The following is a 72089-nucleotide window of genomic DNA, read 5'->3' as shown; positions in this document are numbered from 1 at the left end:
TAGAAGAAAAGTAAAGAGCTGCTCATCTCCAAATCTCATCCAAGGGAAATTGCTGCAAACTGAGATGTCAGCTCAATCATCTCTCATTATTAGCTTCCATTTCATTTAACCATAAAACGTAAAAGGGCATCAGCCATGACTAACTTCATGTGGCCACTTCATCCATTTTCCACCACCCTGCCTGGCCTTCTTCCTATGACTGATCCCACAGTAATTTTTTACGACCATTTCCTCTTGAGGGACAACACCAGGTTCTCCCCTTACTCATCAGTTGGGTCTTAAGCAGTCAGTATATAGAATTTAGTTTAACTGAATTAAGATGAAAAAATAATATCTTGCAAGTTTATTATTCTGCCTCTCCTTCCACATTCAAAGCTCTGTACCCCTCTTTGAGGTCAACAGAAGTTAGGCATCTAAATAACTTTGACATGCTGGCCTTACACATGTCAAAAATCTAGAAGATGTAAAGCAGAAGTTCACAGATATACACACAGAATCAAAGAAATACTGGCTGGAAGGGATCCCTGGCAATCATCCAGGACAAACTGCTTGAAGTCAGTCTATTAAGAACACCAAATTAGAGGTTTTTGAGACTTGGCTACACAAAACCATGACAGACTCAAGAATGGAATTTCCATGGCCCTGTGCACAATTTGTTTCAAGAGCTGCACCACCTCCCCTTCTCCTAATGGCCAGCCTCCCAAACAGCAACATGTAGTCACTGTCCCCTGTTATTCTGCCTGCCCCTTTTCAGAAGAGTCCAGCAACACTTCCTCAAGTTGTTATTGGCTACCATAAGATGGTCCCTTAGCCTCCTGCTTACTGAATTAAAACCAAGTCCACCTCCCTCAAACTGTCCTCATAGGTTACATTCTTTAGGCCACTCAAGAAACGACTTCAAACTTTGCGCCAAAGTTTCACATCCAAATTAGAATCTGTATAAAAGTATAAAAGTTAATTTGCACCAGATCTGGATGCTCAAAACTAACTAGGTTTATCAGTGTCAGCAAGGAGGAAGGGTGGAGGGAATTCCAAAGGCTGTCTTTGGGCCCAAGACACCTTTCAGGAGTCCTGCTCTTTGAACTCTGTAGAAACACTTCAGAACCACCATGCCCATGAGACATTGTTATTTCAGAGCAGAACAGTTACTTTCCTGAGGATCCCCCAAACAACGTAAACAGAGTGAACATTAAGAATGCAATAGGAAGTTTTGGGCCACAGCCTCTGAAACATATTAATGTAAGTCTGTTACGCAAACAGAATTGCAGTGTAAAGTCTTTTCTCCCTTCCTGGCACTTTGTTTTTCATTAAAACAAACATTAATGTTTCTTCCTTTTTACTTAACTGTGTACAGAACCTTCCATTCTAAAATGTTTTGTAAATTAATTTCATACAGGAAGCAAAAATCATTAAGGTTGCAGAGCTCAGCACTCAAAACTTAGAGTGAAATAAGCCTGTAAGAAATGCTTTAAACTAGAAATGACAGGGAGGGAGCTACCAGCAGTCCTGGGAGACAGTGATGGACAGGGTTTACAAGCAAAGAGCCTAGGATGATATAAGTGATGCACAATCAAAACAGAGCTTAAGTGGAGTCACTGCAAACACTTGCATGTAAACAAAAAAATGTGTCCACAAGGGACTACTACAGGGAAATCCCCAGTCCCTTTTCGGGAGACCAGCATGTTTCAGTGTCTCCCTGAAGCACCTGTACTTTCAGGTACAGTACTAATGCATGCAGCCTGGAGAACAAACATAAGGAATGAGAGATCTGTGTGATATTGTAGGCAGGGTGGGATGACTTGCATGAGCAGAGTGCTGTGATAGTGAGATATAGTCTCTAGGATGGACAGGCTAGGAAGTTGAGATGGGGATAGAGCAGCAGGAGTGCATGGAGCTCTGGGTGGGGATAGGTAACGTGACTGAGAGCTTCTGGGTAGGGATTAAAGAGCAGACAAGTAGGTGTGATATGGTGCTGGGTGTCTGCTACAGGCTACTGGAGCTGGAAGAACAGGTGGATGAGGCCTTCTCCAGACAGCTAGAAGTAGCCTCACATTCACAGGCCCTGGTCCTCATGGGAGACTTCAACCACACCAATATCTGCTGGAGCATCAACATAGGAAGGCAGAAGCAGTCCAGGAGGCTCCTGGAGATAATTTACAACAACTTTCCTGAGCCAACTGGTAGAGAAGTCAATGAGGAGAGGGAATTTGCTGGACCTCCTACAAGGAAAGGCGCATTAGGGTGTGTGAAGACTGAAGTGACTGTGAGAGGGTGGAAGGGAGGGAGCAGGTCAAAAAAGCAGGACTACAGCCCTCAACTTCAGGAGAGCAGACTTTAGTCACTTCAAATATCTGCTCGAAAGGGTCACATGGGATAAATCCCTAGAGGGAAGAGGGGCCCAAGAAAGGGGGGCAATATTCAGGGATCTCTTTCTTCGATTTCAACAATGGTCCATCCCCATGATCAGCAAGTTAAGAAAAACAAAACAAAACACAACAACAACAAAAACAAACAGGGGAAAAAGGAAGTCCTCCAAAACTCAAACACAAAAATTAAGTATACAGAAATTGGAAGTAGTGACAGATAACCTGGAAGAAATACAAACACATGATCTACATTAAGCAAGCCGAAGCTGACCTGGAGTTAAATATAGTGAGTGATGTCAAGGAGAAGAAACTTTTCTGTAAGTGCTTAGGTAACAAAAGGAAAAGTGTGGTCCTGTTGCTGAATGGAGCAGTGTCCCTTGGTAACACAGGACATGGAAAAGCCTAAGGTACTGAATGCCTTCTTCACCTTAGTCTTTATTAATTAAACCAGTTTTCAGAAATCTAAAGCTCTGGAGACCAGAGAAAGTCTCAAGCAAGGAAGATTTCCCCTTGATGGAAGAGGATCAGATTAGGGAATACTTAAGCAAATTAGACATACAGAAGTCCATGGGCCTTGATAGGATGTAGCCATTAGTGTTAAGGCAGCTGACTGAAGTAATTGTGAGGACATTTTTATTATCTTTGAATGATCACTGCATTTGGGAGAGGTATCTCAACACTAGAGGGAAGCAAGTGTCACTCATATCTACGAAAAGGGCAGAAAGGCAGACCCAGTAAACTACAGGCCAGTCAGCCTCACTCAATCCCTGGGAAAGTGATGGAGCAGCTAATTCTGGGAACCACGTCCAGGAACATGGAAGACAAGAAAGTGATTTGGAGTAGTCAACATGGATTCAGGACCGCTAAGATGATGAAGGGACTGGAGCATCTCCCATGAGAGGAAAGGCTGAGAGAGCTGAGACTGTTTAGCCTTGAGAAGAGAAGGCTCGAGGGAAACTCATAAAGATATACAAATATCTGCAGGAGGGCTGTGAACAAGACAAAACCAAGCTCTTTCCAGTGGTGCCCAGTGACAGGACAAAATACAATACAGATGAATTGAAACAGAGGAGGTTCATGCTGGACATAAGGTAACACTTCATTGTGAGGGTGACAGAGGGATAGGCTGACTAGAGGGACAGTGGAATCTTCATCTTTGGAGGTCTTGGATATGGCCCTTGGCAACCTGCTCTAGGTGACGTGCTTGAGCCGGGAGATTTGGCTGAGACGAGTTCCCTTCCAACCTCCACCACTCTGTAATTACATCATATACTGAACCCACCTAGTGTAGCGGTCAGGAAATAAAACAGAGCTCTGTAACTTTCAGTGAAAATAAGTGGTCCTGAATTAATCAGTCTCCTCTCAGAAGTGGTACATGAATTCAGAAAGTAATGCTAAGATGAAAACTTGCCTTGAAGTTGGCAAAAACGTGAGTGCAAGATGGTTTTGCACTCAGGCTTGTAGTTCATGAGGAAAACACTTTACTGCACAGTCTTTGAAGCATTCCTCTTTTGCATTCCCTCCTAGGCTTCAGCCCACAGCTTTTGTTTGTACATGCTAACTCTTCTGCAAATCACCCCTAAAGATCATTATCTTTAACCTGTTTCCATCTTGGTTTTGTCCATCCTGTTTCAACAATTTCTCTCCAGTCTTTGTGTACCCCTCCACTCTGAAATAGTTATCTTCTCCTTTGCTCACTTTGTACCAACCATCATATACAAGAAACAGTAGAGGTGAAGTTTTGCTGTCTGGACATATATTTTCAAGGTATACAGAGCAGTTCTGTGAAACTTTGCATGCTCAGAGCATGTATGCAGTCAAAGCTATGATAGACTATGATTTAAGTTGATTTTAGCTACTCAGTTTCAAGAAGCCAAACTTCTGCACATGTAGATTCAGAGTTTCCAAAACATTACATCAAAATTTTTCATGGGACAAGAAGGAGCACTTTCCTGACAGAAAGGCCACAGCACTCTGACTAAATTTCAACTACTTGCTCCAAAGCATGGACAGTACACAGTTAGTCAAAGAAAAGGTTGCCAGAGTTGTTTTAACATTGCAACACAATGTATTTTCTCCAGTATTTTCTTGGAAATGGCAAAACGGTTTTGGCTGAAACTTCCTGGGTGGGGGGGGAGAAAGTGAGCCCAATATCATCTAATGGTAAATTTTAACCTAAAAGGTTAATATTTGGCCAAGTTTCTTGCAATCAAAGATGAAGGTATCGTAACAAGTAGGTTTGATAAATCTCTATAATAGTGAATGCTGCCAACATCGATATATGCAGTCCCATATGAAGGCTAGGGAACTAATGATCACCAACAACACTGAGGAACTCCAGCCAAGATGAGCAGTGGAAAGAGACACCAATCCTTAAATTTGAAACAGGGCAAAGTGCTGGTCAATTTGAAGCATCTTTCCTGTCCTCTCATTGCTCTACATAATGCTTTATCTGCACTACTATATGAACATGCGTTTAGTTCTGAGCTGACTCTTCTTTCCAACATATGCAGGTATTTCAATCCTGATACATCAATTGTTAAACTGAGCTCAATTAAGAAAAAAATCCAGATTCAGCAATCATGTGATGCAAGTTAACATAGCAGGAATGTTGCTGGGGTTTACATTTGTAATTATAGATGATTATGCAATACCAGTACATTAAAAACTTTGCCCAAAGTCATATAGCACTAGGCCAAAAAATAATGCCTAACTTACTTTATGAACTATTCAAAAAGGAGCAAAAACCCCACACCATGCAAGTAGAAGGTTTGGTGCATCAGGTCATTAACTCCACATATTTAAGAGTGAATTTACAATGAAGAAAAAGATACGTTTTATTTCAAAAAGAAAACCATGAAAGAGCTTTTTGAGAATACTAAACTGTGAAAACCTGGACTAAATAATTTAATGGGTTACTGTGGTATAGGCTTGTCAGGCAATCCTACCTCATCTAAATTCCTCAACTCATGATAAACGAGATTTTTAATAAAAACTTACTTAGAACCAACGTAATATCATAAATCATAAATTCATCATTACTTCTTATTAATTTGTTTTATGGAAATCATTGGTGAGTTAACATATAATTTAAGGTCTAGACCATCAACACCTGAGCAATAAGATCATCCTTCCCTTCCCCTGTCCCTGTTGTGGGCTGACCCTGGCTGAACCCCAAGTGCCCACCAAAGCTGCTCTATCACTCCCCTCCTCAGCTGAGCAGGGGAGAGAAAACATAACAAAAGGCTCATGAGTCAAGATAAGGATGAGAGATCACTCAGCAACTACCATCATGAACAAAACAGACTTGAAGAAATTAGTTTGATTTATTACCCATCAAATCAGAGTAGGGTAATGAAAAATTAAACTAAATCTTAAAAACACCTTCCCCCTACCCCTGCCTTATTCCTGGGCTTAACTTTACTCCCCGTTTTCTCCCCTCCCCTCACTCAGGGTGACAGGGAATGGGGGTTGCAGTCAGTCCATCACATATTGTCTCTGCCACTGCTTCCTCCTTATAGGGAGGACTCTTCACACTCTTCCCTTGCTCCAATGTGGGGTCCCTCCCATGGGAAACAGTCCTCCATTAACTTCTCCAATGTAAGTTCTTCCTGTGGGCTGCAGTTCTTCAGGAGCTGCTCTGGCATGAGCCCCTTCCACAGGGTATATTTCTTCAGGCATAAACTGCTCCAGGCTGAGTACCCTGTGGGGTCACAAGTACTGCCAGCAAACCAGCTCCAGTCTGGGCTTCTCTCTCCATGGGACCACAGGTCCTGCCAGGATCCTGCTCCAGCACAGGCTTCCCACAGGGTCACAACCTTCTTCAGGCATCCACCTCCTCTGGCATGGGGTCCTCCCCAGGCTGCAGGTGGAGATCTGCTCCACCATAGACCTCCATGGCTGCAGGGCCACAGCTGGTCTCACCATCATCTGCACCACGGGCTGCAGGGCGATCTGTTCCCATGCCTGGAGCACCTCCTGCCCTCCTTCTTCACTGACCTTGGTATCTGCAGAGTCATTTCTCTCATGTATTCTCTCTCGTCTCTCCAACTGCAGTTTCATGACTTTTTTTCTCTGTTCTTAAATATGTTATCACAGAGGTGCTACTGCTGTCACTGATGGGCTTGACCTTGGCCAGTGACAGGTCCATCTTATAACCGGCTGGCATTGGCTCTATTGGACACAGGGCAATATTCTAGCAGCTTCTCAGAGAAGCCACCCCTGTGGACGCCCTGCTACCAAAACCTTGCCTGGTAAGCCCAATACACCCCATAAAGTCGACACTTAAATTTCACATCTTAGGGTCTGAGAGAATGACTCGATCAAAGTATATGCTTGTGTTATGCAAAGGGGCCAGATTAGTAGACCAAGGGTTCTTTTCTAGCCACAGGATCTATTCCATTAGAGATTTAACAAGGAGAGAGCACAACTTACAAGGCTATGTGCCAGTTGTGGAGTTTAAAGAGTGAACCACAGATGGCACAGGATGTAAATGCCAGGAATACTGTGCCTGATGCACACAAGCAATGCAACTAATCCCTGTTCAGGCACTGCTCCAGATTTATGTGACTATAAGTCTTTTAGTCTGCAGCTGGCTCATATCAGCAAAGAAGTCCATCTTCAGAGATCACTGTGTCATGAGCAGTGCTTCTGCATATGCACAGTAGTCTTAGACAACCAACAATTTAGTACAAAGCATGACTCTACTCTGGGTACAACACCCACCACCCATGTGCAACAAGACAGAGTCTACGTCATACATGCAGCAAGAGTGGAGATTCTCCTGTAAGCAGTAAATCCAGTTTCTTCGACCTGTGCACAGCTGGGTGCTGTTGCCAGGACCTTGCAGTCTCTTAATCAGAAGCTGACCTGATGCTACTGGAAGTTATAAAAAATAGTCCACAACTGGTCTTCATTTATAAATGTTAAATAGTAAAAAAAACCTAGTCTGCGAAGGCTAGGTATATGAGAAGGCTAGGTATATGAATGAACTTTGGTGACCTAATATCTTTTTGAATGCCTATAACCAGCATTTATTTAGGAATGGCAGGCTCAAAACCCACAGACACAAATTTCCTTGGTAAAAATCCTGGAATTATTCAGGCTTGGGATCATTTAATCCAACATCTTTCTCAAACTAGAACCACCCTCAAAGTTAGATGAGGTTGCTCCAAGTCCTGTTGCATTTTAAAAATCTCCAAAGATGAACATCCCACAGCCTCTGTGGGAACCTGTCCAGGGCTCAGATGTCCTCAAGGGAAAAATTTTTCCTATATCCATATGGGAAACCCTTGCTTCAATTTGTGACTGTTACTTGTTGTCCTATAACTGTGCACCTCAGCAAGTTTTGGCTCCATCTTTTCTGTAAACTCCATCAAGTAGCTGAATAGAGCAGTTCAGTTCCCCTGACCAAGTTGTCTCTCTTCCAGGCTAAGCAAATCTTGTTTCCTGAGCTGCTCCTTGTACATCATGTGCCAAATCCTGGTGACTATCTGCTAGATTTTCTCCAGATTGTCAACAACTTTCTTGTACTGGAGGCCTGAAACTGGGCACAGTACTCCAAATGTGGCCTCAGGACTGCTGAATAAAGGGAAATAATCACCCTCCAACCTGCTGGCTATGCTCTCATTAACACACTCAAATATGCAATTGGCTTCACAGCTGAAATGACACATTGTGACATACAACATCCCCCCACTTTCTCCTGTCATCTGACGTACATACTATGAACAAGTCCTGACCAGATAGGTACCTAGCTTAGACCCAAATTTTGACAAAACTAGACAAAATAATAATTTGTCTGTTTATCTTGCTCTAGGAGAGTTATCTGGTGATCTTGTTTGAAGCAACACAACATAAAATAGCTGGATAAGGTAGAACTCCCCCATAGGGATACAATACCCTAGTGGTTCGGTGACACACACGCATGTTGTGGAGACTTGGGTTCATCTCTTTTATGTATAATGTGATCAATACAAGTGGGATTTGAGTGAAAGGCTCTGTTCAAAGAAAGAGCAAAAGTCTTTCACATATTCTGCTAATGTTTCTGTTCATCTCAGTGGAAAATTACCAAGAAAATTTTATGCAAACAAAGAACAACTAAGGGAAAGAATTGAAGTATGGATTAGAATACAGGAAGGGAAGGGCAACAAAGAATAGTAGAAGGAAACTTTTATCTCAAGTGTTTAACTTTGTGTAGATTACTCAGAAAATGTCCTGAAAGCTCAGCTCTGCACCAGTTCATCCTATGGAATCTAATCCAATCTAATGAGGACAACAGATATTTATCTTGGCAGCACATGCCCCTTGATATGAGGTCCAGCTCCAGTGATAATTATTTGATAATGACAGAGGAAAGCTCCCACACCTGCTAAGCACTTGCAACCTCAGCTGAAGTCAGCAAACACTTGCAGAGGTGTTCGTAATCTAACCCAGTCCTCTCAGCTACCTGTAGGCAGATGAGGGCACTCCCTCCAAACTATTTGCACCTCCATTCTTTACTTACCCTGCCAAATGTACAACAGACAACAGCAGCACTTATATTTGGATATCCCTTTCCAGTCAGGCTGTGCATATTAATGTAAAGTTTTCTAAAAACTAGAGCTATAAAGCTGGTCTCTGTATATTGAGTAGCTAGTAATGTTAATAGTAGTACTAACAATAGCTATGCAATTGATGTGGAAAAGATTATTACTTATGTATGTTAGTCCTAACTGGGAAAGTACTAAAGGCCTCCAGAAGTCACTAGCAAGACCTCCCAGGAATTTCTGGAACTCCCCATATCTCATTCTGGGATTTTCAGTTTAGTGAGGGAAAGATGCTCTGCTGGACTCAGATTGCATAAAAATTGGCTTAACGTTTCCCCCATCCTACCAACACTTCTGCTACTACTGCCATGTTTATAGAACTTACCAAGGTTTCAGAAGATTTAAATCTAAATAACTCCGCCTGACCCAGACCATAATTCTCAGGAGATTGCCTAAATACTAGGCCCTCTAAATATTGCCCACTTGCTGCAGTGCCATAAACATTAGGCTGTAGCCTAATGGCCTCGGTTATCTGAGCTAATGACAGTTATTCTATGCAGAAAGGATTGTGCTTCATCAAAAAGACCTGAGAAAATGTCAGAATATCCAGCAGACCAATGCTTAGAGCTCCTCAGTAGGAAGCTCAGACAAAAGGGCAGCATCACCTCCAGAGAAATATTCCAGCTACTTGGCTATCAGATAAAGAAGGTTGCTGGCTGCATAGGCATTAATGTGTTCCTGCATACCAAAGTAAATGCATGAGTTCCCCTAAAGCTAAGCAGTGAGCTAATTCATCGTTTTTCATTCAGGTAGATCCCAAATCAACAAATGTATCCTAAGGAGTTAAGCCCTTTCCATGTGCTGAAGATCAACAGAACAAAGACCAATCTGTGGGCTCTTTAGGTATCAGAAAATGTGAGAGCTGAACCAAGTCCTTTTTTTGTGTGTTCTCTCCAGCTCTCTACTTGGGACAAGAAGCTGCCAATGGTAGCTCTGCTCATCATGAACAATAAAGCTGTCAAGGACAATAGTGGTCTCATGAGAGAGGATCATCTCTGCATTTGGCCTGGTCAACAGAAAATCTCCCACCAAGACTCTATTAACAGTGAATTTGGCAGCCACTGTGACATGATGAAAGACATGGAAAAAGAACTATCTAAGCTAACAGAATATGGTGAGAGACAGAGGATGGGGAAAAAAAAAAACACCACCACAAAAAACCCAAACAAACAAAAAACAAAAAAAAAACCCAAAAAATCAACCAACCAACCAACTAAAAAAAACCACAACAAAAAACCCACCATGCTACAAAGGAGCAAGAAACAGTTGGTAAATTGCACTAGCCTTATCCATTTATTACATGCTCAGTTTCTACAGTAATTAGGTTAATAAATATATTGTATATATTAACCATCAAACAGGGGGCAGATGGCACAGTTCTGATCTAAATGCGCAAGGGGTACTATGCCACGAGTTCATAGCTGTAAACAGCAATGCATCCCACTCCTCATTGCAATGGCTATTGCTATGGAGAGGCAGGCAGCTAAAGCCTCGCATAAACCCATAGCTGTCTGTATCTGGGAACTCAAATAAATTGCCAAGATGATCTTGTAAGCTGCTGGGTCTCTGGGCCTTAATATATCATGATTTATGGCTTGTCTTGAAGGTAGATGCATTTCCATTTCTGGACTATGTCTGACATACTGAATGTGCTCATCTAGAAACTGTATTTTTAGGAAGAAATTGTTCCAGACATTTGGAAGAAGGCCTTTCTGCCTGAATTTTCAATAGCTCAGTAGCGGGTGTCCAAGTTTTCGCGATGGAACAAAGAGTCACATCAGTAAAGCGTGTCTCAGGATTTGCCCAGCTTCAGGTTTTTTTATTTACTAGAATCCCATTTTTAACCTGGGCAATTTACATTTTCTAGAGTGCCAGACGCTATTGACTATGTTAATCTGAGGCCAACAAATTTAGTCTGTCAGTGTATTTGGCTGCTGTGGTCAAATCCAGCTGATGGGCTTGGGGGTTTGGGGGAATTTTTTAGGGTTCCTGTGTGCGGGGATCATTGGCATGATTTTGCCAGGCCAAGGTGCCAACATCTGCTGTCTAGCTGGTCTGGAGACACAATATCTAAGAATAAGTGATCAGTTCAGATTCCTGACCTTTCTGTTTAAAGAACAGAACTAGTTGTGCGCTGCCATTCTGCAGGAAGCTGAAGGAAGGAAAAAAGGACAACAGAAGTGATCTGACAGAAAACAGAGCAAACTGTGTCCAACTAGAAAAAACAAAAGTATCTGAGAAAGAGGATACAGTGGAAGAACTAAAATACTAGTAGGTACAAAGCAAGGAGGGTATAAGCATATTAAGCACAATGATCAGTGAAACAACTGAGACTTAATTAGTTGTATACAATTTTCAGATTGCTAACAACACTTATCTGAGACTTCATGCTTAACTTTACCCACTAGCAGGATTTCTAGCTTTACAGTTTTAAGTTTTCTTCAGTCATCTCTATGTGCTACTGTTCAGCAGAGATGTTTTCAATTCTTTAGTTTGGATAACATTTTGAAGTTGAACAGGAACCTTTTTGAAGTTGAGCAGGAACTTTTTGATATTCAAGGTCCTTCAGGATTCTTCTTCCTGCACCAGTTACCAGGTATGTGCGTGCTTTTGAACAAAAAGAAGGAGGGGAGGGTGGAAGAAATCTACAGTAATTACTGCATTTGCATTTTTTTTGATGTATTACTACCACAACATCTGGAAACAAATTTTGAAATAGTTCTGACTTGCATAAAAAAATGTAAGTTTTTGTGACTACAGAAAACAAAAAACAACAACCAAACACAAACCCCAAACAAACAAGAAACCCCCACACCAAACAACAGCAATAACAGGTTCATTTCAAATTTACAAGAAGAAACTAGCCTATCTTCAGACTTCCCAAGTTGTGGCTCCTGCATTGGAAATCACTGAGTTTCTTACCTCTCTAAACTATTTGCCAAAAGACTTTTGACACACAAACAATTCTAGTTTTCTAAAATTAGCTTTTAAACAGCTATTTCTGTTCCCACAGCTATGTCTCCATGAAAACTCAGTCTTGTAATTCATGCAAATGAGCCACATTAGAAATTAAGTTTGTAAAGCAAAAAAATAAGACAAGATTTCTAAAACAATTCCAGGGAAAACTGACAGTCTCAAGTATGTGTACATCATACCAGCCCTCATTTCTGCCTTGCTCTTGTAACTTGTTTAATTTGTTGGGCAAAACCAGATAGATTTTGCTTCCCTCAGAAAACTGCATACAGCACAAGTTAAACAAGAAAGTCATTGCCTCTTTTTTTCTTAATAAGATATCTTTCTGCTTTTTCTATCAGTTAGACTACTAGTAATTGACTTAAGTCTCTAAAATACAATGAGACAGGTATAGCCACCGGCACACCTACGCCAGATGCAGGATCTATGTGAGGAACTGGGGTGATTTACTTTGCGATAGCAGGTCTTTGTCCAGATCTCCCTTGCTCAGCCTGCTGAATTCAACCCTTCAGCTGCATGTGGATGTCTCCATCATCCCTGGAGGCCAGCAGAACCTATCACCCCTGCACCCAGCTCAAGGAAGGGAGGGGAAGGCTTGTTTTGTTGTTGTTGTTCTATGAAATAAAATAAACTGTGAGAACAGTGTGGTATGAAGTTATCAGCTCAGATCAGCTTTACAGAAATCAAACATGGCTAAAGGTTCCCCACTCCTTCATAAACCATTTACATCAGAGCTGTTTATGACTTCTCAGCATTGCACGTAACTACTTCAAGCCACAATTCAGCCATTATACTTTAACTCAGCTAAGCAGGTCTGGCTGAAACAGCTCTTGGCAATGGGTCTCTGGGGAAAATGGGGCTTCTGTGAGACACGGTGGTAATCTGGTGGCTTCCTCACTCAGGGTTAGTGCCGGCTTCCTTCCACAGGAGAGCTGTGCTAATACAGGTGCTTAGATAGGAAATAAAAACCACGCCTTCATCACCAGTGAAAAAGAACAACCCTGTGAGTGTCCCTGCAGCTTCTGACACAGCAGTGCACTTCCATCCACCAAGCCAAGGGTCTGCTTCCTAAAATCAAGCAGCATCTTCTTTCTAGAACTTCTGTTTTCCTGAAAGGTATTTGCGTGTGCGCACGCACGCACCTCTCCATCCCAAAGCACAGCAGTGAACCGCCAATCTTCAACAAATGCTGTTAAACAGGAAACACCACCACCAACTCTGTGCTGAGCAGCTCTGCAATGTTAACCAGGCAGGGGATGATGCAGCCCAGAAGAGGAAGCTGAAAGCAAGAGCCAGGAAGGAAGGGTCAGATGGATCAGGATGATCATGTTCCCCATTCTGAGCAAGCAATTCAGAATAAGCTCTCTGCAAGTTTTCTTCATGGCACGCTGAAGCCAGGCCAGCATCCCTCACCTTCTGCATCACTCTGTCATAGCCTCTCTACTTTTCTCTGCGCTATTATAGATGTATACAGTCTTGGGACTGCTATCACCTGCCAGCCCACATCTGCTGGGACCACAGGGCAAGCAATGCATTGCTGGTCAGTGCTGTAGGCAGATGGTGTATCACCTGAGCCTGCTAACAAGGAAGTGTGATTTCTGTTCTCCCATATAACACTCGACAGAGCAAGTCCCTGTGGCCATGGCCGTCATGGTGCTGTAGGAGAACTAATTTACAAGACATTGCAGAGAGCTTTTAACCAGTAAAAGGAAGGAGGAAGATGCCAAAGGAGGTCACCTGACACCTGGCTGAGTAAGATATGCAGCAGCACCTCCAACACCTCCATCTGGGATGGTGCCCTGTGGGAGACCATGACAAGTCCAGCCAAGATCTAGCATCCAATGTCAGCCTCTTTGGAAACCTTTGCAGAAAGTCACTATAAAATACCATCTTGTGCTCTCATTAACCTAGGCCCCTTCAGGATTTATCACCAACCCCATACCTTTCCTCTGTAAACTTTTCTAAACAATTTTATTTACAAGGTCCCTAAGTTTGCCAGCGACTTTTGCTGTATTTGGAAGGCAGAATAGTGGAATACATTCACAGCAGGGCTCCCAGAGCTTGAATTTTGCCTTTGGACATGACCAAAGTGTATACTAGGTCAGGGCTGGCATGAGTTTTCAATAGGCTGTTGACCTCAGGGACCAGCAAGCCTTACCCTTATTGACCTTAACATATGAGTTATCCTAATAAACTAAACTTGGCCAGAGTTTAAGGCTTGAGCCCTGACATGCAACTACAGTGTAATTGTTAACACAGCTCTTGACATAGTTGTAGCCCATGCCAGCCAGTGTTGTTCCAGCACTTCAGGGAATAGGACCAGTCCTCCTCTCATGCTGTCCGGCATTATAAACAGAGCCTCTAAGATTTTCTGGTGCAATATGGGTGGACAGGGTCTGCATGTACACACACTCTTATACCCAAGATGTAGTTCTAGCCAATTTTAGTTTACTGGTTAGGATATAACCGACAGGACAAGGCAGAGTTACTTACCCTTGTTGTGCTGCCCTGCTTTCTGCTACCCTCAGCTCCCATAACTTCAACTTTTCCTTCCCTTAAAATTTTCTTTCATTTAAAGTTTTCTCCCTAGTAGGATCAGATCCAACATAATCCACTCCAAAAGTTTCCTCCACATTCATAAAAAACAAGAAATAAATTTCTTTCTAGGTTTTGTCCTTAGCAGTGCTTTCCAGACAGTTAGTCATCCGGAACCAGCTGATCCTTTCCAATCTACTGTTAGTTACAAACACCATTATCCCCACCACCTATTATGCTAGTTTGGGAGGGGTAAATTCGATGGCAACTAAGTTGTCATTCTTTTCTTTCCTGTGAGCTAGTCAACATTTGTCTCTTAGTTTTTCCTGTGCTTCAGAGCAAATACAAACTTTCCTGGAACGCAACGCAAGGCTTTCTTTCCTCCTCCACCATTCCTGTTCTCCTAAACCTGTCTTAGAGTTTCACATCAGACTGCAACAGTTGTAAGAGCATTTCTGGGGAAACAGCACAAATTTTGTGGCTGGTGAGGCAGACTCTTCTAAACCACATCTTAAACTACCTCTTCATCTCTACCAGAAGAATGTCCTACCTTCAGCTTCTGTTCAGCTTTGTTTTATTTCAGCAGATATGTGTTTTTCATTACTAGCAGATATGTATGGTATCTGACATACAATGGAACAACAGTGACATCCATTGGTTAAAGTAAAGCCAAGCTGAAACTGTTTATTACACAAGAATTATTTGAAGTTCTGTTACAATATTAGTCTTACTCACCACAATGAAATGCAGGAATGGAGTACTTGATTTCTTAAAAAACAAAACATAACAAAACAATCGTTTACATTCTTATTGTTTACTAAGACTTTGCTACTTTTTACTGCTTTAGCTTTTACTTTTATAAGAACTTTTGTTGCTTCTGTGCTGGTGGCATGTCTGAGGAGCTCAGGTTTGCTTTGGCTTGGAACTATTTCTTTCCCATTCTCCCTCAATACACAAAATTATATGCTACCTCATTTACCCATGTGTAATATTGGTTTGCCTTGAAACTGGCAGTAGGAACTGAGGTTTGTATAGGACACGGTTACTCAACGAAGACTACAACATATCTGTCTGCAATATGACAGCATAAGACTTGCTGATAAATAAAATTTTGGCTATGGTTTACACAAGTATTCAGAACTCCCTTATTCTTAATGTAGGATTTTGAAAAGTTTTGATCTTGAGTTAGATTCTAACAATACGCTACCAGTTACAAACAAGCAATTAATCAAAGATTCCTACTAAAATCCTGTGAGCTACTCATATAGGGTCAGCAAGTTTAGTCAAGTACAGAAAAATGGAAAGCATGCTGTGTGAAATGCTCCATTACACCAAACCAGTCTTCCAGAGGACATGATATAAGTGTCCTATCTACTCGTTTCAGGCAGATGAGACAGAATGCTTTACAGTGTTCAACAGGAAGCTTGAGGAAAGCAGTAAAGTAGAAGAAGCACAGAAATAATTAAAAAAGTATATAGACTTACTGCTCCATAATTATATCCTTTCCTTTTGGGAATTTTTTTTTTTCTGGAGAGTTGTATTGTTGTGTCGGATTTAAAAGAAATTGGAAAATTTAAAACAAAATACTTAGAAGTCAGTAGAGACATGCTAAAGCTTGTTGAATGCTGGGTTAGGACTACAAAAGCCAGAGGAGCAGTTTTGTGAATCGGGCCTTTTCCTTTCTTTAAAAAATTGACAGTTACCCAAAACAAAATGTTATAGCTTGTTCTATCCAAACCTGTTTGTTTAGATCCACAAGTATCCCAGCTAGTATCAGTTAGGAGTGTAACGGAAACACAGACATTTTTCCAGTTTATATTTTAGCTCACCAGCCACATCAAAGAAATTAATGATTTGCACAGCACTATTTGTATGACTGGTGTGTTACATGGGAGGAAAAGTCTGTTTATGAGTTCCTTACTAAGTGGACTGCTGTGAATGTTGATTTAAGACTGTCAGCTAGACCATTACTCAAAGAGGAACAGATGATGAGCAATGTCCCCCAGCCAGCCACGTTCAGGCTACACTGATGACACTTGAACATGATGTGAACCTGGATGTGGCTGAGGATCTTTACAAAGTACAAATGTATTGGAAAGGAAGTCACTATCATTGTGTCTCCTCTCCAGAATTTATTTATTTGTCACTAAAAATCAACAGGCTTCTTGAATAAGGAAACAATTCCTAACAAAGATAATCCTTCAGATAAATCTTCAAGCTGGATCATTCCAGCTTTGCATCTTCACTCAAGAATGCAGTTTAGTAACACACAGGCATGCTGCGATGAGAGATAAATACTGCAGGCAATAAGTGTTCTCCGTGTCTTCTTGGACTGAGCTTCTTTCCCGTGTCCAACAAAACATGCAGAGATTCAACACACAGCATAGGCTCCTGTAGCCATGTGCACTACCCACCATTGCAAGTGTGGACAGACACCAGCACCATCAGGTTCAAGAGGAGATAAGTGTGTCCTTAAGCACTTGAGCAGGAACACTTTTCTGAATCAGAGCCAAAGGGAGCAGCCAACATCTCCAAGGAGGCTAAGAAAACTCTCCTAGTTAAGAGAAACATGATTTTAAATTATTTTTAATTTCCCTGATGCCCTCTTTCACTCCTCTATTTTCTACTTAGGAGGATATCAGAATGAGAACAATTATTTTTTTAATGAGTTCATCTGATCCCTCTCTGATCTCTCAGCCTACATTAGTAATCCTTGGTATGAGGAAAAAAAATTACTTTTAAAGCAACTGGATGCACTGTTAAAGATAAGATCATGCAACAGGGCAAGGAAGAGACACAGATGTTCCCTAAACTACACTGAAGTGTCTAAGAGGAGGAAAAAGACCTCCTGATTGATATACATATAACATCTTACGATGATACTTTTAATTGAATCATATTTAACAAGTGTTTAACACTCCCTGTAGCTACATATTTAAAAGCTTTGCTTCTGTACTTGGTATTGATTTGCTTGTTCTACCCTTTTATGTAGTAGGATGCTAAAAGCAGGATGTGTATTTTTGCCGTACACCCTCATTTTCCCCATCTTTGAAATGCTCTCTAGCAAAGTGAGATCAAAGAATGCCAATATCCTTAGACTACTTAACAGTTACATATATCACTGAGGAAAAAACTATGGTTAAGAAATGTGAAGCAATTGAAGACACAAAACTCTGATACACATTAAACTTCCAAGATTAAAACCCAAGTAACATTACCTCATCGTTATTGTAAACTATATTTCTTCAAACACAGTAAACCTGACCTGGAGCACGCAGAGATCAGCAAAAGGGTTTCTTCAGGGGGTCAGCAGCTACCAAAACAGGTTTTGGGGCACTGCTAAGGCTGAACAGATTATCGTCTTCAGTCCAGATCCTCAAACAGCATCTACGAACCTAGTTCCTACTAGATCCCTTTGGGAATGTGGACCTGAAAGAGGTAATATCTAAAAACTTTTCCAGATCTAAGGCCTAGATCATTTAACATCTCAGGGCAGAGCTGAGGGTTCACCTCAGGAAAGCTGAACACACAGAGAAGAGCACTGCAGGACAGGCTTTCTAGTAGTCAAAGCTTTCAGCTGCAGAAGGCACAGATGAAAAATCTTCCTTGGCTTAACGGCACAAGGACTCCTTTTCATTTTCCAGTGTTTATCACTTTGCCAGTTCATCGCCAGTTACTCATGTTTAGAGTGCTGGGCTTTGAGGAACTTCTACATTAGAAGACTAAGCAAACAGGCAGAGCTGTTTCATTTCATCCAGCAAAAGAGAAGCTAGGAACAAGTGCTTGAAGAAAAAAAAAAAAAGGAAAAGACAAGTGCTCCTCTCCTCTGTGAACCCTCGCGGTTTCCAGCAATGTATGGCAAATGGGATTCTGTATCTATGCCTTAATAGAAGGAAGCTATAATAATGTGACTAGTTGTTTTTAAAGCCTTTCTCCTCTTCACAACCTTGCGTCTCGCAAGATCTGGCAGTTTACATCACATATGGTATGCATTTCTTTGTTCTGAACTTGCCATTGTATCTGCAGACTACTCTTGAACTGTGAGTACCAAGCAGCTTTTGCAAGTAGCATGAAAAAGGTGAACTGGCAGACCACTATCTTCTTCATTAGTTACCCTAATTAAGAATCCTATGATCCCTATTTAGTCACTACAATCTCCATAGCATGGATCTCATCTCAGGAGTTGTTTTGTTAATAACAGCCTTCGGCATTTATTTCTAGAAACCTTCTCAAAGACCCACTCCTGTAGACCCTGAAGCAGCAAACCCCAGCTGTGTGCTCCATTGCCTCTGCTGCTACAACGGCTGGCTGTATGCTGACAACAGACAGCCAACGTGTAACTGCGACTACAGCACACTTGGGCCCCAACCACCCATTAACAAGCAAACACACATTTGAACAAATCTTCCATCTAACTCAGTTTTTAGACAAACCTGAGCCATATGCTCAGCATCTGTCAGGCACACCTCTTGTCAAATGCTGCTTCCTTGACATTTCTGTCCCCACTAACATTTTCTGTTTGTAAGCATTCCAGAACAAACACCATCCACTGTAAACAAGGACCAGTGTTATTTACACTGATGTAACTGAGATCAAAGTGCATCCTTCCCACACACCACCAAAACAAAGATATGGTACAGTTTATTTTTGTGTGGTGTCATGTCTTTGCGGGCAATTAGCTGCATTATTATTTACAGATGTCAGAAAAAGTAAAGTTGAATGAGGATGTTTGACAAGTTCACGGGAAAGAGGATGATCTGCATGCTATTATTTCTAGGGAAAAGTATGTCTTTATTCCATAAGGAAAGCCCTGTCTGCAATGTCATGGCTGATATAATGAATAGAAGTTGCACAGACTCCCGATAACTACAGAAAGGATGTGACCACAAACATGGAAAGGAGGTCAATTAGATGAAAACAAGATGGTTCAAAAAGTACACACAATTGAAAGTGGCTCATGTATGTTCACTCATACAGAACATTTTTAAGGAAGTAATTCTACAGTAGATAAACTTCAAATCCTGACAGTGGAAGGTTGTTCTTTTCCAAGCGTTTTTCTCCTGCTACTGGCAATTTGATCTACACTACAAATGTTTTAAAACACTTGCACCACGGCTTCATACATTAAGTGAAAACAAGTTCTTCCATTGACATCAGAGGCTGAAGATTTAATCCCCAGATGCTGGTAGTAGCCAGGATCTTGGCACTCTCTGTTTCACAAACAGGCCTACCTGCAGGCTGTCCCCACTATGAGCTCCAATCCTCTGCCATAGTGGACTCTCAAGCCCGCATACTGAGCAGAAAGTCTGATTAACATATCCATTGAACAGTAACATTTTTTCTGGAAATTTCTCAGTTTATTGATTTCACTGAAAGCAGCTCAGCCCTCAGTAGCACAAAGGTTAGATCTTATGAAAGAGTAATGGTAACATTTCCTTCAGAGAAAGCATCTCACTTTACCTTCAACCTTCCAATTTCCAGCTTCCTTATGTGAAGTTTGGGAGGAGACCATTGAGTAAAACTTACATTTGTGGAAAGCATAAATAAAACAAGTTCCAGTAGGGTTTTCAATGGCTTTCAAGGGGTGTTAAGCAGAAAATAATTCTTCTATTTTAAAGAAAAAGACTGAAAGGGAGAAGTGTGATCACTCTCAAATAGTTATCTTGTCCTTACTGCATAACAAGGATGATTCCTTCAGCTCAGACTCAACAAGGTGAAGATGTTGCTTGTGTTCAAGGGAAGTGACATCAAATCTAACCAATGCATTAGCAAGCTCTTCAGCTCCTCTCATACATCCTTCCTGGAGAAAGGAAATAATCTCTGTGTTAGTCTTAAAGCCACAAGACAGGACAGAAAACTTATGATGATCATGAATAGGCTTGGGTAAGAAATTTTTTGGGAATTTAGCCGTCAAATCATTGAACTTCAACACAGAACTTAATAACTTTGACGTGTACTCCAGTGTTTCAGGGAGCTATGGACAAGTGTCAGGACAATCCAAAAAGCATGTGTCTTCCAGACTGTCTACATCCTCTCGCTATCACATTTCAATGTAAATGCAAAATCATATACTTGGTGTTAGTATCATACAAACTTAAAGATAACATACATCTCAGTAAGGATCCCCCTCAAAAATCTTGCGTTTCTTTGTGCATTTATGTCTATATGTAGTCCTCAAGATTCAGAGCAGATGTCCAGTCTTACTGAATTGCACTTACAAGGCATCCTTATATCTGGAAAGTGCCAGAAGTCTTACGATGCAAACAAACACCACGGTCTAATTCAAACCAGGGGTACCACCTAGCTCATTATAACATTGCTAGGAACTCATGCTTAGGGAAGACTAAGAAACACAAATAAAACAAAACCTCCACATCATTACAGGTGTGGGGTTTTTGTTTGTTTGGTGGGTTTTTTGTTGTGGTGTTGTTGTTTTGCTTTTCTTTGTTGTTTGGTTTTTCTTTTGTTTTGGGTTTTTTTTTGGGGGGGGGTGTTTGGGTTTTCTTCTGTTGTTTTGTTTGTTTGTAGGTTGGGTTTTTTTGTGGGTCTTTTTGTTTGTTTGCTTGTTTTGCGCTTTTCCCCCTCCCCCCTCAAAAGGTTGGTGGAGGGTTTGGGGTTTTTTTAGTTTTTACCTCCCCTCAGCCTCCAGCACTTTGTGGTTCTGGAACAGCCTCAGCTGGAAGTACTATATTTGTGCTTAAAAAGTAAGAGTTTATCTTCGATTAGGAAGATACTTCTATATGTGCTTCTTCCAAAGGTGCACATCAGAGGGATGTTTGCAAACATCCATTGCTGCCCACTATTAAGAGCAAAAGAGCAGGCTTGTTGGGTAAAAATCCTAATCTGGGAAAGTGACTGCTCTGTTCACAAGCACTGCTTGTCTCTGCTTTTCACAAATAATGTCCCTCTTGCGTTTCCACTGTATAAAGTATTATTGTTGTTTAACCCAGCAGGCAGCTAAACACCACACACAGCCTTTCCCTGTGTTCTCTATCCCTATCTCTATTCTCTATGCCAGCTGAAAACAGGACATCTTTCTTTATAGTACTCTAAATTATCAAGATACAGTTTTGGAAGAAATTCCTCTCGGGGAAATGCATAGAAAATACACAATACTACCCTTTTTTGTGATTTTGCTAGTAGATTTGTTAATGTTCTTTCAAAAGTGAGAAATATTTGTGAATGAGTTTTGCAAGACCAAATAGGACCAATTGCTGGCAGGGGGGCAGACTTGAAGCCCACTTGAGTTACAAAGTGCATGAAAGCTTGGCAGCTAACATGGCTATTTATTTATTACTTTTTTTAAAAATAATTTTTTCATTATCCCATACATCTCCAAGGAGAACAGTAGGACCACAAAACAATTAAGAGAAAGAAGAAAGCTGCCCTTGACAAGATCAAGAACATTGGGTACTACACATAACAGACACTTGAAAGGCAAAGTGTTATGGACATGTGGCACGTGAGGTCTGAAGTCAGCACAAGCCAGACAAGCATAGTGGCATTTAGCCATTGAAATGACCTATTTCCCCATAAGAAGTATTTTTGTTATTTCTTACTGGAATTTGCTCCCCACCCTACTATCCCAGCAGATCCCGTTATTACTTGAGCATCAGGGCATGTTGCCAGGTCAACTTTCCCAGGCTTTTCTAAGAGAGGTTAGTTCCTGCTCTCTTCGAGTCCTAACACGCAGAAGATAAAGTGTATCTGCTTAAAATAATTAACCACAGGGTGTTTTATTATGATGATTTTAAAGCTATCAAAACAAAGGATTTTTTTTGGTAATAATTTAAGAAAGCTTTACTTAGACACAGGAATGCTGTTCTCAACAGAAGTTACACAGGAGGTCAGGCTATGTAACAGAAGTCTGTTTTAACTTTGGCTTTTGGAAACCAAAGAGAGCAGAATCAATCACATACCTAAGACTAGTAGTGGACAAAGCAGCAAGTTGCCTGCCCAACTGCTTGATTATAACCACACCATGGAAACAGGTGCTTTGGTGCACCCACACTACTCCATTCCCAGTTAGATTGTACTCACCTGATTGTTAACCGCATAAATTATTCCACTGTGAGCTGCCACCTGTGTTATCTACAACAGGGCCATGTCACCAAATAGGACAATTCTCTATCCATAGTTAACACTGCCAAATGAAGAACACTGTCTATTAAACACATGAGAAAAGAGCTGTCTTAAAAACAAACAAACAAGCCAGCAAAACAAAAACCAAGAGAATAAAAAAATCCAAACCTTTTTAAGTTTACCAGCACTTAGCATAAGGATTGGATGAATGCCTATTACACTATTTTGTGTGCCAACAGAGACTGGAATATGTTATAGAAAAAATGTTACATGAAAAATAAAAATATTCCTTTCAGTCCTCAAATTAAAATCTCACCCTAATGAGAGGATGTTACCTTCAGGGCCAGTCTTCAGATAGCAGAGTCTGTTACTTGTTTGGCAGTTAGCAGCCAACTTCTTTGAAATCTAGCTGTTATGTACAAACTAAACACTGACATACAGAGAAAATGGGCCTAAAGGAACCAACAATTCTTGGGATCTCCCACCTGTAATATGTTAGTATTATGACTCAGTTTATCTTCACTGGATTCAGTAAATGAACTAAAAGTATTAATATGGCAGTTCAAGATGCACTGCTATCAGCTCTAACAGCTGTGAAACTTGCCATACCGATTTAATCACCTTCCTGCTGTGTGATCTGTTGAAGACGTTGCATCAGTCTTCACTACCCTTCGGAGGCGTGCAATGTAGCAAGACCTTTCAGGAACTGTTCCAAACATATTATAGTGACTCAGATCTACACTCTTAACAGGGCTGACCATTGAGTAGCCGCCAGGTTTCAGCTGTACACCAAGCAAACAGCAATAATTGCCTTAAGAAGCAGATTTCTTCCACAAAATAAGTTTCAGAAGCTATAATTGCTCGAATACTTGAATATTCTTTTTTTCTGGTACTTGTGCCCTCTTTTAGAAGTATCCTAGTATAGAAGATGATAAACCAATGAAATGACCATAATTAAAAGATTAACTGTCTTAAGTCTCACTTTTTTTTTTTTTAACCTGTCATGGTACAGAACTGGATTTAGCAGAAAGTTTTAAATTTTAAAATTATCTGAATGCAATTACCATCTTGAGTATGATTTGGGGTGAAATGCCAGGACTACATTTTGTCAAATGGAAATTTACTAGGTTGATCTGGGACAAGCCCCTGTAGTCCACATGAACTATTTCCTTTCCAGCCCAGGCTCCTGGAAGCAGCCATGATTTTCCCTGTTATTTTCTAACAATGCAAGTAAGAAACATGGATTACACTCTCGTTGCCAACAGTGCTCCCTGTGCCCCATGCTGAAATGCTTGCTCTCAGCTACTTCATCTTGCTGGACAGAAAACCACAGGAACTCCAAATTACAGGAGTTCTTAGGGTTTATTTGCACTAAAGTCTTTTGCTCCAGTGACTTGAGGTCTGCTGTTTTACACTACAAATCATTCCAAGTTCAAGCCTGCTGACTCACTGATTCATACTGAATCACATCCAGTAGTTCCAAATGTTTTTGATCTTTATGTACTACTTCTTTGCCTTTGAGTCAACTTCTCAAGCATTCTTTACAAAGAAACCAAAGATGGCTGTGCATGAATAAGACCAGGATGCACACTTACCTTATCTGTCTGCATTCAGTTCCTTTCCCCAAGAAAAACAGGTTGATTTAAACATATCGAAAACTCTGCATGTCATTTCTGTTACCACAAAAAAGTCCTGTCTCATTCCCCTCCTCCCACCTTTTCTTTTTAACCCGCATCCAATCAACCTTAGCACTTTCTCTTTCTTCTGATGTTCCTAGAATAAAAGTAGCCACTAGCACAGAAACGTAACACTCTGGACTATTACTCTTCAGTTCTCATAACATCAAACTATGTTGAGAAAACACTGCGTGATGTCACTTCATTTTATGAAAGACGGAGGTAGAATGTTTATAGGAACAGTTACTGCAGCAACAGCTTCAGCCAAATTCAGCACTGGCTGGAACCACACAAGACTTTCTGCAGAGCATTGTTGCCTAGGCATGCAGCTCCTAAATCTCTCCACTTGTCCTTCCCAAGTAGGTCATGCCAGATGTGCCAAACTGTGGGGTCAGTGAGGAATCTGTGTTTTTTGGAAGTTCACAGTGAAGATGTCAATGGGGTAGAAAATATGTTTCCCAAACTTTCACAGCCTCAGACCTCATGGGATCATGGTTAGAAAGGTCCTCCATGTTTCTTCTGTTCGCTTTCTTCTGTTTCTCCAAATGAGAGCAGGAGGAAAATTTTGCAACATGCACACACTGCATTGTTGATGCTGGCTTTTAAGGGTGTCTTCCACTAAGGGTCTGTTCAATGCTCTGGTGGGACCACCGTTTATGTCCTGCCAATATATTAACCTAGAAATGCTGAAGAACCTAATCTGAAGCAGGCGACAAGAGCGAATTTGCCTAGACATCAGAATTCCCTTCCTTTCTCAGATGGAAAGAAAAAGAAGTTGCTTCTTCTGATAACATTTGTGAGCAGCCTACTTTAGAAAACAAAGAATTTCTCTCTGTACAGACTTGTTCTTCCAGGGTATTGCCCAGATCTCCTCTAGCCAACAGTATTCTAATCACACCTAACTCAACTTTGCATTTACAATATCACTTGACTGTCTGATGTAATACTTTACTCATTTCAATGTTCTTTAACAATGATGGTGTAAAGTCATGGTAAAGGAGCACAAATGTTATATCCATTACAGTTAGGAAAAGAAGAAACGTGAGGTAAAACAGAATGCTTGCAGAGCCAAATAGAAAGATACCACTATGGATGCACCAGACTGAGTCATCTCTTTTCCTATCTACCACAGCATGAAAATTCATAAGTTTCCAGCACAGTAGTTTATCTCTCCAAATTCATGACATGTATGCCTGAAGAGATGGAAAATACAGAGAAAATTGCAGAAATATCAGTTTGACGGGACCTCTGGAGCTCTCTAGTCTAAACTCCGCTAAAGACAGGATTATTATCAACAACAAATTAGATGAACCATAATGCAAAAACTTCCCACAGTGGATGCTCAGAACCTCTTTGGGCTGGTGACATGTTCCAGAATTACATTGCCTTCCTGCTGACAAGATTTTTCTGAATATCCAAGCAGAACCTGCTAAGCTTTAATTTTCCGCCCTTTCCCTTTGTTGCCTTATCTGTTACTACCACATTTAGTTTTATCACCATTACCCAAGAGGGGAGCTATCATATCATCTCTTAGTATCCTTCTTACCAGGTTAAACAAGTCCAGCTTCCTCAAACTCTTCATAGGAACACGCTCCAGACCTCTGTCCAACTTAATGCCCCTCTGCCAATTCTTTGGGTTTTTTCCCCCCACTCCACTGGAAATGGAAAGTCAAAGCCAGGCACTATTCTAGCAAGGCCTCCCCAGCACCAGGAGAGAGAGTGGAGCCAGGCAATACAAGTTTTCACTCCCACCATCCTGCAATGGTACAGGGCTGTGCTCACAATATACACACAGTGGAGGGGATGGGAAAATTTAAACCCTCTTCCGAGGCTCAGAGGTGTATCAAGAGAGTTTATTTCCATAGATATTTATTTGGGCCAAAATATAACATTGCAGGTAATTTTTTAACTATCTCAGACATCATTCATCCTTTTTTGTTCTTCTCCCTTCTTTACATAGGTACCAATTCACAGATTATTTTTGCCTTCTAGCATGGAAATCCATTCCCAGAGAATTAAGGGAAACAAATTGCTGTCTATTATGATGTTGCAACTCCTAACCACAAGATTCAGCATCAAGAAGTAAAGAACAATTATTGGAACACCAGGGCTTAACTAAACACTTCAGTATTTGGCAAAGCATCCTCTGAACCAACAAGGAAACAGACTGCCATGCATATTTTGCTTATACTCAGTAGCTATAAAATATAATTTGAACATCATTTCAGGACTTTGAGTTTTAGTAACATTATATTGGTTTTGAGCATAGGTGCTGTGATACAAAAAAGGAAACACTTCAAAAAAATTTTTTTTGAGTCATTTGCTATTGTTAAAACATATAGGGTTCCTGCTTTGCGTGGATCTTCACAATGATTCATGACATTTTTTGCCTGACCAGATCTTTATCAATTGCTGTGACAATCATGCTCTGTGAGAACAAAAGTGCTGACCCAAAGACCAGCTGACATTTCTTCCCATTGAGTACAGCAGGAGAAAGCCTGAAGTATTGATGATATAAATCCCGTTTGCAATATTCAGAGGTCAGCCTGCACTCTTGGTTAGCCCAGAACAGGCCAAACTTCAGAAGCCAGTTCAACCTTTCTCTAGAGAAGGGACTAGCTATTGCTGGGATGAAAGGTTTGGTTCATCTTAAAAAGCTGGAGTGTGGTATCCTTTTGGACAGGGTGCACAGAAGGAGAAGTCAGTTTTAAAACCATAGACATTAAAAGCACACAAAAATAGAAGATCAAATTAATCGACATGTACAAGCTGTGAGGTTCCCAGACTGGAAGAATATGTAAATGCAGAAACCACATATGCAATACAACAGATAAGAATCTCATTACCACTACCATCCTCCCCATACATCACCAAGTTTACCATCTTTTTAATATTTAACCATCCATAATGTTTGCATAGGCTACAGATCACTAACCAGCAGCCACTGTGTTTCAGATCTGCAGAACAGATGAGACTTCTCAGATGGCATCATTGACCCTGCAGCACTGCCATCCTCCCAGAAGACACAGCCTTCTTTTTGCAGCCTGATATCATGCTGAGGAAGATATTTCTAATATGCCCTGCCTACTTATAATGAAAGCACACAGCCCTTGCCTTCTCTAGCACTATGCCACAGACAGGCTGGCACCCAGTAACCATAGATCCAAGGCAGAGCAAACATTACATCCACACTCCATGTTAAAAATCTTTCCTACATTGTCTATTCAGTTATGGCAAGAGGCAGTGTTGAATTCTAACTTATGAGCAGGTGTCAGATCAGGCTTTCCTGTGCTGGTCACAGGTCACTTTCCTCCTTGGAGGACCTGTCCCACAGCAGCAGAGCCCCAAGGCACGACCTACAGCCTTATCTCCACATTCCCACCCAGCACCCCACCTGCTTTTTTTTTCCCCATACATGCACCTGTAGAAGCAAACCCACACGTTGTGCACCAGGAAGTCTTTCTGGTTTTGGGCTACCATTTCCTCTTGTCCAAGAGGAATACAGAAAACACTATAGTCTCCTCTTGTGTTCTGTAAGGCACCATCTCCCCTCCCAAGCTGAGCTAAACACAGAAGCCCTGCCGTACCACATACCAACATGACTCTCCCTAACACATTCAGGTTGAAACAGCTACCATCCCAGAGTTTCTGCTTTTCTCTCTCTCAGGCCTTCCATCCTCCAAGGCAGCTCTGAGATGCAACAGTTACAGAGATGCAAAAGGAAAATATGTTTCCATCCCATCAGTCTGTTTTCTACCTCTTTTCTGCAGGGTAGGGATGCTCAAGAGCATTTTTCTGTACCTTCCTTCTTCAGAGACACCAAAGGAACACAATTCTACATCCTTTCCCTTCAGGCCATTCTTTAACCTCTTCCCAGCTGGGCTAAGTGGCTTTCAGCTGGTGCAGATCAGCTCGAGGGGCAGCTGTTGATGTATGGCAGACCATGTGGTCTTGATCTGCAGGAGAAGCCAGCCATCCTGTGAGGTCCCAGCAGCACCAGCCTTAGTACAGCTTGTGTGGTGCTGAAGACAACAACAAATACTTTGTGTAGCTTGATAGGTAGATATAAACAGCAGTGCGTTAAATCAACCAGCCTTCAGTAGCACAGACACACACATCCCTCTCTATTGTATGACCAGATTTTTGGTGTCTACAGTGGCAAGTGATTAGGTGACCAGTTAAACTTCTCACAGCAGAGTGTTTCAAATTAAATTAATTAAGAAAAAAAAAATAAAGTATTCAATAAATAAAAGCAAGTCTTCTATAGGACTCATCACTGAAATTGGTTTGCTGTCCCAACTTTGGTAGAAGACAGAGTTTGGTATTTCTTCCACCCTGTTTCCAACAGAGATGTGGTTTACACTGGCAAAAGGGTTACTTAAGCCAATTCCCAAGAGAAACAAATTGCACAGTAAAAATGATTGTTTCCATAGCCATAGCTCCCTGCATTATTTGCCATCAGAACAATATTCACCAGAAGCAAAGTTTTAAGCACAGACCACAATCCAGTTTCCACCAATTTCGTCACTATCTAGGTGATGCTGGAGGAGAATCAGATTTACATGTTCTCAGTCAGCTGCAAACTCCTATTGAGCCCACCAGGTTTTCCAAGTCGGATCCATCCAGCTTCAGTGCTTTTAAAGACCAGACTTCATTCATTACAGCTCTAGCATTGTCTTTACCTAACCCCCCTTACATGCTATCACTGGTAGTCGCAGGTTGGCTCTAAGCAGTCAAAGAGCAGGTGCTGAAGGCACCCCTGAGAGCCTGAGGTTTCTGACCCTGGTTTGGGGTGAGCAGAGCATGGAGCCATGCATGAGGTCATTGCTTTCCTGGCCTTCACAAAGCAGTAGTTGAACCACTTTAATTTACCATGAGGTCTCTTACAGTAAAACCAATCACCAGTTTTGGCTTACCTCAAAATACTACACTGCAAATTGCAAATGAGAACTTGCAACTCAGCTGGCTGTACATTCATGTTAAGCTGACACTTTGAGGTTGTAATCTCCTCAGTCTCTGCAAGGCATCTCCACATGAATCATAGCACTAAAAAAGCATTTTAGAAATCAAATACACAGAGTTTGTTTAAAGTAAAAGATAAGCAAACCTTACAGCAGTGCCTGACATTTATCACTGACTTATTTGACCCATTGTCACTCACGACCTAGGCTTTATGTTTTCTGGCTTTTAGATTACCCTGGTTTTTTTAAATGGTACTATTCTGTAAAGTGCTAATTTTCACTTCTTTGTTTTGGTTTGGTTTTTTTAGTGATAAACTTACTACATTATTTCTAGCTTTCCATGCTTTTTTTTTTTCCTATTGGTGATCTCAGGGTTCTTTAAACAAAATAAAACAGAGGAATTAAGGAGATCTTATGAAGGGGGTTCTAGTGCTTTCAACCCACTGTGTCTCTATACTATCATCAGACCCATTTACATATGTCCTTGGAAGTTCTCAAGACTAGATGGCACAAAGCCTTGAGGGACCTGATCTGGTCTCACAGCTGACTCCACCTTTAGCTGGATGTTTGACTAAAGATCTCCTGAGATCTGCTGCAACCTCAATTGTTCTGTGATTTTATGTGGGTTTTTTTGGTCATAGTTATTTCTGTGACATCTGAGAGTCTTTATTTGTGCATTAAGCAACATTACTAACTTCTGTCACTTATTGTTTATTTTTTTCTCTCTCCCCAGGGAAGAAGTAGGAGAGGGTCTGGTATTGGTAGAGTGTTTTTCATTTGTTTGTTTGTTTGTTTATCATGCATGTTGCTATGTGTTTACCACAGAAAACACAAGGTCAGAGTAATGCTTCATGTATTTAGAGTGGGAAGCATAATGAGTATAGTGGCCCTCAGGAATAGCAGGAGTTCCTCAGACTCCCAAATAAGACCTTGCCTCTTACTTTTTGCTACAGGAGCACAGCTGGATATGTTTTTTTTCCTGAATTTCTCTATCAAACACTTAGGAAAGCTTTGAATGTGAACATCAAGATGCTAAACCTGATTCAGAATTCAGCAGGGGATCAATACAGAAAATAAGTCTGTGTAATATCATTATAGCATATTGCTGGGGACACTAGTATTGTGTTCTGAAGAAGCCTGAGCACTGATGGTTTCAAATACATGTCTGAGGCTATTCAAGGGTAGAGAAGGAAAAGGTTAAAAAATTGAACATAGGACAGTATATGGCCCTTTGAAATACTCTTTCACTCAGATAAGGAAAGAAAGAAGGACTGTCTATGCATTGGCTTCTTCCATCTAACATCTTCACCACTTACTGGCTCAAACACAGCTTCAGGAAGCTGGTTTTGCTAATCTCTTACAGGATTATGACTGCTTGAAACTTTTCTTTCTAACAAAATATTGGTTTCACCTCCTTACACCCTTGTTGAATTTTGTCCACAGGAGCTGAAATTTCACTTATCTGCCTAAATATTTTGATAAAATTTCACCCATGAGATGTTGAATGAGACAAAGAAAGCCCTTGTTGAAAATATGGGCAGCTCTTCTGTGAAAAAGTCTTACAACCTTATCCTTAGAGAGACTGCTAAAGAAACTGTAAGCTTTCATTCAAAAAAGACATGTTTGTCTGTTTGTTTCTGTGAAAACATACATATATTTGAGAAAACTGAAAGCCTCTGAAGACTCTCAATTCATATACAGCCAGTAGTTACTATGAGGTTTCTACCTGTGCCTTGTAGTATTGTCTCACCAGAACACGCATTCATCATTGCCAAAGGTCAGGAATATAAGGCTCCTGCCAGCTTCTCTGGGCAAAGAAAAAGCAGCAAATTTCTTCTGTGCACACTAAGTCCTTTCTTCTGGAAGACATGGATGGAGAAGCTGATTCAAACGCCAAAGGAACATTTAAAGATGTTAAGATGCCAACCAACTAGACTGCAGAATTCTTGGTTTTTACATGGAGGCATAGAGAGAGGGAATGGGAGACACGCAACTTAGGTGAAGCTCAGAAAAACATCACATGTAATCCTTGATCCCAGATGACTAATTTTGCATCTAGCTGTATGAGAAAAAACTTTTTTAATAGGCCTTAATTATCAAGTAATCATTGTGATATACTATTTGTCTAACCACATAAAATATTTGCAAAGAATTTGAGTGATGGTTTTGTGGTTGCTTTCAGATCTTTGGAGAAAATGTTAAACCTGACTGAATTCACATGAAATCAGACAAAGCCCTCTCATAAATAATTTGATCACGTGAGGAATCCACACTGATACCTACTCCTGGAGATAGTCAGTTTGACAATTTTTAATAAATTTATTGTGTGTTTGATTATTTACTCAACAGGATTTTTAAATTCTAAATTGTCATATCTTAATGTGTTAAATAAATCAGAACCTACAAAGAGGAAAAAGAGAAGTTCCATGGGAAAGCTTAATTCTGGCTTTCCCTATTGTTTCTTCATCGCTTCCCAATAATTCTTCGTTATTATTATTACCATTTACCATGCCTTATTAAGCAACAATAGGAAGTCATTATCTTTGGTTCATTTCCTTTTAATAGAGAGAGAATCCTTTAAAGTCCTGTCTTTGCCATTTTCTTCTGTTGGTCTTTCAATAAGTACAGAGGCAAAAAGCAATCAGATCAGATTTTTAATACTCTTCTAAGATTATGACTATCACAAGTACATGTTATTGTCAGTCTGGACCTTGGTAGGAAGGCTATGAAATATTTGTCAAGTTTAATTTATTGTTGACAAAGACAACACCAGTTGCTTACTGACCAATTAACTGCTACAAATCCAAAATGAAACATTTTCTTGTTTTGCCATGCATATAACCAGCTGATTTGAAAGGCTCTGAAAAGTGTTCTGGGAACAGCAGGGGCCAAAATACTCTTTAAATACCCTCAATCAACCTTATGAGGCCACTGGATTAAGAAAAACAACGAAAAACAAGAGCTTTATATTCAACCCAAGAAATATTTTCTTGTTTTTCTACCAAACATCTTCAAATTGAACACTACTAACATTTTAAAGACAAAAGACATGAAGAGCAAGGAAGTGTCACTTAGAAATGAAATGTGTCCTGGGATTCAGGAAGTGTCAGGCAAGTTACAGAAAAACAGACAGCAGAAGTGAAGGAGCAGCTGGAATCCACAATAAACAAAGCCAGAGAGGAGGTATCAAATAAGGAGCAGCCAGCCAGGAGGTCAGAAAGAAGTTGAAGAGCAGCTTGCCATAGTTCTGAGGCACCGTTTAGAGACCTCCAGGAATTCAGGACAGGGCTGATGGGACCCTGCCCACTGGACCTTCTGTGCCCCTTAAACTTAACAAATATAACATTAGTAGGAATGATAGCAAGTGACAGACACAATGGTTAAACATGTGAATTCAGCAGAGAAAAAAAAAATTCAAAGCCAAGGACAGAGAATGCTGCTGCACAAACAAATGTGATTAGGAATGTTCTCAGTTAGGAATGTCCTTGCTAGCAACTGAAATGCGTTAATTGTTCTCTAGGAGACCAGCACAATTATGCTTTCCTTTTTAGTTGAAGTTCTCACTTTTGGCTCTGCAACTTTGATATATATCATGGCAATAGTCATACTACACCCAAGCAATATGGCATAGTTAAGGCATATTGTGGTTCTTTAAATGGCTGGTTCCCACTGATTCACTGCTTACTAAAATTTGATTTCTATCATCATCCCAGGGTGATTTTCAGAACAGACATTGTAAGGATTAATTGTAAAATAACCAACTTCCATTTATCTGTGTAAAGAACTCTTGCAGTTGCCAATATCCTGTAACATGAAATAGTAGAAGAAAATGAAATATAGACATTCTAGGGCTCACTTTCACAGACTGGGCTATGGTATGAGCTACTAGTACCTTTTGTCTGAGAATTATCTGGATTTACATTCTAAGGTATATCATAGGCTATCAAATCACACTGACATTTGTATGAAAATATGATTTTACTGAAATTTCCTTTCCCACCCTTCAAATTCGTAATCTCACTGAAGCCACATTTAAAATTTCATAGAATCATAGAATCATTTCAGTTGGAAGAGACCATCAGGATCATTGAGTCCAACCATGAACTAACTCTAGCACTAAAAATTTAAATTATATTTAAATTTAAAATCATTTTAATTACATTTCATTTAAAATTATAAAATTAATTACTGAAGGTGTTTTTTGTGGAAAGTTTGGAAAATTCTTGTTTATTATGTCATTTTGTAGAACTGCATAAAATAGATTAGAAGGGTATTAGCCTTGATTATAGATTTGCCCTACACAAAATGTGAAGGTGTTTGTATAAGACTTCAGAAAAGCAGACAAGAAATTTTCTTTTCTTGTTTCTAGAGATTTAGAAAACATGGAATTATTATTATTATTAGAATTACTATGAGAAAAGACTCAAATACAGTTTTCTGATTTCTCAACTTGTAAGGAAATGCTGCTGAGTAAAAGATTTTCTATGTTTTAACGAGCATTGCAAGTTTTCCCAAGCTTTTGGGGCAAAACATGTAATGTATTATTTGCTGAAACACCAGCTCTAAAAGAAATGAGAAACCACTGACTTAATCAGAAATTATATATTCATCCAAGGGTGCTTAAAGAGCTGGCTGATGTCATAGTGAGACTTCTCTCCATGATTTTTCAATGTTTCTGGGAATCTGAAGAGGTCCCAGATGACTGGAAGCTGGCAAACATTGTCCCGATCTACAAGAAGGGCAACAGGGGTGACCCCAGCAACTACTGGCCTGTCAGCCTCACTTCTGTGCCTGGCAAAATCATGGAGAAGATTGTTCTGGGAGTTATTGAAAAACATCTAAATGACAACACAGTCACTGGTCCCAGCCAGCACAGGTTCGTGAGGGGAAAGTCCTGCTTAACAAACTTAATTTCTTTCTACAACAACATTACTGACCTAGTTGACCAAGGGAAGCCTGTCAACATGATCATTTTGGATTTCAGCAAAGCCTTCAATACTGTCTCTCACAGTATCCTCCTGGACAAGATGTCCAGCACACAGCTGGATAAACACACAGTGCAGTGGGTGAGCAATTGGCTGACGGGCCAGGCTCAAAGGGTTCTAGTAAATGGGGTTATGTCAGGCTTGTGAACAGTCACTAGCGGGGTTCTGCAGGGATCCATCCTAGGGCCAGCACTCTTCATTGTCATTATAAATGACTTGGACACAGGACTTGAGGGAATACTAAGTAAGATTTCCAACAACACAGAACTGGGAGGAACGGTTGACACTCTTGAGGGCAGAGAGGCCCTGCAGGGGGATCTGGACAAATTGGATAACGAGGCAATCACCAACCGCATCAAGTTCGACAAGGACAAGTGCCAGATTTGGCACCTGGGACATGGTAACCCAGGGTGTACATACAGACTGGAGGACAAGATGCTGGAAAGCAGCTCTGCAGAGGGGGATCTGGGGGTTCCGGTTGATGGCAACATGAGCCAACAGTGTGCCCTGGCAGCCAAGATGGCCAACTGTGTTCTGCGGGGCATCAAGCACAGCATTGCCAGCCGGGCAAGGGAGGTGATTGTGCTGTTCTGCTCTGCACTGGTGCAGCCTTACCTGGAATGCTGTGGGCAGTTCTGGGCGCCACAGGATAAAAAGGATATAAAGCTACTGGAGAGTGTCCAGAAGAGGGCTACAAAGTTGGTGAAGGGTTTGGAGAGGAAGCCGTATGAGGAGCAGCCACAGTCACTTGGTTTGTTCAGCCTGGAGAAGAGGAGACTGAGGGGAGACCTCATGGTAGCCACAGCTTCCTAGTTAGAGGAGGGGGAGGGGCAGGCACTGATCTCTTCTGTCTGGCAACCAATGACAGAACCCAAGGGAATGGCAGGAAGATGTGCCAGGGGAGGTCTAGGTTGGACATTAGGAAAAAAATTAATGAAATTTATTTATTTTGTTATATTTAATTTAATAATTATTTAATGAAATATAACAAGGGCAAGTGTAGAGTCTTGCATCTGGGCAGGAACAACCCCAGGTTCCAGTATAAGTTGGGGAACAATCTGTTAGAGAGCAGTGTAGGGGAAATGGACCTGGGGGTCCGGGTGGACAGCAGGATGACCATGAGCCAGCACTGTGCCCTTGTGGCCAAGAAGGCCAATGGCATCCTGGGGTGTATTAGAAGGGGGGTGGTTAGTAGGTCAAGAGAGGTTCTCCTCCCCCTCTACTCTGCTCTGCTGATGGAATATTGTGTCCAGTTCTGGGCCCCTCAGTTCAAGAAGGACAGGGAACTGCTGGAGAGAGTCCAGCGCAGAGCCATGAAGATGATTAAGGGAGTGGAACATCATCCTTATGAGGAAAGGCTGAGGGAGCTGGGTCTCTTTAGCTTGGAGGAGACTGAGGGGTGACCTCATTAATGTTTATAAATATGTAAAGGGTGAGTGTCACGGGGATAGAGCCAGGCTCTTCTTGGTGACAAGCAATGATAGGACAAGGGGCAATGGGTACAAACTGGAACACAGGAGGTTCCACTTAAATATGAGAGGAAACTTCTTCACAGTGAGGGTGACAGAACACTGGAACAGGCTGCCCAGGGAGACTGTGGAGTTTCCTTCTCTGAAGACATTCAAAACCCACCTGGACGCCTTCCTACATACCCTCATCTAGGTGTTCCTGCTCCGTCGGGGGGATTGGACTAGATGATCTTTCAAGTTCTCTTCCAATCCCTAACATTCTGTGATTCTGTGATTCTGTGAAAAGATTCTTCACCCAGAGGGTGGTGGAGCACTGGAACAGGCTCCCCAGAGAGGTGGTCATGGCCCCAAGCATGACAGTGTTCAAGAAGAGACTGGACAATGCCCTCAGACACATGGTGTGAACTGTGGGGTTGTCCTATGCAGGGACAGGAGACAGGAGTTGGACTTGATGATCCTCGTGGGTCTCGTCCAACTCAGGACATTCTATGATTCTGTGATTCTATGTAAATATAATTTCTACAACTGGGAAAATGAAATACAGATGTAATCCCTCCTCAGACAAAGGTAAAAACAATATGAAACTTCCTACTGTGTCATTCTTACTGTGGCTGCTTGCTATGACTCTGTAAATTTTGTTAGAGTGAATAATAGACAAGTGAATATAGAAGGTGAATGCAAGCTCCATATTTCAGACTGTGTTGTGAATTTCTATGTGAATTTCATACTTTGCAAAAGTCATTTTAAACAAGACTTTTCTAACACTGTGAACAGAGGCCCGAAATTTGTGGAACATGAACAAATCTGAAATCAGTGATGTTATTAAGGTTACTTCCATCAGTAAAACCAGAATAAATATTGAAAGAGTGGCCATAGTAGGAGAGATTTCATTAAACTTTTTTTCTATCTTGCTTTAACTGTAGGTCATGCTTCTGAAAAGACACAAATAGTCAACAAACCAGACTGTTCTTATTGGCACATTTAACAGCCATGTTTTATTTTTGGTTCAGTAACTACTTAACAGAGAATATAGAGAAACAGGGCATCTGGACCAAAGATTCTTTTAAAATATTTGTTATTTGTTCATTCAGAACTCAGAGTGATATTTTAGTTGCACTTAGAGACAAGGGATGATTTTAGCATTATTATAATGACAGCAATATGTTAGCATAGACATACTTGTATTGTTTCTAACTCCAAATCAACATTAATCAAGCCTTTGTTTCACCATCTGCTTGGAAAGCACAAGCTAAAAACATATTGGACAGTTTTTCTCTCCTCTGATTATCTTATAAGTTGCTCCTATAGAAACAACCACACCTACATCCATGCTTCTTATCTGTGCAGTTATCACACCTTGATCAAATGTCACACCAGTGTAAAACACATCTCGTGGGGAACGTCAGAAATATTTTTGGTTTCTTTGGCTTACACTCACACAGTCTGCTCTTGAATCTGCTTATTTCTGAACGGAAGTAGTCCCATTCATTCCGAAGTTGGACCTCAGTGTGTAAATTCTTGAAGACCCATGATAATTAAGGATGGTAAGAAATACTGACAACAAAATTGTAAATAAACATGTATTCTGCATTGTTCCTATCACCATAATCTTAAAAGAATTATACTGCAACTAGAATGGCTGTCTCTTCGACTCAGAAGCTAAAAAGTTTGTTCACATAAAGGAAAAAAACTCAGCCTTCCCCTTCTTATACCAAATATAACAAAAACATACTGAACTACATTAAAATAGTAATCCTTGCTAGATATTCAGTTGTGTATCTGACTGAAAAAGCAATTCAATCTGGAACAGAGCTGGAATTTCATTTTAACTCTCGCAATACTGTGTGATTATGGAAATTACAATAGAATGAAAAATATACATGTATAAAACCACAACTATCCTTCCTTCCTGACAGGTATGGGGCATTACATAGAATTAAATTACAGGGGTTTTTTTTGACCAAACGACAGTTTCTCCATATTCTAGTGATTACCATAATCTTTTTCAAATTCCTTTACTGTTACTGATAACCTATGGAAAAAAAAAAGAGTATTTACGCCAGTACGCTAATCAGTTCCAGCTGAACAAGAGTAAGTGCAATTACCTTAGCCGAAGAACATTGCATCTACAAGCACTAGTTATGTGAAAGCCACTGTGTTGGATAAAATACTTCTTTCTAAGTGCATCGTCCATTGCAAATATTCCAAAACCCCAAACCAGACATTCTAAAATAATGATCTATATACAATTTTTAACATGGAGGTTTGTTCCCTTTTAGCATTTGTGGTGTCATGTGTTATCTAAAACATTTTCAAACTTTCACTTTGCAAACATGACAGCTTAAAATCTATTTATTGACAAAGACCTGCTCCATAAGAAAAAGATTCAGCAATATGATCTTCTGCCTTATAATACGGTAGTCTAAGACTGACAATAACAAATACATGTTGAGAACTTAAACTGACAATTTAAATTCCATTTGAAATGTACATAGAAATATCATCTTTTTGACATAGATTTCCATCCCCAGATATGCAGTTTCTTCTTAAGAGTTACTGAATGTATGGATAGTCCCTTCTGAATATCAGTGAAACCCTGATAGTTATGTCAAAAAAAGCAGCTTGACTCATGTTTTGGCTTCTCTCATAGGATTATTCCGTTAATATTATTATTCACCAGACTCACAGACTCACAGAAATTGCAGTCAAACTTGGGGTGTGATCATCCTGACCTTCGTAGCACCACCAATTAAAAGACAATGGGACTGTCACAGAGTTTGAAATTATCTAGAAACACAAAACACTACTGACTTGGTTTGTTGGTTTAGATCATGCTGTGTCTATGCATAGTGAGAAAAAGAGATTTCTTTTTAATATTTTCCAACCTGAATCCTGGACACAAAATGAGCCTCAGCATATATAAGTACATATCTAAATAAAGCATCAATATGACCTGAACTAATGAAGATAAAGAACTGCATTTTGATTATGCTATCCATCTAGATCCAGTTACACTAATGAAGCAACACATGTTTCTATGAGCTCAAGGCCAGTCTCAAGCTGCTTCCTCTGGAAAAATGTGGCCTATTTAAAATGGAGCACTCTTGCTCTAGGTGTTGCTTCTTGCACATATCTGTGTGTCTGTTCAAAGAACTGAAATGCCTTTCCTAAACCCTTTTATAAGGGGATTTATGTCATCAGTCAATGACAAATAATCCCATCTGGCACCAGCAACACACCAGTTTAGCTACTAGACTAACAGAAGTAACATTACATTATGTGCCTAATTAGCTCGAAATACATACACTTTGTGATCCACTTGCAATGCAAACATTAAACACCATCCAGACTCATACTTTTAGATATTTATCAAACTAAACCTTAAGGAGAGATTAAACACAATTTATCTCAGACTTACTAGATACTGTCTTTTTTTCTTTTCTGTATTGTTCCTTAGCTCTGAGACAAAACAACATGATCTCTAAGCTGATCGGCAAATGAGTAAGTGGTAAGTGGATTTAACAGTAATAGGAAGTACCTGGAGAAAGACAAAACATGGTATAACTCAGACATTACTTAATGAAACTAAAAGCCATGTAATTCACTTGAACCAAAGCTTACAACTCAGATGGTTTTTAAAAAGAAAAAAGGAAGAGATAATGTGAAACACTGTTCTGGGACAGTTATCACACCTCTGTTGAAGCAAAAAAGAGTCGGCACATCAGGGGATAAACAGAGCTGATTCAGTGACTTGTCATGTCATGATGAATATGCTGATTAAAAACCCTGAAGTTATTGGAAGAAGTTTTCCAGGTGTGACATTCATCAGCTATTGCTCAAGACAGGGTTTAGTAGCACAGTGTGCTGAAATACTCTTTTCCATCTCATCAAATATTCACCTTCCTGAAGTTCTCTTGCCCCCACCATCTGTGCTTATGTGAGCAGATAATGCTTGTTCAGCCATCCCATTGCGAGGGTTTCCACTGACTATTTTTGTTCCCTAGTTTAGATAAACAGATTTGTCATCCCCACTGCTGCACATTCAGCAGCAATAGTTCCACAAAGATTTTGATAATTTAAAGCCTTGTCAGCCATAATGGAGTAATGCGCTCCAGCCATATGCCTCAAAACAGAGCTTTCTATATTAATATAGTATTAATAGGTTCACTTCAGTGGCGTATCACACAATAGTTGATGACAATTTGGGAACTGAACCTGGTGTCATAGCTGCATGCATCCAGCAACATCATGTCAGTTTACTGATGTAGACAATTTTAAGAGTTGTTTCAGGAAACTGATTAGTACTTTAGGCCATTTTGACTTCTTACACCCATGTTCAGAGAGCTTTCCATCTTCTTTGAATCATAGTCATTTCATATCCTTGCATGGTTTGGACTTGAGGACTTTGAAGCAGAAGCTTGTACCCACTTCAGAAATTTAGTACCGCTCTTGTCCCATTGTTTACCAAGTCTCAGCTCTGACACTACTACTGCAGTGGCAGTACTATACTCAAGTACCAGTATCAGGACTTGCTCAAGTGTTCCAGAATCATAATTGGACATGCAATGGAGCAAATGGAATGCCAGAAGAACTTATAAGTAGGAATCCATGTCTCATCCATAATAAAGTCCTAAAAAGTCCTTCATTCCTTGGTAATAGTTTCAGTTTACTCTGTTGTGAGCAGCAATAATGCTGAAGCTTTCTTTTTGTAGTCCAAGTAAGGCTACTGTATATTTACTTACAGTTTGTTCATATTGCAGAACTTCCCAACACACTCAGTTTTGTAGCGCATTTTATGTCTCAAAGCTATTTGTTTCAAGTCCTGCCAAATCAGATGAACAGCTGAAACTGCCCAGGCAGATAGCTGTTTGTGCAAGACACTGAGCCGGAACTGAGACCTTAAGGCTGGAATTAATCTCACAGATTTGAAGTGTCTGCAACATAGATTATGACTTCTGAGAGAGCTGTCCTCAGCTCCCAGGTGGAGTGATTCAGCTGACCTATTTCTAGACATCTGCTTTAGGGTAAGATGACTTAAGCTCCAGAGGTGTTATCTGTCCATCCACTGAGTATGAATTAAGGTGACTAACCCAGTGGGAGATGTTGACATTATCAGATGTTTTCTCCAGAAAGTCTCCTGAACTCAGCTCTTCCACTAGCTCCCATGTAATGAAGCACATTATGACAGAAGCTACCATGTAGTTTCTTTTTCCCTTCTTTCTAGAATAGGTCATATCTACATAGGCACTGAGCACAGTCATTTCTCTCAGACTAAACCAGATCTCCAGAAAAGGAACTTGTCTCTTCTATTTCTCTACAGTATTCAGAGTTGTTTTTATTGCACAATATCCTCCACTACTACCATATAGGTTTGTTGTTCTTGGTCATATTCATCTCCTTTTCCAAATATGTGGTTCATATAGTGAGAGGTGTAGAAAATGCAAGTACCCTCTTCCTCCTGTCTCCACTAATGTAGACTACTTAGCCACACTGACTTTCTGAAAGACTACCTCTGTCTTAAAAAAGCTCCCTATCACATTTACATCCCAGGTTTTACCCAGTGGCTCCTCCATTGCCAGAATATGCCCAGCATAACCTATCTCTAATATCCTACTGTTTAGATATGTATCTAGCTATAAGATACAGGAGGAGTCTAGTTAATATACTGTTATTTATCTCATTAAAACTTCCCTGGGATGTTAAGGATGGTGGAACATTTTGGTTGAAAAATGATGTAAGATTTTTAGACTGAATACAAATAGCCTTGACAGGTTAATATCTGTGCTAATGCAACTCTAGCTCTTCTTGCATTCATTCCTTCCTATTGAACTTGTCAGTGAGTACTAACTATACATTATCCAACTCCGTTATTGATACTATGAAGGGCAGACTTACAGAGACTAGGAAGGGTGCAGGCCGTTCTGCTTAGATTAGCAACATACAGGCCTAGACAAGACATGCTGGGACATCAAGTTCGGTTTATTCCAGCCAAAGGAAATGATGACATTTAATCCCCCTACTAACATACTTGTTAGACCCTTTCTAGACTGAAAAGAAAACAAAGCTAAAGCTCAAAGCCCCATGAATTCCTCAGTTTCAGAAACAATCTCCATCTGCACTGAACACAAGCCTAAAGAAAGCAGCTCTTCATTTCCATAAGTCTATTGTTCAAATTAATTATTTCAGTACATACACTACCCAGCTGTCTCTCTCTATCCTAATCTTGACATGATTTAATCTATTCTTAGAGATACTGGTATAAGCAGATGCACAAAAGACAATGCCAAATCTCAAGACAAAATGACTGGATTATACACTTTTGTTGGCAACATGAAATTTACTGCAGGGCATGATTTTTAATGATGGCAATTAATCACATAGGGGGAAGTATATTTCAGCTTCAATGGCCATTACACTCTCTGGTTTTCATTATTTTAGAGAAGCACTTAACATCAGGTGAAGGCCAACAACTCATAAATCTAGAAAGAAATAATAGTTATGTTCCCTTTGTGCAAAAGTAGCAATGGAAAATTGTAGATAAGGAAGAGTTATATATCAGATAGGCTATTAAACTTGACATGCATTTTAAGAGAATTAAGTGAATATGAAAGTTTTTTATACTGACAAAGATGAAAATGCAAAGCATTTCAGCTACAGGTGAGAGAGACTGCACGTTGAGGGCTTGATCCTTCCAACTGCTATTCATGCAAACATTACTTTAAATGTTACTCAAGACAAGTGAAAGGTGGCAAAACACAAGGAAGCCATCAGTTTTGGAGTTGAAACCATAATCGAGATCTCACAATGATGAAACCTAAAAATTGGAGATTTGAGTAAGAAATAACAAGAATTCAAGCACTATGGGAATTGTATTTCAGAGCTACATTGTATTGTCTGAGTAGAAGTCTGGCAATACCTATATTTCCCACAATGCTACACAGCCCTCTGATTTGTTTCTGTGAGATATCTGTCCTCTTTTACATTCATTACTTATCAATGTGAATGTACAGTTCTAGGTGTTTGAGAGGGTAGTACTCTTCTGGCATGTACCTGTGGAATATACCAGGAAAAGCATGCCTAAATATTATCTTGTGAACACAGTAATGTCCTAGACTTCCAATCCTAGGAGTTCTGGAGTGATCTACGGTACTTTGGAGAAGACCTGTCACCAGAAATGTCTGTACTATACCACCAAGTTTGGAAAAAGGAGAAAAGTCACTGCAACACAAGAATCAGAATGTAAGAAGGAAGTTTTATAATTGGTTCTAACTTGTGGTTTAGATTTTAGATCTGTTATTTTCAGCTTATAAATCAACACCTCTTTTTGTAGTAAAAGAGATGCCAGAACATGCCAGAAAACTAATACATCTGACTGAAAAAAAAATATATGATATTCTGTGCCCCTTCTGATACAAAATTAAGCCTGGTTATACAAATTACCAGTCATCAATTAGACTAGGTTTGGTCCAGGTCTTTAGTTGGGTAATAGACCCCAAAAAACTGAGACCTTCTAGAATGCCTTAATTTAAGATGGACTACTTTTTATTTAATCTAATTATTTAATCTGAAGATTAAATTCCAGTCCAATATTAAGGAAAAAGTGTTGGTTTATGGATTTGATATTATGCAAATTCAAACTCAGTTTCAATTGGTATAAAACAGGGGGTTTTTTGCATTTCATTTTAGCTGCTGTCAACTTCCTTACATCACAATACTGATCCGGAACACCAGAGGACCTAAAAAGGTACCGCCTCCTACACCTACATGCCCAGCCAGCTCTACATAATTTACTCTTGGTTCATTTCTGGGAGTGGGGTAAAGCATTCAATAAAGATGACCATTAAAAGGAGAAGACAAGAAATAACATGAAAGAAGGAAGAAAACAAAAAGGAAACAACTAAAATCAAGAGAAAAGATCTGATAATTGTGCAACAAAATTCATGGGTCTGAGGAAGAAAAGAGGGATAGGTTAGTCATTAGAAGTGCAGTCTGAAGCATAGCAAACTTTGTAGATACCAATATTTCAGGCACAACCCAGCTTCTCCTCTGTACCACTCCTCATTCCTAGTGCAATCTCATCAAATATCATTCCAGATAAAGAGCAGCTCCATAGTTAAGCATGAGAATGTGATGAAAACTCAGACAGTGGTAAATACAGACTCATCTACTTTGCCAATATGACACACTTCAGTAATATCTCATTGAACCCACAGGCACTGTGTATTTTATTTTCAGTTGGTGAACTAATACAGATAAAAAGCTACTTGAGGGTTTTTCTAACTTGATAAATTTTCCCAAATATTTTCATATTTGGGATAATTTCTTGTGGTCTTGCATGCCCATATTCTTCATACTCAGGATAACAGACTTCCAACTTTTCTCAAACTCACAGCTACTGTAGGAAGTTACTAGAAGACATATTTCACATTTACTTAGAACCATCAGATCTGAAGAACTGATGGTATATTGCCAAACTGAAACAGATGCATTGTCACTCACATTGTCATACATCAAAAGTAAACAAACAATTACTCTGGACCAAGTCAGACAGCCTGTGAAATGGATGTCTAGAGAACACATAATAACAGAGCAAACACATAGTAATCCTTCCTGTGAATATTTTCCCAGGCCATAAACTTGAAAATTTGCTACCCATTTATAGATACTGCTTTTAGCACCCCTGAAAATGTGACAGTTTCTTATCTTAACAACCTTTTAAGAGCAATGACAGCTGCAAAAGTGGGTGCCAACTTCAGATTAACCGAATTTGTTTATTCACAACTTTCAGCTTATCTTTAGAGCACACATGGGCTTTCTGTTTTCCTAAGCATCTCCTATCAATTAAGGGACCGATTTATTTACACACATGACAAACTTTGCTCATACGAGGAAAAGCACTTAATGTACAACAGGTGACACTATTTCCTATGTATAATTGTGCCTTATGTGTGTTGTCAAGCAAAGATAATATTGTCATTTTTGTTCTGCACATTCTTGTTGAAATTGCATTCAGCAGTAAACTCCATATTATTGTTGCATATAAATTTGTGTAGGTACCATGTCCCCACATTTACTCTACTAATAGTGGTCCTATTGAATGCAAAAGAACTAATACTAAGTAAAAATATCCAGTATCATTAGATTCTGGCAGGGCAGTCATCTAAAACTGATAAGGAAAAAACTTGTTTTCTCAGTGGGAAAAACAATGGGACTTGTCATTCTTTTCACCCTACTATTAGTTAACTTTGAAACCCTTGAACTCCTTTTCCAAACTACCCCTAGTATTTGTATTGTATTTCTGGTTCAAATAGTAACACACCTGTCCTTTTTAGCACAGGTCATAATGCGGTCTGCCTTGTTGACTTGTCCTGTTTCATCTATGAGTCTGATTCCCCCAGTACCTCTTCTGATGACGCACTGACTTCCAATGGTATGTTCGTTGGTGTACAACAGAATAGGTTCCATGTGTGGATGGAAATCCACATCCACCACTGAATAAGTGGTTAAATCCATACTTAATAGCATATTTTCAAAGCACGCTTTTGAGGAATTCAGAAAACAGGACAAGACATAACCATAACTGGACAATGAAGAAAAATGGATGACTACTTATTCACCTTCTGCCCATGTGAGCCAAAGAGATTCCAAAAGGGTCTGCGCTGGAGCAGGGAAGGGAAGAAAAGTCTACACTCATTTAATCTGCCCTAATAATTCCTTGTTTGAGGAAGCTAGCACTCACGATAATTAAAATATTTACAATATTTACCCCAAATGTCCCAGAAAACCCGTTTCAGTCAAAATTTGACCTTGATCTCTTCAGTCTGAAGACAGTAGTCTATCCACTAGGACATACTATACCTATTTAGCCCAGCAGGACAGTTTTGAACATGATCCAAAACACATGGAAGACAACAGGAGTCTTTTTCTTAAAATCGGTTGCCAGCAGATGGTCAGCATTATGGTCACAGAATTACATAAATGTCAAGTGGCAGATGGAAGATGTTACACAACAAAATAAAGGCGAATATTATCTTTGTTGGAGGTGAGTTCGAGCAATTACACCAACCAGTCAATATGAAAGGTCACTTTCATATCTTTAAAGTACATAAGTGTTCCCATCTAAACAAGCACAATAAAAAGAGGAGGTTCCACTGATTCAATTTCTGGGCACAGGTTACTGGACAATTCAAACTTGTATCAGACTGTTTAAAAGATAAAGGGTCTCCTGCAGTTACGAAGCTTAGGTCAGACACAAAAAGTGTTTGACAGCAATCCCCACAAATGCTGTGAATGTTTCTGTGTGTTCTAAGTGTTCCATGTTTCAAAAACAAGCATTGCTGCTGTTATCCAACTATTTTTAACAGTTCCTGTTTTTTTTCATTAGTCAACTATAGACAGTTTTGCCCTCCAGTCTGTATTTGACACATTGCCCTTGGCTGTGCAGTAAGACTGGCAACTTGTCTTTGATGGCCATGTTATTTAGGAAATTAGCGGATGCTTTTGAGATGAAAGAAAAGTATACCTCATTCTTGTAATGTTTTCATAAACAAGGATGTCTTTGAGTCTTGGAGCTAAGCTAATTTTCTTCTAATAAATGGAGGAGAAATATTGTATATATACCTGGTAAAATGCAAAGAGGTTGGAACCAGAAAATGCTGGAAGGTTTTGCAAGGAAGGAGGCTACATCAGTGGCATGTGCATACAGCCAGCTTCTCCTCCCATGCCTATGTGCTTCCACCCCGTGAGTAGAGAAGCTACAGGAGGACTAGGGGATAGAGAATACGTGTTGACACAGGTTTCGGCTCTGAAGTCACTGGGGAACTATCAGCTCTATGATTTCTTTGGCTGTTCTTTGCAGCGCAGTAAAAGTCAGGTGAATATCATTACAAAGGCAATCCAGATCAAGGCTTAAACCATATAAAACTGGAACAAACCTGCAGCAGAATATCTCCAGCTACCGTAAGCAGATAGTGTTGTCCATTCCTTGTGATTAAAATACTCAGCATTTGGACGGATGAAAATTAAATTATCTACCCTTATTCTAAATGTTACAGAAAAAAGTCTCTTTCCCTCCCTCAAATATTCTTCTATTATTTTTTTTGTATTTTTACTTGTGTTCATCAGCTGAAACAGGCAAAGCTAAATAAAACCACTAGAATATAACTAAAAAATCGTAAAGGTTTACTGACATTCATTTGAAATATACTAAAAATAATTTTTTTTCTTTTACTTCCAAATGCATGATTTTTGTGCATATTCCTCATTAAAATTACTACTCCACACATACAAGCGTAATATCTGCACGGAAAAACACTTTCATGGCAAAAGCCCTGATCCTTGTAACAATGTATTTTTAGGCCATATAGAAAAATGGTGCTGATATACTATTATCACACATATATTGGGAATTGGAGTAAGTGCTAGTACTGCCATTTAAACAATAAATGGAGTTACAGGTGACCTGATGTCATTCAGTCATTCACAGGCAATGCTGTTTACCTGATGGACACTGAACTGGATGTGTTTTATGCAACCCAATCTGAGAGGCTTTCTACTTCTGAAGTAAATCCCTGAGATGGATACTATTGCCAAATTATGACAGCTGAGAATATGTTCATTCTATTCCATAGCAGGTAGTAATTTTAAATGTATTAATTATTAAAAGCTGAAGGAGGGTGTAACACAAGCAGCATGACAGAGACTGCTACTTACAAAGACACTAAATTCTTGTTTTCTAACTTATGACATTAGCATGGAACAAATGCACTGTGTAAATACAGTAGCAGGGGTGGTTTAATTTTCTTAGTTTTGGTAATGAGTTAAAATAACACTATAGGAGTTTTGCTTGGAGTAACAGGAAAACCTTTTGTACCATGAACTGATTTCACTGGAAAATGCACTGCATTCAGAGTAATGTGGCTATGGTAGTTCAGGTGCAGTGTTTGTTTCTCGGCATGTGTAACTAACAGTGGCATTGTTGTTTGTCTGAGTAGTCTGAAGTACTAGTAGCAAAAGGGTATTTGATTCACAATGTCAAGTCCACGAAGAAATATCAGTTTAAAAGATTTTAGAAGGCATTTGCAGTTTTTTTGGTGGTAGAATAGAACTATAGTGGAGCTTTGTTTAAAAGCTCCAAACTTGGAAAATACAAGTCTAAATGAAGGTATGTGACCTGACTGTAATCTTTTCATTAGGAGACTAAACTCTTTACTTCCATGACGCAGACTGCTTTGGTGTGTCCAGTGTAGGTACTACCTCCTTTTTTACTGTATAAAAAGCTAGGTAATCCTGGAGAGTGATTCTGTGCTCTTATAGGGACCAGCCCAGAGATGTCCACTGGGAAATACTGGATATGATATGCATCATTGACTCAGGATTGCATCAGAGCAGCTCTGTGCACTTGAGATTCAGCATGCTGAGTTCCCAGGAGGAAGAGAACAGTTCCTCTGCAGATTACCCTTGAGGTTAGACATCTTGGTTAGAGAGAAGCAGATGTAGGTTTAGATCTTTCACACTCAAACATGTTTGGATCCAGTGCTCCCATATCAACACCATTTTTGTAAATCCAGGCTATAGTTTCATTATACACACATGGGAAAATGAAAAAAAAAATCTCAGAATCATGCCTTACTAGATTTAAAAAAAAAAAAAAAAAAGACAAAGGGAAAAAAGATTTAGGTCCACAATGAAGTGACTGTGTGGCATCCTGTATTTTAAACATTAAACAATTAGATGGAATATTTAATAAGCATTTTATTAGTTCAGTTAACATTCTTGGTATTGAGCTAAGGAATGTGTTGAAACCTGTAGTTAACCTAACTATAAGACAAACTCTAAAAACCACTGACCCAGAATAACAATAAAAATACAAAGATATCTTAACGGGTTGTTCTGTTTGAAATAGTACATTTCCTGGGGATATTTCCTGAGCATAATTATATCTGGCTGTAACCAAGAATTCAGACTAAAAGGAGGTGAAAATATTACCCTGACAACTTGAAGAAGATTGTGTGTACCCTGAAAATACGGAACATCTGGTATTTATGTTTGTATACAATATAATGAGCTCTGGAGCCAGATGGTCCGATTTTATTCATGGTGCTGGGCTCCTGGGAGGTATGCATATAGATTTAATAAAAGCCAGGAAAAAAAAGTCTACTTTAGCAACATATTTTCTACTAAGTAGAAGCTAAAATAGGAGATAAAGAAGTCTTAAATGGAGAAATTTTTGTGTGAAGAATTTCTGCCTTTTGGAATTAGACTAAATGAAATCTCTCTTAACAAGCAGATCTCATGAACTATAAGCATATGCAAACAGAAAAGTAATAAATAAAGGATATGAATTTAAAGACGAGGAGATGAAGAAGGAGGAGTTTTAATTCTAAAAGATGCCCCATTTTCCCCCTCCAGTCAGTCTAGCCCAGCCTTTTACAGCAGTATATTTTCTTATGTAACAGCAACTATCAGAACTAAATTGTCAAAGAAAAAAATTACCCCAGAATAGCGACCCATATGCCAGAAAGAGAAAAAATAGTGTTGTTGCAAAACTCAAACACTACAAATGTAATGCTTTTCCAACCTAAGCAAATACAATTCCTAGACAAACAGCAATTGGTATCCCTCTAAGATGAGGTTTATTTTAATGTTCTGTTCACATCTGTAAAAAATATATTTGTCATCCAAAGTGTAAATTGTTGAAAATATCAAACTTTGACTAGTCCTTTGGATTGTTATACATTCTTGAGAAGCCAGAAAAAAGGGAATTTGTTCTCTGATTAAGAAACAACGGTTAACCTGCTAGGACAATGTACTATATTTTCCATGCTCTACAGTTTTCTGTGCTCTGAACTACCAGTTAAATAAATTTCTTGAGAATTGTTTCCCACAGGAAATATGGGCCCATATTGATAACAAAGAAACTGAAATATTATGGAAATGTACATGGTTCAGTTTTCAGGTGTTTGATTTCAGCTACTTCCCTTTTTATTTTATTACAGGGTTCTTTGTCATGACAATATGAAATACTTTTGACAACAGGGGAGGTCATTTTCAAGGGACTTTATTTTCTTGGGATTTTTAGTGGTGGTTATAACAGAATACACAACATCGTTGTAACATACTGTGGTCATGTTGATATATGAAGGATGTGTATGTAGGTACAGTGTCCCCACAGAATGAGTTCGAAGACCCTTTTTAGTCTTACTAAACTGAAGAAGTGTAGGATTAAAGCTGACCATCTCAGCCTGTACACAAAACCATAGTCCTGCCTTTGTAAAACTTCCTTGTACAAAACATATTGAAGGTACTCATCAGGAACCACTACTTTGTAAATTTCTGTGTGAAAGCTGATTCCAACATAGAAGAGAGATTTGGTGCTTCACTTGCACAAGTGTAGAAAAAAAATACAGTAAAACTACAAAAATATTAAATTAGTCTGAACTTTCTGGTCAACAGGTTAAGTCAGCACTTACCACCTGTGAGATGTACAAAAAGGTTAATCTACATCACTGGAGACTGTTTATGGTTAATGAGATATAAAACTTCTGTTCGTATTGTTTCCAAAAAGTGAGTGATCAGGTCTAATTGCAAAAGAAATCCTCAAGAAGACACACAAGAGATTCTAAAGCTGTGAAAATTTTGAGTAAAAGTTAAGATAACATGAAACAGGTTTCACAAAAAAATTTGGTTTACATTGAGAGCTGCTTCAGACCCTTGACTCTATTACTGATGTGGGAAAATACTATTTATGGCTACCAATGGATACATCTTTTAGTCTGTGCAAGTCCTTTTACTATGATGATGTCCCTGACCTAGGCTGAGATGTCAATAACCTAGAAAGAGTTCACAGTGACAAGAGGAATCTAAATGGAAAGAGAGAGAAAAGAAATCAAGGCTACACAGATAGCTAGCAATTTTTCATATTTCCTTGGTCAGTCAGGAGTGTACAAATGTATCTATGTATAGTTGATATAGAAACCTTCTAGCTAATCTCTAACTAAATTTTGCCCTTTTTTTTGGTAAAGCCTGGAAGCCTCATTCTGATTTCTGATCTAGAGTAAAGAGAACACAAGAATCAACAAAATTCCCAGTACCTTGTCTTTTGAAGGATTTTTGGGCACATGATTAGACAATCTCAACTGTTGTTTTTTGCATGAATTTAGGAAAAATCTTGAACATATGATTCAAGAGGACATTCAAATTAAAAACCAAACCAAAACAACAACAGCAAAACCACAAAAACCAACCAACTGACAAACAAAAAACCACAAACACACGCATTAAATAAACCCCTTAGCTACATTAATTATTATTTTAAAACTTTGCAGAGAATTCTTGAGATTCATCTTGTGACCTAGAGGTCTTTAACAATAAAATCTTTGAAGTAAGGTATTACTAGGCACTGGCTACAATCTAGGAGATTAAATGAAAGCAGGAAAGCCTGACAGAAGCAGACCTTAATGCTGGATGTACCTTTGGCAACTGGAATATTTACTTGGAAGTGAGTCTCGCCTGTGGACCTGAATTAGATTTTACTGCCCCATTCAGAAACACTTCCATGAAAAACGAGGAGGCTCCATTCCCCTCTCCTTCCTTCAGGCTGATCTCCTCTGGTCAGAGCTCTGATATGAGGGGACAGGTAGGGATTTGTTAACTAGAAACTAGATCTTGAGCACTTCCAAGAGAAACAAAGACAGCCTAGACCGATGATTTATTCTGTTGTTTACAGACTGTGAAGTCTTTGGAAGGGAAAGTGCAAGAGGTAGACACTTTGTTTTTGTTTTGGCTGAAGCTGAATAAAAAGTCTCTGTGAATAAATCTGAAATCTTGGAGAGACAATGTTCGTTGTTGAACATGCAGCTCCTGCTGAGTTTATGTTTAGTTCGTGGCCCTGACTCAGACAGAAGGACTTTAAGACTTCCCCATCTACATGAAAAAGTCCCAGTACCTGCTGAGGCAAGAAAATCCAAACATCTACCACTGGAAGTTTACCAAGAGCCAGAGGGCTACATCTAATAGCAAAACATAAAAGATAATCCAGCTATCCTTTTCCATTCAGAGTCTCCGCTCTGAAAAGAGCAAAGCTCTGATGCTGGGAAAAGGATCGTGAGTCACCAAGGAGGAACTTGCATTGTACACCTCCCAGGAAGGCCCCTCTTAGAAATGAGCAATATTATAAGGCGGCACAACTTTTCATCTGACAAGACTTGCACTAAAAAGGGAAACAGAACATTGGGAGAGTTAAGCTGCTCTCCTGCTACAAAATTTGGCCAGTGAATGGATATAGATCAGAAAAATAATTAATTTTTGCTTTCATTTCTTAAGGAATACTCCTAAATCTGCTCAATCAGACCAAATAAATCACTGTGCTGTTCTTAGCTGAGAAATCTTTCCAGGAAAATCACTGCTTTGATTTATCCCCCAAGTTTTCAAAGGTTTCATAATGTGATAAGGCAATTATCAGAACACTTCTGTTAACTTAATCTGGGACCTAATTCTTACAATTTATCCTTATTTTCCTTTATTCTCACAATTCAATTGAAATTAGGTCAAAATTCTATTAAGTTTATCTCTTACCCTGATAGCTCCAATCTAAACTGAAAACCACCAAAGGAAAAGAAATAATAAGACATGTAAATACATTGTCTGGAGATGTATTACCATACACTAGAGAGCCCAGACACCTGGAGAGGATACAACACAGCTTTTTCAATTAAAAAAGACAAAGAAATATAAATAGTAAAACAGAAACTTTAAAACAAGGTTTGTTTCAAGGACAAGCAGTGTCTGAAAACATCTAAGTCTTTCCAATGCCTCTTTCACTGTTTTCTTTTAAGTACAAATGAAGAGACAGGACAGCCAATGTTCAGGTTATGATATGCACCAGGGGTGCACAATCTACTACTGCATGGTCTTGTTTGTTCAAAATTATTTATTTTTAGGATGTTTCTATAGCAGTAGATTACAATATATGAAAGTGATTCATACAAACATTCACAACCTTCACACTCAAATCTCAGTCCCAGCTCTTCCTCTGCCTTCAAATCGAAGAGTTAAACCACAAAATCTAGATTGTAATTTGATCATTTGGATTTAAGTCTAAATTAATACATTGTTAAGTTTAATGAAAAACTCAGAAGTCAGAAATCAAGTGCCTAACACTCAGGAAAAACAACTAAATTGAGATAAAAAGTGAAGGCGTGCATGTTCCAAAAGGAAATGTGCAGAATTTAGAATACAACTTGATTAGATGCCTTGACTGCAGTTAAGAGAGAAAAAAAGCTGACTACTCTTGGCAAAGATAATCAGGAAAGTAAAAGCAGAAATTAGAACTAAAAAAAAAAAAAATCTATAGCAAAACCAAGCAGTCCAGGGGAAGTGAAAATGCAGGAGTAACATTATTTAAGACCAAATAATTGTAGCAGTGATATCTGTACACTGAGCAGGAATAATGCAGAAAAGGCAGAACAGCATGTACTTGTGTGTATTTTTTGTGTCTATGTGTTTAAACACAGCAGGGTACAGGAAAGGAGGTAAAGTCATGTTCAACTCACGGGTTATTAAGGAGGTTGCTATGTTTGGCGTCATCTTTGGAGGGAAATTTCTGAAAACCAGGAGTTCTTGTACTCAAGAATCCTAAAAGAGCTAACTAAGAATATCACATTAATATTAGTTTTAAATACAGCTTGCAAAACCAGGGACAGGTCAACAGCTAATGTGCACATATTCACAGCAGCAGGGAAATGACCTAAATAGCTATCATCTGATTAATCCAGGTGAAGTAGGAGATAAGTTAATAAGGAATGCAAGAGATAAAAGATGAAAGGATGGAAATATAATTATTACTTGTTAATACCATGTTATAGAAAATAGATCTTGTCAAACGAAACTGCTTTTGTCAATCAGACTGCAGATTTGGTTGAGGTATGACACAGAGGCAAATGCTTGGAGTATGATGAGCTGTTTGATTTGGTACAGCACAACATTCTGGTTAAAAATAACACTATGCAATGTCCTTAACATGCCAAATAAGCAGTTTAAGAAAGCTGACTGATAGACATCAAAGTAGATGTCATTGAGAAATAAACATGGAATGAGGATGTTTTTAGTTAACTACAAGGATTGTGGTTCTCCAATGATGATCAGACTTCTTATTAATAATCTGGATGTAAATAAAAATGTTTCTGTCAGTAAAAGCGTGTTCTCATAAAGATGGGTGCACTGGTAATAATGTTGAGCTGCAACCCAGTAATGTTTTATTCCGCTTGCCAAAGTGCAAATCACTGTGTCACTCTGAGATCACAAGCATAAGGAGTCTCAGAAGTGAGATTAACAATTTATCAGTCAGAAGGCTTTGTTCTGTGGCTCTGAGTTTGCTCTGACACTAGGATGTCATCCTGCCAACTATTCCCTACAGCAACTGGGAGATGTGTCAAGACACATCTCTCTGTTGCTGCAACTTGACTTTTTATGATAGGAGGAACTACTGTAAGTAAAGTTGTATTTCAGACTGTCACGTGTGGGGAAAATACCCAAAGATCCACTATCCTTTGTCAAATCAGTCAAAGAAATTTTATATACCACTTCCATTAAAATTCCAGACTGTTTTGAAAATCCAGAGGTTCAATACACAAACAAATTATCTGAAAGAATAATAAGTTACCACATATTAGCTGTCTATCTCCTTTGAGCTACAGTCTGAACTTTAAGATTTGCATCTGCAACTATCCTATAACCAGGACGATCTTAAGGTCTGCAATTAATCAGTGTTGGACTTTAAGGGCACAGTATTTTTACCCCAAGATAACTAGCATTTTTCATAGATGTCCTCCTAAGATGGAGGATTGCACCTTTTATTTCTAGAAGGAAAAGGGCATTACTGCAGGAAGAAACAAGCCACTTGTCTTGTTCCTTAGAGATCAGTAAAAGGAAAGGCCCCTCAGTTCAAGAAGGACAGGGAACTGCTGGAGAGAGTCCAGCACAGAGCCATGAAGATGATTAAGGGAGTGGAGCATCATCCTTATGAGGAAAGGCTGAGGGAGCTGGGTCTCTTTACCTTGGAGGAGACTGAGGGGCAACCTCATTTATGTTTATAAATATGTAAAGGGTGAGTGTCACGAGGATGGAGCCAGGGTCTTCTCGGTGACAACCAATGATAGGACAAGGGGCAATGGGTACAAGCTGGAACACAGAAGTTTCCACTTAAATATGAGAAGAAAGTTCTTCACAGTGATGGTGACAGAACACTGGAACAGTCTGCCCAGGGAGGTTGTGGTGTCTCCTTTTCTGGACACATTCAAAACCCACCTGGATACCTTCCTGTGTAACCTCATCTAGGTGTTCCTGCTCTGTCGGGGGGATTGGACTAGATGATCTTTTGAGGTCCCTTCCAATCCCTAACATTCTGTGATTCTGTGATTCTTTTCCAGACTTTGCTATTAGACACTATTTCTGATTGGCTGCCTCATGCTGACAAGACAGATGACATCCTCTCTCACAGGCCATGTCTTCTCACTGCAAAGAAGGGGTTTGGCATTTGCTTTATGAACAGCACCTTGGCATGGGTCTTGGCTCACTATTTTTAAAACCAACCCTTCTAATTCCAACTCTTTTAAAAATGCAATAACTCAAACAAGCTAATGAGAATGATAGCTTTGTTTTATCAAGCATATTTTAGAAAAAGCTATAGCCACTAGCTGTGTCCTATAGTTTGTAGAAAACAGGCCTATGTGTAGATTTCTTATGACTTGTTATTTACAAACAGAAATGTCGTTTACATAGATGAAGTCTTATATTTCTTTATTTCTTCCAGGTTAGTCTCCCTGCTTCAGTCTGAACCTAGATTAATTTTATTTTACAATACAAAGCATTTATCCATTTGTTTTACCTTCTGTTCTGCGTCATTCAGACTAATGGGTATTATGGCAGGACTGGACAGCTGCAACTGAAAATATTGCCTCAGGAGTCTGCCTGTTTCTTTTAAATGAAATAAAGGCAACAAGGGATAAAACTGAAAATGGAGGCAAAGTAAATCACTGCCCTCATGATAGGAAATGCCTGCCAGAAGTCTTATTCAGCAACTAATTGGTTTCCTTTATATACAATGCCGTGAAACTCCAGTGATCTTTAATGCATTTCTGCTAATCCTCATAGCATTAAAGCACAGATCTTTTAAATCTATTTTTAAAAAAGCTAATACCATAGTACATTTAAATCAGCAAATATTCATATCAATTATAACAAAAAAATTTAAAGTATTACAGTTTTTATATAACCTGTCAGGTGCTGATAAGGATAATGGCCGAAATATTGTGGCAAAACCAGTCCATCCAGACACAGGAAAAGATACATTCAGTATAGGGTGAATTGTGATTTACCTATCAACGACATGCTAACAAGCCACAGCCCAGGCTGGCTGGCCGATACAGGGGGTGGGGGACGTGCCAGAGGGCACATAGCTCCGCCTTCTGATACGCCTAGCATGGCACAGAGGGAAAAGCTGAGATCCTTCAACATGGTCGGAATTTGTTGATCTTTTGCAATCACCCCTTCCCCCCAAACTTTTCTCTCTTTCACAATAGCACCTCCACAAAAGACCAAAAGTTATGCAAGCGGGCAACCCAGAGGGCTATAAAGGCCCACGTTGTGTAAGCACTGGCAGTGCCCACCCACCATCCTGAGGACCACTGCCCACCAGTCTCACCACATGAACTGAACAAGACACCAGAGGATGCCATACATCGCTGGACTCGAGACTGCGAACTCCATCACACATAATGCGGAGCCACAAGGATGGTGAAATCTTGCGCTCTCTTTTCTTTCTTTCCCATACTTCTACTTTTTTTCTTTCCTTTTTATATGTAACATAGTAACATAAGATTTACAGCCCTGCGCATGCCGCAAACTTTTAATATTTACTGGTTGAACCTACAATAGCATAAATCCTTCTGCCACCAAATCATATACCATTTGGGCCAAGCTGCAAAATAAAAGCCTTTTGTTTGCGGACCTTAAGTACTGTGTGTACTGTTTTCCAACCAAGGGGACCCACAAACCTGAGTCACTTCTCCCCCCTACTCATACCTGAGAGCGGGACATGACACCTGCCTCCTCTCTGGGAAAAAGTTGTGTATCAAAATTGACTTAACTGCTTTTCAAAAAGAAGAGAGAGAAAGCAGCACCAGCAAATGAGAGAAAAACCCTTTTCTGTGCTTCACGCATCCTGTCTACCACACTGTAGTCTTAAGACTTGCTAACTGGAGACATTCGCAAGTTTTGAAACAAAAATGTATCATTCAAGACATGGGGGAGCAAAAGGAATGAAACATATGTTTTCCTGCTCCTGCTTATATATTACTTTTGTTGACTTTTCAAGCTTTCCAATATCACTTCTATCTAAGGTATCATTTTGTTGGACAAATATATCTTACTATCATGCTGCAGAACAAATTCTAGTCACCATTGGGAAGAAATTCACTTGAGAGCCACCTTGTTGTTATCACTTTTCATGGAGGACATTAACATGGCCCATCTGCCTTATTCTGTATGGAAACAACTGCTGTTGATAGTGTGACTCATCTACAATACAACTCCCAAGATTACGTCCTGCTTTATGGTAATCATACCACCTTATGGTATCGTATATGTTCATTGAAATAAATAGCAAAATTTTTATCACAATGATTTACTTATGGAATCCGGTTATCACCTCCTGATTGCTAGCTTTTTGCACCATGTATGAGATTTTTCTACCCCTCACAAACAAGATAGGCAAAGATGCTAAAGAAGTGTGAGTAATGGGTATTGAAATGTAGGATTCAAATTGCTCATTACAACACAATCTATGTGGTTTTGTGGTCACTGACTGTGTGTGAGCTAGTTGGCAGGGAAAATAGTTTTGAATTTTGGACAAGATCTTCTAGATGCAGCAAGGAGCTTACAGTCAATAAAGTCCAGGAGAAAATGCAGAATGTAAGAGACCATTCTCCCAGGGATAAAGAACACTCTTTTATGACTTGTGTAGATTTGCACCATGGAGAACTAAACCATACTGATACTGGCAAGAAAATAGCCTCCAGGCTGAAGAAAGTATTCTCTCCCTTCTACTGTTATTCTAATTCTCTTTTCTTCTGAATTATGTGGTGTTAATAGTGTAGCACCAGTGCTTGCAATAATCACCTAGTTACAGAAGAGAAGGAGGAAGGCACTGATGACAAGAAATGTTAGATCCATTCATGTGAGCTGAAGATCAAATGAAGGTAAAAGAGGACTGATTTTAAATGCTTTTAAATAGAATTTTCTAGCTATGCACTCAGATTTCAAGTGATTACTGTAGTCTACATGAGACTAAACACATTATGGAGAGGAAAACAGAACTGATGTTTAATATTAAAGTTATTTTTCTGAAAGAAAGTACTAGTTAGTAAATACCCAGTGTTACAGTTACAATAGACTACAGTGAACGATTCATTAACCTTGAATGAGATGTTTAGACATGGAAACTTGCTAATGAAGACAAAACTCAGAGACTGGAACTGTGGTTAGATAAGTCGGACTCGAAATGAAATGCAGTCTGCTAATTGTCAAAGTAATTAAAGATCCTAATAGCTTCTCAGGGAAGTTATAGATTCTACTTCATTGGAAGTTTCAAAGCAAAATTAAATAACTTCAGTTTCACAGTCATAAGTTGTTGTTTGTCATTAAATCAAAAGGGAAAAAAGAGACATCTGGGTATCAGTGTCTCAAAATATACACTTGCAGCTATGGAAAAAAAAATATTTAGCATATCAGCATGGAAAGGTAAAGTCAGAAACATTTTAGAGTAATTAAATCTTCCCCAAGGACCTTCTCAAAAATCTTTCAAAGTTTATATCTTCAGAAAAAGAAAATGGAGAGTCATGAAAACACAGATCAGCAGCTGTAAAAAACATATTTTTAAGATAGCATTGTAAAAAAATTATCAAAAGTGCTTATTGTTGAGGATCTTCAATGTACCTGCAACTCATACAAATATTCAGGTGACTGTTAGCATGCAATGGGTCCAAATGTGTGTATCTCAAACCTATTTGTCACAAACAAGGTCCTCCAGGGATCGATACTGGGCCCCACACTATCCAACATCTTCCTATATGATCTAGATGATGGGATTGAAAGCACTCTCATCAAGTTTGCTGATAACACTGAACTGGGTGGTGAGATGAACATGTTAGAAGGGGGAGAAATCTGGACAGGCTGGAAGAGTGGCCTAGCAAGAAGTTTGACAAAGGTGAGTGCAAAGTCCTGCACGTGGGATGCCATAACCAAAGAGCCCACTACAAACTGGGATCTGTGTGGCTGGGGAGCAGACTTGCTGAAAGGGACCAGGAGGTCCTGATGGTCAACAAGCTGAACATGAGCCAGTGTGCTGTTGCAGCAGCAAAGGCAAAACAGATCCCAAGCAGGCTGCATCCACAAGGGTATTATTAGAAGGGATAAAACCGTGATCTTCCCACTTTACTCAGCACTTGTCAGACCACACCTGGAGTACTGTGCCAGTTCTGGTCCTCACATTTCAAGAAGTATGCAGACTGACTGGAGAGGGTCCAAAGAAGGGCTACAAAGTTGATGAAAGGGATAGAGAATCTGGTCAATAATGAAAGACTGGAGGAGTTTGTTCTTTTGTCCCTGGAGAAGGTTCAAGAGGCATCTCATCACAGTATTCCAATACTTAATGGGTGGCTACAAAGAAGATGGAGGTTGTCTTGTCACATGGAGAAGACAAAGCACAACAGGTACAAGCTGCACTGGGACAGGTTTCATCTCAAAATGAGAAAGATACTTTTCACAGCAAGATCATTCACTGGAAAAACATCCTGAGACATGGTAGAGCCACCATTGGTGGAAGTTTTCAAAATGTGATTGGATTGGGTGCTAGCTAATCTCATCTAGGGTCTCCTTCCCACAAAATATTGAATCAGATGATCTTTTGAGGTCTTTTCCAACCTAGGCTCAAGAGGTACTGTACAAGAATAAAGACACAATTTGGTCTCTATTTCTGCCATGAAACTAATACTAGAGTATGACACTTAGCCTTGTGTCCACATTCCAGGAACCATGCTGAAGACCTGACAAATTTGTGGAACAGATTTATAAAAAATATTGAAACTAAAATGTTGCCTTATAATGGGGAAAAAGAGAAAAAAAATCTTACACTTGACAAAAGTCTTGATTACATCATGCAAACAGCTTCACTAGTACTAGGTTACAGTAGTATCAACCAAACAGTGAAAGGTAGAGAAAAAAACGATGCAGATGTAGCTTGTAATCTGCAAACATTTTTGCTGCTGCAAGTAATCTGGCACAGTTCTACTTTTTGGCAGGGGCCTCATAAGGACTGAATACACTTCCAGTGGACATACTTTGGTGAACACGTATTATTAGGAGCAATACAGTAGATGGGTGGAATATATTGGCACCTACTATGTAGAACAGATAAGCTATCACCCCTGGTTTTGTACTGGAGAATTATATGGATGCATATGGTAAACAGCAAGCTAAATCATGGTCAAGTCTCTGATTTTATAAATTAGACATCCTGAGTTATAAAGGAAAAACTCTCCATTAAGGAACAACAAAATGAAAAGATACATCTTCATTAAGAGTCTTGATGCTTGACATCGCCTCTCTCCCATGCCCCTGGAGGTACTAAATTCACTCACTTTTAAAATCTTGCATCAATGCAGCTAAAAACCAGCTGACATACAAGTGCCTGTAATTCCAATTTATGGAGAAATAAAATCATTCACTTTCTGGAAAACTGAAATAGATATATTTTAAATCATACTCTTCCAGATGAAATGATGCAATTCCTGCATAGGAATCTATAACCTACCTGCACTGCTTATTATTTTCCTACGAAAAGCATAGCAAGCAGGGTGAATTCAGTGCAGGGTTACTACTCCATTTGTTGATGTAGTAATGGGCCCATCTGGTCATGCTATGTCTCTCTTCCGTAAGCGATGGCTGTTCCCTGTTGAATTAAATTGTGGTGTCAACAGGGTGTCTAGCACTCTAGAAACCTTTTATTAAAATGCTGTAGATAGTGTGAAAATATATTGCAACATCTAAATTACTGTATATTTCCTCTCCTTTTATTGTGGTCCTGCATCAATGTTTTCTTTAATAGACTGGCTTCTTGAATGAAACTTACTAAAATGATCCTAAAACATTTCTACTGTTTAGTCTTTTTAGATAGCAAATCATTTAGTTCTCTCGGTTTATAAAATTTTGATACATTGTTCTCTCTACTAGTTTACCTGATAAAATATCAGTGCTGTCACTTGAAAAGGTGCAAGACATTATGTAAAATAAATCTCATCAATAGGCTTTATTCTTTACACCTTTGGAATGCAATTATGGAGAGTCTTTTCTGCCTACCGTACCAGCAGTGTTTCCATTTGATAAGAATGTAGAACCTGGTGATTGCCAGCGGTAGAGATGTACCCTTTTAGACAATTAACAAATGCTACAGCCAGAAAAGTCTGAGGCAAGGTCTAAGAATCCTTCAAAAGAAATCTACTTGAAATGAAGCACTTAGGAGGTCAGCGTGGCCTTTCCATTTACATGAGATGGTAGATTTCTCTTCTGACACAGAATTATCTTATCATTCTGTGCATTTCTGATCAGGCTTCCTTGCCTTCTAGTACTCAGACTACTGTAATAGCATTCTTCCACCTATTCTGTCTTGAATTTGAAAATGGATTGCCTTATAATTTCATAAAAGGACTCAATATCTTGAAATACATATTTAACCAGTTGAATTATCCTGAGTTGGTGGAGTAGTCACAGACAAAAATTCACACATTGCTCTGATATTTTACAGAACTTTGCAATGGAGTGCTCCACTCTTTACCTCCAGAAGCAGTTCCATTAGACAAAATACAGGCAAAATATAAATCCATTTTGAAATATTAAGCACTGCCTAAGCACCTGAAAGGATAGAATTATACCAAGACCTTGAAACTCACAAATATAGTTTTTCTTTGCTTTTCTTTCTGGATTGGTTTGGTTTTGTTTTGTGGGCTTTTTTGTTTGGTTAGTTTGGGTGTGGGTTTTTTGTTTGATTGGTTTTGGATTTGGTTATTTTGTTTTGGTTTTGTTTAGTGGTTTTTTGGGGTTTTTTTGCGGGGGGAGGAGGGGCCATATTTAGCAACATAACTCAATAATATTGATTGTGCTTACAAACTGACCATGCACTTGCTCAAAACAGTTCTGCACCATATCTCTCACAAAGTTCTTGTTTTTAATGACAGAGGTTGGGGGATCTATTGGGTAACACAGCCAGAATATTATCATTTCTTGCACTCCTATTGCCACTCTCTGCCACAGAACAAAGCAAGAGAGAATAGCAAGAGAGAATATGATGGATTTTGAAATTAGGAAAACTTAAATAGAACTTGGAGGAACAGAAAAGGGTATTCAGACACATTCTGGAATCAATTGACTTCCAGACTGCATTTCTGGCAATAACAGAACCTGCTGAAAGCATAAACTTCTAATGACCATTAAAGGAGTCACTGTTGAATTCAATCAGTGACTTAACACAGAAGAAAGGGGACAGGAAATACAGGTGAGATTTGTCAGGATTTCTGCAAGGCTTATTTGAGATCTTATTTTCCTGGAACTGCAAATACTATTAGCATATAAAACAACCCAGGAGTGAAATCCTCATGCCTCTATAAACTGCATGGGTTTTGCTACTAAATTTGAGGTCTTGGGGCAGGTTTTTCATTCTAGAATAGATGGGAAAATGTCTGAGGGCAGAAGGGAAATAGTAGAGAAAGAAGAAAATGTTTAATCTCTTTTCAAACCCTTTCTTTTTCAAGCTTATCTACAGCTCCACCTTTAGTCTTTAGCCTCAATTCAATAAAGCAGATATGCTTCAATACAAAACATATTTATGGGCTTTCTTCAACAGTCATAGATTCACACCAACTTTGTTTTCTTCAACAGTTATCCCCTCCCTGAGCTAACTTGCTGTGCCCCTCATGTCCCTTACCTGGGTGATGTCTTCCATGACAGCTGCGCAACCCAGCTGTGCAGTCCCACTCACCCCATTTGCTGTTGAAATCCCACTGGAAAGATGGACAGAAATACTTTGCTCACTCAGTGCTACAGAACTGGCCTGGACGAGGCTTTAATGCAGCAGACCTTTGACACTGGTGGAATAAGGTATTTTCACTGTATATCATTTTATGCTCATTTATAAACTCCCATAAAATTTAAAGACCTTTCATCAGGCATTGCACACTTGGCAGCTCTCTGTCCTCAAGACCACTCTTCAGAATGTTTTTCATTCGCTGGAGAACAATAATAAACCCCACTGTGTTTCCTGATGAATGGGATTTCTGTGAACATTTGTCGCATTTCAACTAATGGTTTCTAGTAGCTTGATCATAGTGTTTATACATTTATCTCCTCATACAACCAAGTTTAAGAAGGTGTCTTATCCTTTAGCTGTATTAAAGCATGCTATAAGACTTGTAGTTCAGGAATATTTTTTGTAATAAAAATTTTATTAAGATGTGTATGAAATCAGGTCCAGACAAATTTGCCTGTCTACAACAGTGCTGAGTTTTCCTGGGTTATCTTAAGTCCTCTGCAAAGTTATAAGCTAAAGTTATAAATGGAATAAGGCACACAAAAAGAAAATACATAGCTAGATGTGATACGGGAAGAATGCCAGCTCAGATAAAATAGGCAGGTGCCTTGTTTGTAGTACCAATACCAAAAAAGGATAACATTGCTACCTCTGCCTTCATAGGTGCACAAACATAACAACGAAGTTTGAGAAAGAGAAAGCTTAAAAGCTTAGAAGTGAGGTACTCATAGGCTTAAACTGTACTTTCTGGAATTGTCCATACTGGCCTTTTGTAATGCCAATGACATTACTGACTTCATGAAAGCAGAACTGGACCATTAAACACTGACTGTTCCTAAAAATTCCAAATTAGCTTATATCTGTTCAGTGGTAAAATCAAAAACAGGTCAGGTTGACAAGTGACGCTATATCTTATTTGCTAAAAGCTATTTCTAGAAATTTGCCAAATAAATCCAGAACTTCAGGTTATTTTTTATGGACTAAAAAGCAGTCAGTCAATTATTCTTTAATCCAGGATAGTTTTCTATTGATTTTTCAGTTGTGTTATTTTACTTATTTTACTATTATTTTTTCAGCTTATCCAGCTTATTATTCCTTTCCATTTTACCTCTATTTCTAAACCAGAATATACTAAATATGTCTGTTTGAAAAGGCAATGCTCAATAATAAATGATGCACCACACAAACGAGTGTTTGACCTGAACAGACTGTTTTGCATCCCTGCACAGTTCCACTCTTTGGACCTCTCTAGCCTCTCTCTCGGTCAGGTTTCTGCTGTATTTTAGCCATACAAGAATGTACAAAGACAAAAGAGTCATTTTCTGCAGGTTAACTACATCATTAGAATTTTACTAAGCTAAGAGTTAATTATGTATATCAGAATGATCATGTTTTCAGATGAGCCTAGTGTTTAAATTTCTCCAGTACCTGAGCATGCTTGTGCACTGGGAAAAATCTAAACAAGCTAATTTCAACCACTAGAAAGAGGTCAAAGAATTATTATTATTTCCCTCAGCACTGCAAGTAAATGTTTCGGAGCATGCATGTCTTAAGGAGCATTTTATGACTATTTTTATTAATGTTTGGGGGGAAATGTCATCAGTATAAATGTGTTACTTCTCATATTTGGTAAGGAGCTCTAAAGGTGTAGAGTTGCTGGATGAATTCACTGCAGCAGAAGCTCGTTACACCCTTAATTTTTCATGTTGCAGTATTGATAAAATGAAATCCTGGTTTTGATTTCATTAAAAACAGAACTCTGACTATACATTCCACTTTTCCAATACTTACACATTTTAAACATGTTTTAAGTTACTTAATATATTATTAAAGATATATTAGTTACTTACATTTTTGTTGTTATTGTTATTAGGCAGTGTAGCTTTCACTGGACATGTTAGTTTCTAAAGACATAAATGATATCACTTTTATTGTGTTTTGCTTTCTGACATTCAACCCTTACCTCAGTCCACCAGAAGTGGAATTATATAGTTTGTGGGTACACTACAAATCCCCTCTTAGAAGATACAAAGGGCAGAGGTCTTTGAATCAAGCAGACAAGTCAGATGGTTTGAATGTTAAATGTGTATACCATTCATTATTGTTAATTTAGAGTTGTTATCTTTAAGCAGCTATATCTGTATTTTAATCTACCTGGGGCAAGTGGTAAATACTTAATAAAACCCAATCAAGAGGAACTGGCCAGGCCAAGAGGTTAGGAGTATTCTAAGTGGGAAAAATGGATTGGTATTAATCCAAATTTTTCACCAGTTGTGCGCTCTTTCATGACCTGTGTAAAGTCAGTTGGCTCTCCCTGTCTTCTTCTGCACATCCCAGAATGACAGCTGTCACCAAATTACATTGTTTTTGTTGGAGAAGAACAGGTCTGAACACTGAGCAATCACAAGTGTAGCATGTGGAGCAATCTTGGGAAGGCTGTGCTAAGCATGTCTCTGCAAGGCTCTTCCTTTCAGCTCCATGTTTGCAGTTTTTAGTTTTTGGTTTTAGTTTTGTTGCTGTTGTTGGTTTGGGGTTTGTTTGTTTGTTTGTTTTAATTGCCCATATCACATCTGTCTGACTTAAGATGTTAAGTTCCTTGAAGCAGGAACCTGTTCTTCTTATAAAGCAAAAAGGACTCTATAAATTCAAGAAGGTACTATGAAAAGTAACTGCATTGGTCACTAGTTACGCTTTCTGGTTTAGTTCAAAGCAGGGAAATAAAGAAGTAGGACATTCCCAAAAGATGGGCTGAAATAATGTGTTCAGTCTTTACTTTTGGGTTGCTCTATGTAATCTTAAGGAAAGTAACAACATCACTTTTGCCAAAGGGCTAGAAGGAAAGAAAGGAGGCATGCTGCTTGCAGTCGTCTGCACCATGGGATCTGGAGACTCTGTATATGTAGCAGAAAGTGAAGATTAGGTACAGGTGAGCCATAACAACACAGTTGCTAAGACATACTCCTGAGCCAGCCAGGCTGCTGCTTTGAGGTTTCTTGCTAACCATGAAATAACTCTGTTGTCATCCTACATCCTCCAGGAAAATGTCCTCTAATCCCCATGAAATTGTGTTTACCAGGGCTCTGGATTAAGAGTGAAGGAAACTGGCCTACAATGCAGTAGCAGACATGCTAGTTCAAGTGCACTGTGTGGGAAACTGCATCAATTAAAACGAAAGGAAGATCAACTTATTCTGCTTTTTTGTAATGAACATATTTTAAATGTTGTGCAACACGTCAAGATTGATGCTATAAATGTTACACAAATTAATAAACTAGCTGAAGCATAAGTGAGAGATTTTGATATTAGATGAAAATAATAAAACAAAATAGGAATGTTCAAGTTCCTATATTAAACATTATGTTTAAGTAAAACACTGTATTTTCCTTTAAAACAAATCCTTGCTACTATCTCCATCTGTCTGAAAGAAAACGTGGGCAGTGTGGTGCACAGAATTTACCTTAGTGGGAGACAAGACAATTATGAGAAATAAATCACTATACTAGGAAATTACTTCATAGGAAGAATAGCCTTTTTACTACAAGGCTCTACAACAATCTTTAGCTAACAATAGATAGGCTATACTTAGCCACCCCAACACCTTCAATGCCACACAGATATGTCTATGTCAGAAACCAGACTAACCACAGCTGTTGGCTTGGAATGCAGCTCAGACTGTGTCCTAATATCCCTTCTCTTGTTCATCCCCCCAAGCTGTACTTGGCATAGACTTTTTGTTCTTTTCATTCTCTTCCATCTGTTGGCATCACAGTTGTACCTTTGTGGTCCTGATTTCCCATTACAACTTATTTATTATGATAGCCACCTACAGAATTCTGTGTCTCTCAGTTGCATCTAGGAGGCACTTAGAGTCATACAGCTGCTTAGCATGCTGTGTTCTGTGCAGAAGAAAAAAATATTCCTGGTGCTTGAACAGTCTAAACAGTAGTTAGAAAGATACTGTGCCACAAAGGATGGCTGTTCCAGGGAAAAGTTATGTAAACAGTTTATCTGTTAATGCCAGAGGCAGACTTGGCCCTTAATGTGTGTACTCCACAGGTAGTTCAGTATGACAAGGCCACAGGTGGGAAAAGTTCAGCTGAGAGTGACAGGAAAGCATTAGTAGGTGTGAGGAGCACCTAACAGTAGCCAAGGTGAGGAGAGCCGCAAGACAGCAGTGTGGAGTTACAGTTGTTTATTACACTACATGATATATGCCTATCAGCAATCAAAATGAGAAGTAGATGGGAAAACTGATTTTCCCATCAAGAACTCAGGAAAGTTGTAACAAAATCACATAGCAGGTTTAAATTCTCAGAGGCTGTCTAATTTAATAAGGAATGGTTCTAGTAAAAGTTGTGGAATGAAGCTTCTGAAAACAAAAGCATACAAGGATGATCACTTGGATTTGTCCAGGTTTTTTCCTATTTCTTTCACCAAAATAAACAGGTTAGTTAAAGGACTCCTTTACCATCATGTAAAGATTCAGGGCTAGTCCTAATCTTTGGGGGCAGGAAAGAATTCATACCAATCTCAGGGAGTCAAGCGCACGGTGCCAGTAAGAGGCAGAAGGAAGCCCAAAGGTTATGTTTCAGTGGCACTGATGCCACAGCTTCTAAGTAATTTGAAGGGTTTAGGAGTGGCCTGTAGTCTTAATCTGAATCTTAGGCAAGTGTCTAAGGAACAAGAGTGTTTTCTGTCCACCTCCCCTGGTACCTGGTGCCATTGCTTTGCCGTGGGCCATAAGTAGCAAGCAGAAGTCTAGGAGTGCACCCTGCAAGCAAAGACTTGCAAAAGCTGGTATGTGCCTTAGAAACTGAGTGCCAAATATCATCTGGCACATCCAAATACTCCCAATGACATAAAAGTCATTAGGAATATGATAAATACTACACTCCAATCCTTTCTTTAAGTTAAAGCTACTTTTCTCCCTTCATAGATGAGAAAGGAAGGCCTGTAGTTATGAAAGATCTCTGGTTCATTGAAAGGGGACAGGATGAGGCTTGGATGTGGCTACTTATTAAACATGAGATAATAACATTTTGCTGCAGATCTGATTAGGACTCTAAGCACACTGGCAATCTGAGTGGCTTAATGTGATTTCCCAGTATGAAAACATAAGGTACTCCTAGGATTTAAGGTCAGCATTTCTGGTGTCTTGATTTGCTTTTTTTGTTTTCTTTTTCTTTCTGCCTTGTAAATAGTTGGATAGGAAGAAAACCACACTCAGTTAAATTCCATGTCTTTTGTTTCATGGAACTTAAATTAAGAAATAAGAAAAAAGTACAGAAAACTTTCTTAAGGGTAAAAGTTTATCCTCTTAAATGCTTTCCATGGAGAAACTGTGTTGAGTCATCTTCATTATGGCACAACAGAACATTACTTCAGATCTAAAACGATTAGCACTATGAGTCAGTTCATCAATTGTTTTAGATCTAAAGTCATGTTCCAGCATTGTCAAGTAATTCAGTAGGCTTAACTAGCTGGGGAACTGGGCAGAATGGTTACACAAGAAGAGAAGTGCACCTCTCATGGATATTTCTTCTAAAAAATAACAGGTACAGGAGCCATGTGATTTCCAGTTTAGTGTCAAATCTAAGTATCACAGCTCAGTTAAACTCTTCTCTCTCTCTTGTGAAACAGGGTTTACTGCTTACAAGTAGGACCCAGGGTCAAAAAGAAAAGTACAGTTCCTATCAAAATCAATGTGTGTATTTCCACAAGCTGTCTCAAATAAACTCTGTGGCAAACTTCAAAAATAAGTCCTGGGAAATAACAGTATCTAAGAAAAAAAAAGAAAAAAGAAAAAAAAAGAAAAAAGAAAAAAAAAAGAAAAAAACCACAAACAAACAAAACCAACCAACCAACACAAACAAAAACTAAACAAAAACGAACAAAACAAAACAGTATACAGCACCTTTTCACTGACCTGTAGCTGTGCCCAACAAACTTCAGCCTGTGCGGTAGTGGCGATTGAGGGTTACACCCCCATGATTAACAACAGCTGATTTTGAGGTACAGATTAGACTCTTTTCAGGTATTAAGCCCTAAAAAAAGCCTAATTTGTAAGGGTGCTCCAAGGCAGGAAAAGAGCTCTTGATCTCAGTGCCCTGTAAAATGTGGCCTTTTTTTTAAAAAAGCACATGTGGGATTCTGACCACAGTTCTGCTGTACTTGAGGAAAAGTGCTATCAAAGTACTGCAGTTTAACATAGTTGTTTCTAACATTTTAGAATATTTCAGCAAAATCATATATTTACCAAATATCCTTCTTGAAGACCAAATAAATGGGCTTTTTCTGAAGAGCTTGCTATTCCAAACCTGGAGCAAGAACCACAAGTAATAAAACCATGTGAGAAAGAAGACTGCATAAAAGGGTATAACTAAAACAAAACTATTAAAAGGCTACGAGTTCCCAAATACTACGCATATAACCCTTGATAGAACAAAGCCAAGTACATTTCTAATTAAGTATTTCAAATTCTATCTTTAAAATAATGCATTTCTTCAAGGGGGACTATACAGATCTCTGAATTGTCCTCATTTGTGATTTCTATTGCAGATGGCTAAATTAAGGCAATTTCATACATAGCAGTTTACACTTCCCAAACCTCTCAAGGTAATATTCAGCAAAAGCAGGAGTAACTCAGTGCTCATTCATAACTAAACTCACACTCTTAATAAACCAGTAAGATTATCTTTGCGACTTAATTTCAGTCATCTGATTTGTAGCTTTGATAGTAAGGCAGATCACATCCTCCTTGGCCTCTTTAGCATTCACTTGAAAATAGGGTGTTTCAAGTTGTTTCCTCATGAGTAAATTCCACTCCTTGCCGGCAAATCTCTGCATACTAGGGTGTGTCGCCAGGTGAGGCTGAAGATTAAGACAGGAATTTGCCAGAGCCCCAGGGCAACAGGGTTGGTGAAACAGGAGCATGGTGCTTTAGCTGAGATCAGAGCACCACTCTCTGGACAAGAATTTGCAGCATTTTCTTACCACTTCATGGTATTATTCCTTAGCAATTGTTCTTTAATATACTTCATCCTTTCCAGAATTACTGAAGATGGGATGTCATATCTTAAGCACTGGCCACTTTTCTGCCAAATCTGCTTCCTTTGTGCAGCAATAATATCAAGGCAGAGATCTGCAGGACTGGTAGAAACCACTGAATTAGCTGAGCTTTTTCTGGATGGTTAGTGCTATGAGAACAATTGTGTCATCTGAAAGGCTTGGCAGTTAGAGTAGAAATTTTAAAGGGAAAAGAATACTTTTCCCCTTCACCCTTGAAGAATGACAAATTGTCCTTAGTAGAATCAAAACATTTTTCTTCCTCAGCCTAATCTTGGGATGTATTAAAAAAAGATCAGTCTGCAGCCACAGGTGTTGAATGCTATACTTCCAATGTTTTCCTACATATACACATCCACTGCTAAAAGTCTGAAAAAAAATGAGATTGACTTCTCCACTAGTACTGCTAGTGGCACAATTATGACCTACCATGAGAAAAATTAGAAGATAACAATGAGGGAACAGCACAAATAGAGTGGAAATGAGATGCTGATTTGTACATGAAGGACAGTGGTACAGCAAGCATTCCCATGAGTACCACAATAGTGTTTTGGAACAGAAATTGTATTTTCAAGGTTGTAAATATGGAGGTCGAATGACGTGTTATGGATAGGAATGCATTACAGAATCATGAAGAACAGGCAGTATGAAACACATAAGACATGAAAATAAGAACCAATGAATACACCGTGTTTGAGTTCATGTGTGATATGGGATGGTTTGGGAACAAAAGAAGATAATAGGCTAATTCTTTAGTCACTGAAAGGTCATATAGTCTCATTACAGTCAAGGGAAGTATAGCAGTTTTCCTTCTCTAATGACTTCACCCAGGATGTAAGACAGATTGTATGACATAAAGCCTTGAAGACAAAACAATCAGCTTGAAGTTGATGTCTAGCTCACTGGATGGACAGCCAGCAAGCCTCCTGGAAGTGGGAAGGTGGCATGGGCAAGCAATAGAGAAAATCTGTCTCTCTCTCAAGGTACAACAGTCATATAGCTCATGTTCATTCTTCTGCCACACAAGCAGTAGAAGACCAATGCTGTAAGTGCTGTGCATCTATGGCAGGCAAGTAACACAAGTGATGTTTTCCATTGAACATGGCAGGCGGCAATACTGAACAGATGTAATTTCATTTTCTCCTTTCTTGAGAATGAGAAGGATGAAATAATGTCTTATAACCCAAGCAACATTAGCACATGTTCAATAGGACAACTAACATATTCCAGCTGTTTGTGACTACCACCTCCAAACCCTGCCCTGCCCTTGCCACATAGGGTTTTACTCAAGTACTTGAAAATTTATAGACTGGTTTCATGGGAAGACTTTTGAAATCTGACTCAAAAGAAACCAAACATAAGTTGGTTAGTGCCAAATTATGAATAAGCACATAAGTAAACAACAAAGAAAAAGCCTTTTACCGCTGAAGATTATAAAAGAGGATGTGAAAAAGGGACTTAAAATAACAAAACGGTATTGAAATGGGAGGGAGGACTAGGGTTTTGGTGTTTGGGTTTTTTTTAGTTTCAGTAAAATCAAAGCTTATTCAAATCTGGTTTGGCAGATTTTACTTTTGTACAGCACAGAAGTAATGAAAAAAATATTTACTCATATGCATACCAACTGGTATGTTTGTTTTCTTTTAAACATAACAGAAATTTGATTCAAACCTTCTGCTTCTATAATGAGTTTAGAAATCCTAGTTTTGTCACATTTTGTGTTCAGAAATCGACATGTTCCATTGTTCTCTTAGAGTTATTTTAATGTCCTGGAGCTGTATGTGAGAGGTGACCAAATCTCTTGTGATTAAGAACCCTTAGCTCCTTCTTGTCCAGCTGAATTTATCTAAATGAATGAGGATCTAGCATCACATTCCCCTCCATCTCTGAGCCAAATCTGAGGTGTTTTCAAAGCTCAGACCAGAACTACTGAACACACCACCTTTACTTCCCCATGTATCCAGCCATGTTTCAGACTCCTGCAATTCTTTATACACAGTGACGGAGCGACTAAAAAAACTTCTTGAAAAATGGTAACTTCATTAAAGCTGAGGCCTGGGAAGAAAGAAACTAAAAGATTATAAAGAAAACACACAAACAGAAACAGACTGCAGCTGAAGCAGAATTATCTAACTTCATGCAGCAGTACCAGCTAAGTTGGATGAGATTTCTTTTAATGGTAATAGGAACAAAACAGTACTGCTTTACCAAGAAAAGAGAAGTTCTTTCATGAGTGTATGGAAGCCCATGGTGC

This window comes from Caloenas nicobarica, chromosome Z (assembly GCF_036013445.1).
Source record: "Caloenas nicobarica isolate bCalNic1 chromosome Z, bCalNic1.hap1, whole genome shotgun sequence".
In the NCBI taxonomy this organism is placed as follows: Eukaryota; Metazoa; Chordata; class Aves; order Columbiformes; family Columbidae; genus Caloenas; species Caloenas nicobarica.
Note: the sequence above shows the minus strand (reverse complement) of the source record.